This window comes from Lissotriton vulgaris, chromosome 5 (genome assembly GCF_964263255.1).
Source record: "Lissotriton vulgaris chromosome 5, aLisVul1.2, whole genome shotgun sequence".
Classification (NCBI taxonomy): Eukaryota; Metazoa; Chordata; class Amphibia; order Caudata; family Salamandridae; genus Lissotriton; species Lissotriton vulgaris.
The window spans coordinates 1999201652-1999273740 of record NC_141693.1 but is presented as its reverse complement, the minus strand read 5'-3'; positions in this window follow the sequence as shown (position 1 = coordinate 1999273740).

The following is a 72089-nucleotide window of genomic DNA, read 5'->3' as shown; positions in this document are numbered from 1 at the left end:
GTTTTGTCATTATTAAGAATGGCTTGTGCGGCAATTATTAGTCATTTTTTATGTACATTGAGTTCATCAACAACTGTTGTGCATATTTCTAAATCGCACTAACAGCGTCACGATGTGGCAGACTGTCATAAGTGCTGGTGTTGACAATTAATTGACGGTGCCAAGCACCGGAAAGCACTGGCTCAAATGAAGCACTGCCTGCCCTTCGTGACGTCCTGCCGGATGAACAAGAGATTCTAATACCACTGAGCCCTGGAAGCCCAAGGGCTGATGGGAGGTCCTGGATGTGCCAGAGGTCAAACTGCTCCTTCTAACGGCTGCGCCAAGATTCTAGGACGGGATTATAAGGAGGGGTGGGAGCGCCAATGACTCATCAGAGGAGCTGTGATTGAGCAGTGAAGGATGACTCGAGGGAGGTTGTGTAAAGATTAGAGCCAGATGCAGTGTGACACAGGCCGTCCCAATCAATAAAGGTCAATCAGTGACCAGGGGCATGACTTTGAAGAAGAACGCAACTACCACAATGTGTACCTTGGGTGTCAGGACCAGAGGCAAGGATTGTGCCATTTTCCATCACTTTATTCTCCAAAAGCAGCTCATATTAGATACCAACCACAAACATACTACATATCCCATAACTCCAAGGGATAAAATGTAGTTCAGAAGAACCAATCACAGACCAACACTGGTTGTGAAACAGCTAGAGAACTCTTTTCTGCTCTTTTCCTCCCCTGCTCCAGAAACTGATCAGTGCACCTTTCTTTCCTCTCTGTGTAAATGTAAATCCAGTATTTGTAAAGTGCGAACAATTTTCAATTACCCAAGGGCGTCAAGGCGCTGGAGGCCATCGGGACGATTAATCAAGCTATTGCCCAGAGTCACATGGTGCTGGGCTGACCTGCCGCCGGCACCGGGATCGAACCGTGAGCCCCCATGTTCCAGAGTCAGCCACCCTGGCCGCTGCGCCACACCTCTTCCTATGTCATTAGCTTGTTTTTGCCCTGCAATTACATGTGTCAATGCTGATGGTGTTAAATTAGCTGATGAGAAGTGTTGTGGGGCTAATTGGGCCCCTCCCCTCTTTGATTAGTTCTATTGACAGCTATTCCCTGATGGGCGCAATAGTTATTTCAATTCTTACAGTGGTATCGATTTCTTTGCTGCAACAAATGTTCTTTCTTTGTAATGCAGCTGTTTTCTGGGGTTATTTCAGTAAGAGGCCCTTGTGTTTTCCTCTTGAGGCGGATAAAGATGCGCTCTCAGGACGTGTGTGAGGAGAGGGTGATGCACAATATTCCACGGGATACAAACTAGTCCGAGGTAGTAGATCCCTTGGTTAAGGAGGCCCTAACCAGTGCCTTGGAACCTTTCAGGAGGAGTCCAGTTTATTAGGCTGCCCGCCATACTGAACCCCTCCCCTGGAGGGAGACTAGAGTTCCCTCAGGGGATCACCAGATCCACAAAGGACGGATGACCAGAGTTCTGCCCAGGCCAGGTGAAAGTGGGAGTAACCAATGGGGGGTGACACCATTAACAGGCTTAACCTCTTCCATGCTCATGACGGCTCCCGGCCGTCATGAGTCACGGTGGGCGTGTGCTGATGACGTCTGAGAGCCGTCATGACCACGCCCGTGATCGGAATCTTCAGCACTGCGGCGATGAGGTTAAGGACGCTTTTTGCCCTGGTTTTAGTCCATGCTAGGAGGGTAAGTGGGACCAGCTGTGCAAACCTTGGGATGCTCAGGTGGCAGAGCTGCCACAACAATGGGTCTGATCCGGCCCCTCTCCCAGGAGATGAAGATGACACGGCTAGAGAGAATTCACCAGGGAACAACAGATATAGCACAGGCAGACCCTGGCGATGACCAAGGACAGCAGATGAAGGTCCCTTCGGGTATGTTGGATTCAGAGGACATCAACCACCGACGCTTGTCAGAATGCTCGCCGGCAGAACGAGGTAACACAATATGTGGCCCGCTGGCTGCAGAAGCTGTCACCAAAGAAGTCTGGAGGTCTCAATTGGCAGAATATCTGCACCTAATCCTGGAATGGAAAGTATATACTGAGATATCACATACTGACAGTTGTCACTTACAGGTAAATACAACAATTCTTAAGTTAAAGCACAGTTACTTTCTTTTCATATAAAAGTTCCCCTCGACAGAATATTTTTAGGAACAAAACATCACAACATTGGTTCCTATGGGGAAAAGAAGGTTATCGGTTTGCAGTAAACCAACTGCAAGAATAGTTTTTGGGGGTTAGAACCGAGGTTCAGGTAGGCACTCAATTTGCACCACCAGCGGCACTGGGGCAACCAGACGTAGAGTGCAGGTGCCCAATGTTAGCCAATGGGGCTAAGGGGGCCTTCGGTCAGGGACTGCTTGCTAACAGGCCACTTGGCTGTGGAAGCAAAGCTCTTGGGGTAGAGATCAGCACTGCAGGGGTCAATAATCAGCACATGAGCTGCACCACCAACGGTACAGGGGCAGCCGGGTGCAGAGTGCCCCGGGGACTTCGGGGACCACGTGGATCCCAATGGAGATCACTGGTTTGGTAAAGATGCTGCAGGCTCGGGCAGGGAGGCTCCCTGAAGGTGACCAGCAGCTGAAGAGGTAAGTTGGGTTCTTCTGGGATGCCTGACACCATCGATTGGGCCACCAAAGGCCGTGGGCGTCGGTTTCTTCTTACTGGCTCTGGTGGCGGTCACGGGGACCCTTCAGGTTAAGACTGGTCAGGATTGCTGGGGAGACCTCTTGTGGTGTTGGGCCACTCAAACTCCGGCATGGGCATTGGGTGCAGAGTGGTGCAAAATCGCTGAGCTGCCTGGATCCGGATTCTGTGGGTGAGTCTTTATTGACAAGTCTGGTGCGCACGGGAGACTGAGTTTTCCAGATGGTTGCAGGGCAGGTTCTCCAGGATCTGGGGGGCTGCTGGACATGCCGGGGTTTTGCTGTAAGCAGGTTAGTGTTAGGACAGGCCAGTAGGGCTGGGGCCAAAGCAGTTGGTGCTCTCTTCTTCCTGGGTCAGCATAGCTCTTTGGCCCTTCTTCTTTCTTCCTCCAGTCAGAGGAGCCAAGGTTCAGGATTGACCCTAACAACTAAATTTAGGGGCGTTAAAGAGAGTGCAGGTCGGGATGAATGGCTTCCTTCCTTCGGGTGGGTACATGCCCTACTATTCCACCCTCCAGTGGAAGGGGGGGCACAAACCTCTTCCTAATTGGCTGGGTCCCTTCATCTTCATTCTCCACTATGATTCCCCATCTGCATTTTAGCCAAGCTCCAGGGGCCCCCCTCAGCACAATACTCCGACCAGTGAGCTCCTGATTGAGCTCGAGGGGGCCCCTCCATGCGCCTTGCAGGGAGCCCCCTCAAGTTTCGTTGTGCCAGATACATTTCAGAATCTTCACAGTGTCACAGAGCGCCAATATATATCCCCCCGTGAGGGGTGATTTGCCCCCACCCTAATTCTTTGTGGGTATCGACAGTCCGAGAGGGATCTAAAAAATATTGTAATTTTTAAGCATTTCATTGAATTTGTAAGTTATGATCTGGGATATTACAGAGTCATTTTTATGTCTTTTTGGGCAGCTCTGGCAGAACTAACACTACTTTCTGAATTCTTTTAGAAAAAAGACATCTTGTTATATTAGGTGTCTTCTTCTCAGATCATCGGTCAGGTCTCTCCTTTGGAGCCAGCAGCTGGCGAGAATTTACCACCTGTTTTCTTAGCAATTCGCCTAGGTGGGTAGTTTATTGACCTATATATACTCCAAAACACAGATATGCACAATCATGCTTGTCTTAATATCTTCTTTACTTATATTTCCCATGCATCAGGAGATCTGCAGGTTGAAATTTACAATATCTTGGGATAGAAATAAACTCCTCATCGTATTTGTTAGATTCCCGCATCATTCAGGGTACTTTTTCCTTATTTGTAGTTCATTAGACACTACAGCACTTCCGGAGTGTTGTTGGATATTTCGTTTTTAACCATGTTAGGATCTTCTTATTTCTTATAGTTTGAGCCAATTTTCTTATTTGGCACATGGATAGCATGAAATTGATGGCACCTTCGCCTGGGACTTTGTCTTTTTCAATGGCATGCAATCCTTGGTATTTGGGACTCTATGTTGCACTGCAAATAAATGTGAAGCAATTAATTATTTATATTTATTGTCATATTATTTTCATATTAAGAACCGTATGTACTGTTTTTTCGCATTTACAGATATCAAGATTTAAGGTTGTGGCTTCTCCTGATGAAGCCACTTGCGGTGCCGAAACGCGTGTAGATACCATCCGGGTCCGTGACACATTTTCCTTCCGTTGTCTCAATGCAAATACTATTTGGGTTGTAGTAAATGTCAGAATATCAAAACTCTCTCTTAATCATTCAAATGTATATGAAAGAGAATGACTAAATATTGCAAAATTCATCTGATATATTGCATATTATCATTCATGTTTGTCATTGTGGTTTTAAATCGTTGGATGTTGAGTGCATGTGGATATGACTGAAGAGAGTATGAGTGACTATTCTGTTTAAGTCTGGTGTTTTGTGAATTAATAAAATATATTTTGAATTTTTGTAAAATATTGGTTCTTTCAAGTTTATTTTACAATTCTTTGTACTTGAGTGTCAATTGAGTTGCCTTAGGACTTCGCACTTATATTTAACATCTAGACCCAGACTTTTTTTTTTCAAATCTGAACTAGTACCAGGACACCTCCAGGTAACCGAGCGCTCTACAAATACATTTAACATAACATATTTCGAAGGGGTGGGTACCAGAATATTATGGCATAAATACCACCTGCAAAAATATAATGTCCTAAATATTGTTTACCAAATACCACCCATTGGAGTTCATAATAGAAACTCTACACCCAATGCAAAGGACATTTTTGCAAATGATACTTGGGCCACTGTATTTATGTTAGAAGATTATTTTGCCCCTGCAGAAGGGGAGCAGGAGAAGGTAAGATGAAAAGAAGAGGAAAAGTGCTCAGGAAGAGGTCGCAAAAGGCTCAAAGGATAACATTGCACACAGACGCCACTCTTGTTTTGATGGCAGAGCTCTAAAACTGTTTGGGGTCATACCTCTGCCTGCATAGTGATAGGACTGCCTATGCTTGGGTCCTTGTTTTGTGCCTATTTGAATTGCATTATTTTACCTGCTTGTTGAAAAAAGTTCTATTATTTTTCAGAATGTGTAACTCAGATTGGACATTGAGTCTATTTGTGTTTGTCTTTGTGAGTGCAAATGAGTGTGTGTATATTATGAATGTGTGTATCAGTGTGTGTGTATGCTTGTAGGGTTTAGGGTCTTTCCTACCAGTCTCGAGGCGTTGGGACAGTTCCCGGCTTCAGTTCTTGTAAGTCCTGGTTTGGCCGAGATAGGGGCGACCCCTTCCGGTAGCCACGGTGCTGCCGACAATGAAAGGCTAAGCAGTCAGTGCCCTCCAGAAGGAGTCCCGAGAGGAAAACCCCGGAGGGAAAAAAACGCTGATGTTGATGATGAGACTTCAGGAAGACAAGGAGACAGAAAACACTGAAAGACCAGGCCCCCAAAAAGGAACCAGGAGAAGACTGGAAAACAAGCTGGAGCAGAAGGCACAAGGGGCAAAATAAGCACCAACGGAAGGAAGGAATCACCAAAAGAGGAGCCACTGAACCAACAGGAGCGAGGACACACCAGCAGGAACAAGGAGTGTTGCAACGCAAGGAAGGAAAGGTTCTGATCCCTTAAATACAGAAAAAACTGGAAGTGACATTCAGGAACAGGAAGTGACATACAGGAACAAGAAGTGACAAAACAGGAAGGAGAGGGGTCACCCTCTTGGATAGGGAAAACAGTGAAGTGCTTTACAGAAAGATCGCCATGTTAGGAAGGTAAGTAACCCTCCCCTATTGCTTTCTGGGAGCAAGGTGAAGAGGAGAGCAACAATATGGCCCCTAAGGAAGGGAGATCACCAGACTCCCACACCAGGTGAGTGTAATGTCCCAAGGTGCCTCTGGAAGCAGATGGGCCACCGTGCCAGTATGCCGTGTGCCCGAAAACCAACAGGCGTCGCAGGTGCTTTCCACGATGCCATTGAAATGGCCACAGCGGGCCGTAATGCTGTACTGCGGTGCCCCCGAAGAGGAGGGAGGGGCGCAGCGGGCTGCACCATGGCCGGCGAAGAGGAAACGGGTTGCCCCGCGGGTCGCAAGTCAGCCCGCGGCGTAACAGTGTTAGTGTTTGTGTGTGTGTGAGTGTCTTATTACCATATCATACTGTGACTGTGTTCCAATCTATTAATGCATTTTGGAGTTAGCCTTGACTGCTTCACAAAGCTTTCTTTGGAAAGTCAGGAGTACTGAGGCAGTAACTTGGGTAATCCACTTGCAGTGCAGTAGTACCATGGTCAATGATGAGACCCACAATAAGTGGCTGCCCCAAAGCTTAAAGAGAGGCTTCATACCCTCAAAGGAGACCTACTGACAGAAAGCTAGAGGAACCTTCAAATTCTCCTGTTAGTAGAAATGGAACAACAACACAAGCAGTGGGCTAGTAACAACCATCACGGGGAGCCTCAAAACCATTGTGTTCTAAGAAGTGACTGGAACCACCACCACAACCATCAGCATACTCAAACCAACCTACTGTAAGGGGCCCAGGACTACCCAGAGTTTGAGGTTCGCCAATTACCAGATTAAAGAGACCCAGAACCCTCAGAGATCTCTCATTATGAGATGGAGAACCTCCTGAGAGAGAGGACCATCACCTGCCACCCGAGGTCACCTTAGAACTCTTCTATTCTGATACTCAAGACCACCCACAGAAGAGTGCTGTCACCTTAAAACTCTTCTATTCTGATACCCAAAGAGGAGTGGCACCTTAGAACTCATCTATTCTGATACCCAACACCACCCAAAGAGGAGTGGCACCTTAGAACTCATCTATTCTGATACCCAACACCACCCAAAGAGGAGTGGCACATTAGAACTCTTCTATTCCGATACCCAACACCACCCAAAGAGGAGTGGCACCTTAGAACTCATCTATTCTGATACCCAACACCACCCAAAGAGGAGTGGCACCTTAGAACTCTTCTATTCCGATACCCAACACCACCCAAAGAGGAGTGGCACCTTAGAACTCTTCTATTCTGATACCCAACACCACCCAAAGAGGAGTGGCACCTTAGAACTCTTCTATTCTGCTACCCAACACCACCCAAAGAGGAGTGGCACCTTAGAACTCTTCTATTCTGATACCCAACACCACCCAAAGAGGAGTGGCACCTTATAACTCATCTATTCTGATACCCAACACCACACAAAGAGGAGTGGCACATTAGAACTCTACTATTCTGATACCCAACACCACCCAAAGAGGAGTGTCACCGTAGAACTCTTCTATTCTGATACCCAACACAACCCAAAGAGGAGTGTCACCGTAGAACTCTTCTATTCTGATACCCAACACAACCCAAAGAGGAGTGTCACCGTAGAACTCTTCTATTCTGATACCCAACACAACCCAAAGAGGAGTGTCACCGTAGAACTCTTCTATTCTGATACCCAACACAACCCAAAGAGGAGTGTCACCGTAGAACTCTTCTATTCTGATACCCAACACAACCCAAAGAGGAGTGGCACATTAGAACTCTTCTATTCTGATACCCAACACCACCCAAAGAGGAGTGGCACATTAGAACTCTTCTATTCTGATACCCAACACCACCCAAAGAGGAGTGGCACATTAGAACTCTTCTATTCTGATACCCAACACCACCCAAAGAGGAGTGGCACCTTGTAACTCTTCTATTCTGATACCCAACACCACCCAAAGAGGAGTGGCACATTAGAACTCTTCTATTCTGATACCCAACACCACCCACAGAGGAGTGGCACCTTAGAACTCTTCTATTCTGATACCCAACACCACCCAAAGAGGAGTGGCACCTTATAACTCATCTATTCTGATACCCAACACCACCCAAAGAGGAGTGGCACCTTATAACTCATCTATTCTGACACCCAACACCACCCAAAGAGGAGTGGCACCTTAGAACTCATCTATTCTGATACCCAACACCACCCAAAGAGGAGTGGCACCTTAGAACTCATCTATTCTGATACCCAACACCACCCAAAGAGGAGTGGCACATTAGAACTCTTCTATTCTGATACCCAACACCACCCAAAGAGGAGTGGCACATTAGAATTCTTCTATTCTGATACCCAACACCACCCAAAGAGGAGTGGCACATTAGAACTCTTCTATTCTGATACCCAACACCACCCAAAAAAGAGTGGCACCTTAGAACTCATCTATTCTGATACCCAACACCACCCAAAGAGGAGTGGCACCTTATAATTCATCTATTCTGATACCCAACACCACCCAAAGAGGAGTGGCACATTAGAACTCTTCTATTCTGATACCCAACACCACCCAAAGAGGAGTGGCACCTTAGAACTCTTCTATTCTGATACCCAACACCACCCAAAGAGGAGTGGCACCTTAAACCTCTTCTATTCTGATACCCAAAGAGGAGTGGCACCTTATAACTCATCTATTCTGATACCCAACACCACCCAAAGAGGAGTGGCACCTTAGAACTCATCTATTCTGATACCCAACACCACCCAAAGAGGAGTGGCACCTTATAACTCATCTATTCTGATACCCAACACCACCCAAAGAGGAGTATCACCGTAGAACTCTTCTATTCTGATACCCAACACCACCCAAAGAGGAGTGGCACCTTAGAACTCTTCTATTCTGATACTCAAGATCACCCAAAGATGGATGACACCTTATAACTCTTCTATTCTGATACCCAACACCACCCAAAGAGGAGTGGCACCTTAGAACTCATCTATTCTGATACCCAACACCACCCAAAGAGGAGTGGCACCTTGTAACTCTTCTATTCTGATACCCAACACCACCCAAAGAGGAGTGGCACCTTAGAATACATCTATTCTGATACCCAACACTACCCAAAGAGGAGTGGCACATTAGAACTCTTCTATTCTGATACCCAACACCACCCAAAGAGGAGTATCACCGTAGAACTCTTCTATTCTGATACCCAACACCACCCAAAGAGGAGTATCACCGTAGAACTCTTCTATTCTGATACCCAACACCACCCAAAGAGGAGTGGCACATTAGAACTCTTCTATTCTGATACCCAACACCACCCAAAGAGGAGTGGCACCTTAGAACTCATCTATTATGATACCCAACACCACCCAAAGAGGAGTGGCACCTTATAATTCATCTATTCTGATACCCAACACCACCCAAAGAGGAGTGGCACATTAGAACTCTTCTATTCTGATACCCAACACCACCCAAAGAGGAGTGGCACATTACAACTCTTCTATTCTGATACCCAACACCACCCAAAGAGGAGTGGCACCTTAGAACTCTTCTATTCTGATACCCAACACCACCCAAAGAGGAGTGGCACCTTCGAACTCTTCTATTCTGATACCCAACACCACCCAAAGAGGAGTGGCACCTTAGAACTCATCTATTCTGATACCCAACACCACCCAAAGAGGAGTGGCACCTTAGAACTCTTCTATTCTGATACCCAACACCACCCAAAGAGGAGTGGCACCTTAGAACTCTTCTATTCTGATACCCAACACCACCCAAAGAGGAGTGGCACCTTAGAACTCTTCTATTCTGATACCCAACACCACCTAAAGAGGAGTGGCACCTTAGAACTCTTCTATTCTGATACCCAACACCACCCAAAGAGGAGTGGCACCTTAGAACTCTTCTATTCTGATACCCAACACTACCCAAAGAGGAGTGGCACCTTATAACTCATCTATTCCGATACCCAACACCACCCAAAGAGGAGTGGCACCTTGTAACTCTTCTATTCTGATACCCAACACCACCCAAAGAGGAGTATCACCGTAGAACTCTTCTATTCTGATACCCAACACCACCCAAAGAGGAGTGGCACCTTAGAACTCTTCTATTCTGATACCCAACACTACCCAAAGAGGAGTGGCACCTTAGAACTCTTCTATTCTGATACCCAACACTACCCAAAGAGGAGTGGCACCTTATAACTCATCTATTCTGATACTCAACACCACCCAAAGAGGAGTGGCACCTTAGAACTCATCTATTCTGATACCCAACACCACCCAAAGAGGAGTGGCACCTTAGAACTCATCTATTCTGATACCCAACACCACCCAAAGAGGAGTGGCACCTTAGAACTCTTCTATTCTGATACCCAACACCACCCAAAGAGGAGTGGCACCTTAGAACTCTTCTATTCTGATACCCAACACCACCCAAAGAGGAGTGGCACCTTTTAACTCTTCTATTCTGATACCCAACACCACCCAAAGAGGAGTGGCACCTTGTAACTCTTCTATTCTGATACCCAACACCACCCAAAGAGGAGTATCACCGTAGAACTCTTCTGTTCTGATACCCAACACCACCCAAAGAGGAGTGGCACCTTAGAACTCTTCTATTCTGATACCCAACACCACCCAAAGAGGAGTGGCACCTTAGAACTCATCTATTCTGATACCCAACACCACCCAAAGAGGAGTGGCACCTTAGAACTCATCTATTCTGATACCCAACACCACCCAAAGAGGAGTGGCACCTTGTAACTCTTCTATTCTGATACCCAACACCCCCCAAAGAGGAGTGGCACCTTAGAACTCTTCTATTCTGATACCCAACACCACCTAAAGAGGAGTGGCACCTTAGAACTCTTCTATTCTGATACCCAACACCACCCAAAGAGGAGTGGCACCTTAGAACTCTTCTATTCTGATACCCAACACCACCCAAAGAGGAGTGGCACCTTAGAACTCTTCTATTCTGATACCCAACACCACCCAAAGAGGAGTGGCACATTAGAACTCTTCTATTCTGACACCCAACACCACCCAAAGAGGAGTGCCACCTTAGAACTCATCTATTCTGATACCCAACACCACCAAAAGAGGAGTGGCACCTTAGAACTCTTCTATTCTGATACCCAACACCACCCAAAGAGGAGTGGCACCTTAGAACTCTTCTATTCTGATACCCAACACCACCCAAAGAGGAGTGGCACCTTAGAACTCTTCTATTCTGATACCCAACACCACCCAAAGAGGAGTGGCACCTTAGAACTCTTCTATTCTGATACCCAACACCACCCAAAGAGGAGTGGCACCTTAGAACTCTTCTATTCTGATACCCAAAACCACCCAAAGAGGAGTGGCACCTTAGAACTCTTCTATTCTGATACCCAACACCACCCAAAGAGGAGTGGCACCTTAGAACTCTTCTATTCTGATACCCAACACCACCCAAAGAGGAGTGGCACCTTGGAACTCATCTATTCTGATACCCAACACCACCCAAAGAGGAGTGGCACCTTGTAACTCTTCTATTCTGATACCCAACACCACCCAAAGAGGAGTGGCACCTTAGAACTCTTTTATTCTGATACCCAACACCACCCAAAGAGGAGTGGCACCTTAGAACTCTTCTATTCTGATACCCAACACCACCCAAAGAGGAGTGGCACCTTATAACTCATCTATTCTGATACCCAACACCACCCAAAGAGGAGTGGCACATTAGAACTCTTCTATTCTGATACCCAACACCACCCAAAGAGGAGTGGCACATTACAACTCTTCTATTCTGATACCCAACACCACCCAAAGAGGAGTGGCACCTTAGAACTCTTCTATTCTGATACCCAACACCACCCAAAGAGGAGTGGCACCTTCGAATTCTTCTATTCTGATACCCAACACCACCCAAAGAGGAGTGGCACCTTAGAACTCATCTATTCTGATACCCAACACCACCCAAAGAGGAGTGGCACCTTAGAACTCTTCTATTCTGATACCCAACACCACCCAAAGAGGAGTGGCACCTTATAACTCATCTATTCTGATACCCAACACCACCCAAAGAGGAGTGTCACCGTAGAACTCTTCTATTCTGATACCCAACACCACCCAAAGAGGAGTGTCACCTTATAACTCATCTATTCTGATACCCAACACCACCCAAAGAGGAGTGGCACCTTGTAACTCTTCTATTCTGATACCCAACACCACCCAAAGAGGAGTATCACCGTAGAACTCTTCTATTCTGATACCCAACACCACCCAAAGAGGAGTGGCACCTTAGAACTCTTCTATTCTGATACCCAACACCACTCAAAGAGGAGTGGCACCTTAGAACTCTTCTATTCTGATACCCAACACCACCCAAAGAGGAGTGGCACCTTAGAACTCTTCTATTCTGATACCCAACACCACCCAAAGAGGAGTGGCACCTTAGAACTCATCTATTATGATACCCAACACCACCCAAAGAGGAGTGGCACCTTATAATTCATCTATTCTGATACCCAACACCACCCAAAGAGGAGTGGCACATTAGAACTCTTCTATTCTGATACCCAACACCACCCAAAGAGGAGTGGCACATTACAACTCTTCTATTCTGATACCCAACACCACCCAAAGAGGAGTGGCACCTTAGAACTCTTCTATTCTGATACCCAACACCACCCAAAGAGGAGTGGCACCTTCGAACTCTTCTATTCTGATACCCAACACCACCCAAAGAGGAGTGGCACCTTAGAACTCATCTATTCTGATACCCAACACCACCCAAAGAGGAGTGGCACCTTAGAACTCTTCTATTCTGATACCCAACACCACCCAAAGAGGAGTGGCACCTTAGAACTCTTCTATTCTGATACCCAACACCACCCAAAGAGGAGTGGCACCTTAGAACTCTTCTATTCTGATACCCAACACCACCTAAAGAGGAGTGGCACCTTAGAACTCTTCTATTCTGATACCCAACACCACCCAAAGAGGAGTGGCACCTTAGAACTCTTCTATTCTGATACCCAACACTACCCAAAGAGGAGTGGCACCTTATAACTCATCTATTCCGATACCCAACACCACCCAAAGAGGAGTGGCACCTTGTAACTCTTCTATTCTGATACCCAACACCACCCAAAGAGGAGTATCACCGTAGAACTCTTCTATTCTGATACCCAACACCACCCAAAGAGGAGTGGCACCTTAGAACTCTTCTATTCTGATACCCAACACTACCCAAAGAGGAGTGGCACCTTAGAACTCTTCTATTCTGATACCCAACACTACCCAAAGAGGAGTGGCACCTTATAACTCATCTATTCTGATACTCAACACCACCCAAAGAGGAGTGGCACCTTAGAACTCATCTATTCTGATACCCAACACCACCCAAAGAGGAGTGGCACCTTAGAACTCATCTATTCTGATACCCAACACCACCCAAAGAGGAGTGGCACCTTAGAACTCTTCTATTCTGATACCCAACACCACCCAAAGAGGAGTGGCACCTTAGAACTCTTCTATTCTGATACCCAACACCACCCAAAGAGGAGTGGCGCCTTTTAACTCTTCTATTCTGATACCCAACACCACCCAAAGAGGAGTGGCACCTTGTAACTCTTCTATTCTGATACCCAACACCACCCAAAGAGGAGTATCACCGTAGAACTCTTCTGTTCTGATACCCAACACCACCCAAAGAGGAGTGGCACCTTAGAACTCTTCTATTCTGATACCCAACACCACCCAAAGAGGAGTGGCACCTTAGAACTCTTCTATTCTGATACCCAACACCACCCAAAGAGGAGTGGCACCTTAGAACTCATCTATTCTGATACCCAATACCACCCAAAGAGGAGTGGCACCTTAGAACTCTTCTATTCTGATACCCAACACCTCCCAAAGAGGAGTGGCACCTTGTAACTCTTCTATTCTGATACCCAACACCCCCCAAAGAGGAGTGGCACCTTAGAACTCTTCTATTCTGATACCCAACACCACCTAAAGAGGAGTGGCACCTTAGAACTCTTCTATTCTGATACCCAACACCACCCAAAGAGGAGTGGCACCTTAGAACTCTTCTATTCTGATACCCAACACCACCCAAAGAGGAGTGGCACCTTAGAACTCTTCTATTCTGATACCCAACACCACCCAAAGAGGAGTGGCACATTAGAACTCTTCTATTCTGACACCCAACACCACCCAAAGAGGAGTGCCACCTTAGAACTCATCTATTCTGATACCCAACACCACCAAAAGAGGAGTGGCACCTTAGAACTCTTCTATTCTGATACCCAACACCACCCAAAGAGGAGTGGCACCTTAGAACTCTTCTATTCTGATACCCAACACCACCCAAAGAGGAGTGGCACCTTAGAACTCTTCTATTCTGATACCCAACACCACCCAAAGAGGAGTGGCACCTTAGAACTCTTCTATTCTGATACCCAACACCACCCAAAGAGGAGTGGCACCTTAGAACTCTACTATTCTGATACCCAACACCACCCAAAGAGGAGTGGCACCTTAGAACTCTTCTATTCTGATACCCAAAACCACCCAAAGAGGAGTGGCACCTTAGAACTCTTCTATTCTGATACCCAACACCACCCAAAGAGGAGTGGCACCTTAGAACTCTTCTATTCTGATACCCAACACCACCCAAAGAGGAGTGGCACCTTGGAACTCATCTATTCTGATACCCAACACCACCCAAAGAGGAGTGGCACCTTGTAACTCTTCTATTCTGATACCCAACACCACCCAAAGAGGAGTGGCACCTTAGAACTCTTTTATTCTGATACCCAACACCACCCAAAGAGGAGTGGCACCTTAGAACTCTTCTATTCTGATACCCAACACCACCCAAAGAGGAGTGGCACCTTATAACTCATCTATTCTGATACCCAACACCACCCAAAGAGGAGTGGCACATTAGAACTCTTCTATTCTGATACCCAACACCACCCAAAGAGGAGTGGCACATTACAACTCTTCTATTCTGATACCCAACACCACCCAAAGAGGAGTGGCACCTTAGAACTCTTCTATTCTGATACCCAACACCACCCAAAGAGGAGTGGCACCTTCGAACTCTTCTATTCTGATACCCAACACCACCCAAAGAGGAGTGGCACCTTAGAACTCATCTATTCTGATACCCAACACCACCCAAAGAGGAGTGGCACCTTAGAACTCTTCTATTCTGATACCGAACACCACCCAAAGAGGAGTGGCACCTTATAACTCATCTATTCTGATACCCAACACCACCCAAAGAGGAGTGTCACCGTAGAACTCTTCTATTCTGATACCCAACACCACCCAAAGAGGAGTGTCACCTTATAACTCATCTATTCTGATACCCAACACCACCCAAAGAGGAGTGGCACCTTGTAACTCTTCTATTCTGATACCCAACACCACCCAAAGAGGAGTATCACCGTATAACTCTTCTATTCTGATACCCAACACCACCCAAAGAGGAGTGGCACCTTAGAACTCTTCTATTCTGATACCCAACACCACTCAAAGAGGAGTGGCACCTTAGAACTCTTCTATTCTGATACCCAACACCACCCAAAGAGGAGTGGCACCTTAGAACTCTTCTATTCTGATACCCAACACCACCCAAAGAGGAGTGGCACCTTAGAACTCTTCTATTCTGATACCCAACACCACCCAAAGAGGAGTGGCACCTTAGAACTCTTCTATTCTGATACCCAAAACCACCCAAAGAGGAGTGGCACCTTAGAACTCTTCTATTCTGATACCCAACACCACCCAAAGAGGAGTGGCACCTTAGAACTCTTCTATTCTGATACCCAACACCACCCAAAGAGGAGTGGCACCTTGGAACTCATCTATTCTGATACCCAACACCACCCAAAGAGGAGTGGCACCTTAGAACTCTTCTATTCTGATACCCAACACCACCCAAAGAGGAGTGGCACCTTCGAACTCTTCTATTCTGATACCCAACACCACCCAAAGAGGAGTGGCACCTTAGAACTCATCTATTCTGATACCCAACACCACCCAAAGAGGAGTGGCACCTTAGAACTCTTCTATTCTGATACCCAACACCACCCAAAGAGGAGTGGCACCTTATAACTCATCTATTCTGATACCCAACACCACCCAAAGAGGAGTGTCACCGTAGAACTCTTCTATTCTGATACCCAACACCACCCAAAGAGGAGTGTCACCTTATAACTCATCTATTCTGATACCCAACACCACCCAAAGAGGAGTGGCACCTTGTAACTCTTCTATTCTGATACCCAACACCACCCAAAGAGGAGTATCACCGTAGAACTCTTCTATTCTGATACCCAACACCACCCAAAGAGGATTGGCACCTTAGAACTCTTTTATTCTGACACCCAACACCACCCAAAGAGGAGTGGCACCTTAGAACTCTTCTATTCTGATACCCAACACTACCCAAAGAGGAGTGGCACCTTATAACTCATCTATTCTGATACCCAACACCACCCAAAGAGGAGTGGCACCTTATAACTCATCTATTCTGATACCCAACACCACCCAAAGAGGAGTGGCACCTTAGAACTCTTCTATTCTGATACCCAACACCACCCAAAGAGGAGTGGCACCTTAAAACTCTTCTATTCTGATACCCAACACCACCCAAAAGGAGTGGCACCTTGTAACTCTTCTATTCTGATACCCAACACCACCCAAAGAGGAGTGGCACCTTGTAACTCTTCTATTCTGATACCCAACACCACCCAAAGAGGAGTATCACCGTAGAACTCTTCTGTTCTGATACCCAACACCACCCAAAGAGGAGTGGCACCTTAGAACTCTTCTATTCTGATACCCAACACCACCCAAAGAGGAGTGGCACCTTAGAACTCTTCTATTCTGATACCCAACACCACCCAAAGAGGAGTGGCACCTTAGAAATTATCTATTCTGATACCCAACACCACCCAAAGAGGAGTGGCACCTTAGAACTCTTCTATTCTGATACCCAACACCTCCCAAAGAGGAGTGGCACCTTAGAACTCTTCTATTCTGATACCCAACACCCCCCAAAGAGGAGTGGCACCTTAGAACTCTTCTATTCTGATACCCAACACCACCCAAAGAGGAGTGGCACCTTAGAACTCTTCTATTCTGATACCCAACACCACCCAAAGAGGAGTGGCACCTTAGAACTCTTCTATTCTGATACCCAACACCACCCAAAGAGGAGTGCCACCTTAGAACTCTTCTATTCCGATACCCAACACCACCCAAAGAGGAGTGTCACCGTAGAACTCTTCTATTCTGATACCCAACACCGCCCAAAGAGGAGTGTCACCTTATAACTCATCTATTCTGATACCCAACACCACCCAAAGAGGAGTGGCACCTTGTAACTCTTCTATTCTGATACCCAACACCACCCAAAGAGGAGTATCACCGTAGAACTCTTCTATTCTGATACCCAACACCACCCAAAGAGGATTGGCACCTTAGAACTCTTTTATTCTGACACCCAACACCACCCAAAGAGGAGTGGCACCTTAGAACTCTTCTATTCTGATACCCAACACTACCCAAAGAGGAGTGGCACCTTATAACTCATCTATTCTGATACCCAACACCACCCAAAGAGGAGTGGCACCTTATAACTCATCTATTCTGATACCCAACACCACCCAAAGAGGAGTGAAACCTTAGAACTCTTCTATTCTGATACCCAACACCACCCAAAGAGGAGTGGCACCTTAGAACTCTTCTATTCTGATACCCAAAACCACCCAAAGAGGAGTGGCACCTTAGAACTCTTCTATTCTGATACCCAACACCACCCAAAGAGGAGTGGCACCTTAGAACTCTTCTATTCTGATACCCAACACCACCCAAAGAGGAGTGGCACCTTGGAACTCATCTATTCTGATACCCAACACCACCCAAAGAGGAGTGGCACCTTGTAACTCTTCTATTCTGATACCCAACACCACCCAAAGAGGAGTGGCACCTTAGAACTCTTTTATTCTGATACCCAACACCACCCAAAGAGGAGTATCACCGTAGAACTCTTATATTCTGATACCCAACACCACCCAAAGAGGATTGGCACCTTAGAACTCTTTTATTCTGATACCCAACACCACCCAAAGAGGAGTGGCACCTTAGAGCTCTTCTATTCTGATACCCAACACCACCCAAAGAGGAGTGGCACCTTAGAACTCTTCTATTCTGATACCCAACACCACCCAAAGAGGATTGGCACCTTAGAACTCTTCTATTCTGATACCCAACACCACCCAAAGAGGAGTGGCACCTTAGAACTCATCTATTCTGATACCCAACACCACCCAAAGAGGAGTGGCACCTTAGAACTCATCTATTCTGATACCCAACACCACCCAAAGAAGAGTGGCACCTTAGAACTCTTCTATTCTGATACCCAACACCACCCAAAGAGGAGTGGCACATTAGAACTCTTCTATTCTGATACCCAACACCACCCAAAGAGGAGTGGCACATTAGAACTCTTCTATTCTGATACCCAACACCACCCAAAGAGGAGTGGCACCTTGTAACTCTTCTATTCTGATACCCAACACCACCCAAAGAGGAGTGGCACCTTAGAACTCTTCTATTCTGATACCCAACACCACCCAAGGAGGAGTGGCACCTTAGAACTCTTCTATTCTGATACCCAACACCACCCAAAGAGGAGTGGCACCTTAGAACTCTTCTATTCTGATACCCAACACCACCCAAAGAGGAGTGGCACCTTAGAACTCATCTATTCTGATACCCAACACCACCCAAAGAGGAGTGGCACCTTAGAACTCTTCTATTCTGATACCCAACACCACCCAAAGAGGAGTGGCGCCTTAGAACTCATCTATTCTGATACCCAACACCACCCAAAGAGGAGTGGCACCTTAGAACTCTTCTATTCTGATACCCAACACCACCCAAAGAGGAGTGGCACCTTGTAACTCTTCTATTCTGATACCAACACCACCCAAAGAGGAGTGGCACCTTAGAACTCTTCTATTCTGATACCCAATACCACCCAAAGAGGAGTGGCACCTTAGAACTCTTCTATTCTGATACCCAATACCACCCAAAGAGGAGTGGTGCCTTAGAACTCTTCTATTCTGATACCCAACACCACCCAAAGAGGATTGGCACCTTAGAACTCATCTATTCCGATACCCAACACCACCCAAAGAGGAGTGGCACCTTAGAACTCTTCTATTCCGATACCCAACACCACCCAAAGAGGAGTGGCACCTTAGAACTCTTCTATTCTGATACCCAACACCACCCAAAGAGGAGTGGCACCTTAGAACTCTTCTATTCTGATACCCAAAACCACCCAAAGAGGAGTGGCACCTTAGAACTCTTCTATTCTGATACTCAAGATCACCCAAAGAGGGGTGACACCTTATAACGCTTCTATGCTGATAGTGAAGACCACCCAAACAGTGATGTCACCTTAAAACTCCTCTATTTTGATACCAAAGACCACCCAAAGAGGTGTGGCGCCTTAGAACATGTCTATTTTAAGCATGGGCGAATTTTGCGGATCTCGCGTTCGCGAATTTTGCGGATTTGCTGATTCGCAATCCGCAAAATCCGCGAATTCCCGCGAATTTGCGGATTTTTTTTTTGTGTTCGCCCGTGTTTCTGCCAGTTCGCGAGGGTTTTTACAATTTCGCAATTTGCGAACTTACCTGTCGGGTCGCAAGTTTTGCGAACTTGTTGTTTCTACGTGTCCAGCCTGTTTGGGACACTCTTCTTCATCACTGCCACTCTCTGTCACCACTGCCACTCTCTGACTACTCATGCCACCCTCTGGCCCACCCATGCCACCCTCTGTTTCATCACCACACCCTCTGGTTGTCCAGTGTACATTATTTTCGGCAAAGCAAAGCACACCTTCCCTGCCTCAAGTGACCTGAATTAATTTGGGGCTGATTAATGTGTCACAGAATATTTTTTTAGCTGGCACCTGCTTCCTTAGTGCGCCCTGATTAGTGATCTTTTGCACTTGCTAAGTGCTTTCATTGTTGCAAAATTAGTTACAACACCTGCCCTGCCCCAACTGACAATAATGAATTAGGGGCTGATTAATGGATTTTAACTTCCAGCCTGGCTCCTGCTTGTCTCCCTTAGCTGTAATTCAGGACCTTTGTGGCATATGTGTAACTATTCTGAGGTTCAGAGCAGGGTCACATAATAGTTTCAACTGGCAACTGAACTCTGGAGGGGCCCCTCAGGAAGCACTACAGGAAATGGCTACTAATGATGAGCCTGAACTTTTGAACCTGGTAAGTAGTTACTTTCAGTTTTGCTAAGATCGTATTTCTGCAATTTTGCACTTATTCGCGGGGCGCGAACTCACGCGAACAGTGCGAGCAGTGCGAGCAAAATCCGCTGCTCGCGGATTTGCGGATTTTGCGGGAGATTCGCGAATCTCGCGGATTGCGAATTTCCCGAAAATCCGCAAAATCCGCGAGCGGAACGGATTTTCCGCCCATACTTAGTCTATTTTGATACCTAAATCCGCTCAAAGAGGGTTGGTGGGCCCCATGTCCAGCCAGCAAGAGCAAAAATGCCCTTTTATTTGAAGAATGCAAGACCGATCAGCGCTCCCACCCAGAATACTTCATGTTTTACTGCTGTTTCGAAACCATTTCACAACATTCAGAGTTACTGGTGCATAACAGGTAGATATATGGGTCCGTGCCACTTCATCTCAGTGCATTTCATAAAATATTTTAATTAAATACCATTTCAATTAAATTTCTCATTTTGCTATATCTTGAATTGCAATTGATATTTCAATAAATATTTTTTGGAAGGCACATTTTTCACTGAACATTGGATTTTCAATTAAGTGTCTATATTCTTTTGCAGTATTTGCTAGATATCTGTCTAGATTGTGTTTGAGAATTAGTTTGTAGCCAAATCCTATCCCTAAGCCCAACCTATGCTCCAACCTTTATTTATATCTCAAAACTTGAAACTCTCAAATCTCTTGAAAATCTCAAAACTCACATCTTGAAACAACCTTATTAAGCCTGGCTTGATAGCTCAGCACGCCGTGTGACCTGTTGTTACCAATTCTTAGAATTAAACACAGAGTGGTCTTTGACCCTGATAGGGGGGGTACCTTCTCTCGCTTCATGTTCTTGAGTGTTTGGTGTATCATTCTGCCATATAGTAATAGGCATGAGAGTATTTTACAACTGAAAATCCTCACACTGTGCCACTTTAACATGTGTTTTATAAAGAAATAAAGTATTTTTTCTACTTTCTCTCAGCATTGGCAAAATTAACTCATATGGCTTCAACAACATTTGTAAACACATGTGCTTACATGTGTTAGCACATTTAAGCAAGACCTATTGACTTTAGCAATGTTTGTTGTGTGAAAGGAAGGCAAAGTAAGAAATCTAGGACCAGAGCTAGGATTTAGGCGAGTTTAGGGTGAGGTAACATTGAGAGTCAGGGTTAGGGGAGGGGCTGTGGTTAAAGTAAAGGCTTTTTTTCTCTCTTGAAACTAAAGAAGGACTTTGGCTCTGCCATTAGGAACACTGCGCTCCGTGCGGAGCGGCCATCTTTGAATGGCTTGTCATTTTTTAAATTAAAGATAGACTATAGCTCTTATTTTGGGAGCCTTGATCGCAGAACGGAGCGGCCATCTTTGACTGGCTTTTGTGTTTAAGTTCCTCACTATATTCTGGAAACCCTGGACCTGCTCCTAGATAGAGCTGGTCACTCCTATTTCTTACTTCCATCTGCAATTTTGCACATGCGTCCCCAGCTTTTTATTATTTTCTGTGTTAGCACCGGCAACCATTTCTTTCTGAGATCACGTGATGTTCCTGGCCAGCCCCATGAAGCTCTCTCCAAACTCCTCCTGCACTCTATGACACAGAAGAGTGATCTAGATCCCTCGGCAACCCTACTCGCGGTCACTCACCCGCCCCTCTGTTTGGAAGCTACCTGTTCACTCATCATGGGCCCTATCTCTCCCAGAGCAATGGACATCAAACTAGAACCTACGGGTTGTAATGTCTTCACAATTAAGTACCCTCACAATCTCTCCAAAAATGCATCGAAAAGCCTTGAACACAGACTCCTCAAATCCCACCCTGAAACCTTATCTCTAACCCATATTTCTCCTCTAATAAGGGAACGTTCACTGGTGAGCTCGCCTTTTACACAAAAAGACATGCCCAATGAAGATATGCTCCTTACTCATTGCTCCAGGTCTCCAACACCAGGAAAACACCTCATGGTTTTAGATTATTAGTATCTCCGTCGCCCTTCTGGAGAGCGGATGCCACCACATCTCTATAGAACCACGGGAACATTCTCATACAATCTTCGAAAGACAAACTAGCAATACTGGATGAGATCCTCCCTATCATAAAAAGGGCTGTGAACAACAAGATCTCACCATCCATCCCTGGCTCCCCTGGTCTTGCTCTTGCACCCCTGTTTACACCCCTGCTTTCACCAGCCTCTCTCATCCCAGTCCCCCTGCTAGCCAAGGCTCCCCCACCTTTTCCCCTGCCATTCCTACCTTAGGTTCTATGCCTCCTGCATGGTCTCCGACTCAACCCATGAAGCGCTGACCCAAGCCATATGCACCCTTCGCCCCTAATACAATTAGAATAGAATCCCTCATTCGAGGACAGATTTCCCCCACCCCCCACATCTTCTTCACGTCCTCCGAACTCCCGTGCACAGGTCCTTCCGGTATTTCCACAGCGTCCCCCCTGTGCCCAAACAGCGACCCCAGCGGTGCCCATATCACCCAGCAGGACTAACCCCATGCTTCTTAGGTTGCACAGTCAGCTCATAATACCCCCCTCTCGCGCCTTCCCCCAATATTTTGGAATTTCGGAACTCGCTTCCTGCGGCAGTGAGGTCAGTAACCCCTTATGCATGGATAAGGAGAAAGACCTGGCTGTTTTGGCATCTCAGTGAGCTAACTGTCTCATCGATGCAGCATCCCCCTTGCTCTTAGCGCCATAAAACTGATTGGTGTACGTGCGCTCAATAAATATTTTTAACATAACATAACATGCTCACCCGTACACAGACAGTCCTTTCACAGGACCTTCCTGACCTACCAAGCCTCCACTCCTCACTTGGCCTCCCCTCCCAACAGTGCCTCATTTCACTTGATTCCATCCGGCTCCCCAACCCTCAGGCTGCCTGCCCACATACATCATAGTCCTCACTTTAATTGGTAAACCATACCCCTCAATAACGCCCCCTCACAACCTATGACATTGACAGAGTATCTATCTGATAGTGACATAAACACCCTCCCCTTTACTTACACTCCCACTACACATTCCAACATGCTCTATCAGGGTCAAATCCAATCCATTCAGGTGAATCCTTCCATGGAACCTAGTTACAACCCTAGAGTGGTAAACATCACCATTCTTAAGCATATTAATCTCACTCTGCCTGATAATGTCGACACCAATAACCACCTGAAATGCGTGCTCCTCAATTGCAGATCGGCTGTTAGTCATGCGGCTCATATTTATGACCTCATCCTCACACATGAGCTCGATATCATCATCCTCACGATAATCTGGCTAAGCAATTCATCTCATCCCATTCTAGATGTACTAGACCCCCCTAGTCACTGCAACATTAGACAGGATACAACTAACAGACCAGGTAAGGGAGTGGCCTACATCTACAGCAAACCCTCTCTGTGAATCAGTCAGAAACCCCTCTTCCCGATTGCCCATATATTTGCATTAATATCTCTAGCAACGATAGTCTCGCTTGCAAATTTCATGCTATCTACCACCCTCCTGGCAACAATCTACCATTCATTGAACAAGTCATGGAACTCATTCCAACCAAAGCTGACCATCAAGTTACCCAGATCTTCCTTGGAGAGTTCAGTCTTCACTGGAATGACCTGAATGACGATGCAGTGAACAGCTTTGAATCCTTTCTTTCCGACCGTGAGTTGACCCAAATTTGTGACAACCCTACTCACAACAAGGGCGAGATCTTAGACCTTATCCTTGCTAAAACTGACAAAATCACACTGAATCAACTTCCGAATCAATGAGGTTGTGTTCCCAAAAAGAGTTTAAATAAAGAAACTGTAAGGGGGTACCCCTGGTGCCCCCAGGCGAGACTGTAATCTGTGACCCCTCCCTCTTGTTTTCACAGCCCCCGCTTCCTCCCTCGTGGAACAGGTATGAGAAGCATTACAGCTGTGACGACGAGGAGATTGACAGCGACCCCTTTAACTGGTACGGCAGGGCTGTGGAGGCGGGGTCCGACTCCGCCTTAAAAGACGAAGTAGAGCAGGTGCATCTCGCCCTTGTTGTGAGTAGGGTTGTCACAAATTTGGGTCAACTCACGGACCAGGGAACCCCCTTTGTTTCCCGAGTAATGAAGGAGGTATGTCAACTGCTGCACATCCAGCAGATCCGAACAGCGGCGTATCACCCACAGACCGACTGGCTCATCGAACGCTATAACCGGACCCTGAAGAATACTCTTAGGAAAATGTTGGAGGTCAACGGAACATAGTGGGATCAGGTACTGCCGTTGGCCTTATACGTGATTCAGGATCAAAAACAAAGTAGTTTGGGATTCTTATCCTTTGAATTGTTGTATGGGAGACAACCTCGCTTGCTCCTGGAGATGACCAAAGAGGCATGGGAGAAAGAGACCCCAGAGGAGACGTTGAAAACCCTGGAATACGCCCGTAACCTAAGATCAAAAATGGGAAAATTGAGAGATTTAGCCTACACCAATCTGGAACGGAACCAACAAAAACAAAAGACCTTCTATGACAGAGGAAAACGGTGGAGAAAACTTCAGATAGGCGACTGGGCGTTGGTGCTGTTGCCCTCCTCTACTCAGAAGTTCAAAGCTGAATGGGGAGGTCCATATCGGGTCGTTGCCACTATTGGCAACACCAGCTATAGACTACAAATCACACCAAGAAAGGTCCAAGTCTATCACATCAATATGTTGAAGAAGTGGCTAGGTTCCCCTCCCGTGGGTGTCCATCTGATGGACTCAAAACCCCCAGAGAACCCCAGCACCATGGACCAACTAGTGGAAAATGAGGACCTGATGGATGAGGAGAAACAGGGCTTGAGGAAAACCCTACAGGAGCACGTAGAGGTATTCTCAGACATACCTGGTAGAACCACCCTTACGGAACATCAGATACAGACGCAACCAGGAAAGATTGAGAAGATACGTCCATATCGCATCCCGGAAGCAAGACGTAGAGGGATCAAACAGGAAGTACAGGATATGCTAAAACTGGGGGTCATCCGCCCATCAAAGAGCAACTGGTCCAGCCCCATTGTGATGATTCCAAAGCCGGACGGGTCACGTCGATTCTGCATGGATTTTAGGGCCCTCAACGAGATCTCAACATTTGACGCCTATCCAATACCGAGAATCGATGAGCTGATAGAAAAACTAGGAGAGGCCAGGTACATCAGCACGATAGACTTAACAAAGGGGTACTGGCAAGTGCCCCTTAAAGAAGAAGATCGGCACAAAACAGCCTTCTCAACCGAGGACGGACACTTCGAGTTTACGTGTTACCGTTTGGCCTCCATGGCGCCCCCGCCACCTTCCAAAGGTTGATGAACACTGTCTTGAAAGAATTAACGTCGTTTACCTCTGCTTATCTAGACGACATTGTGGTCTTCAGCCCCGACTGGGAAACACACCTATCTCATCTTTAACAAGTGTTTGCAACCCTGAGTAGAGCAGGCCTGAAGATCAACGCCAAGAAATCAAGGATGGCGTTCCAAAGGGTGAAATGCCTAGGGTATATACTAGGACATGGCCTAATCGAACCCCAAATTGAAAAAGTCCGCGCCACAGCCGACACTCCGTTCCCTAACACCAAGAAGGACATGAGAGTGTTTCTAGGGCTGATCGGTTACTACCGACGTTTTATTCCCCAGTTCGCCCAGCTAGCGGTCCCCCTCACAGACACCTTACAAAGCAGGTTCCCAGGAAGGGCCCTCAGTACCTCCACTCCCGAAATGCTAAGAGCCTTCACCTCCCTTAAGAGCAGAATTACATCCACTCCAATTCTAACGTCCCCAGACTTTGCCCGTCCTTTTTCCCTTTACACGGATGCCTCAGACTATGGGATAGGAGCGGTGTTGTCTCAGATGGGTGAGGACGGGGCGGACCATCCAGTCCTATACATCAGTAGAAAGCTTTTCCCGAGGGAGTTGAAGTATTCCACCGTAGAAAAGGAATGTCTAGCTATCCGGTGGGCGGTAGACAAGTTGGCATACTATTTGGAGGGGAGACCGTTTGCCCTTTATACAGACCATGCCCCCCTTCAATGGATGGCCCGGAACAAATCTAACAATGCTCGAGTCATGCGTTGGTTCCTGGCCTTGCAACCGTACGCCTTCACAGTACATCACAAAAAAGGCGTTGACAATAAGGGTGCTGACTTTCTATCTCGACATCCCCTTCCCGAACGGAAGAGTCCAGGGGGGGGTGGTATGTAAGGGGGTACCCCTGGTGCCCCCAGGCGAGACTGTAATCTGTGACCCCTCCCTCTTGTTTGCACAGCCCCCGCTTCCTCCCTTGTGGAACAGGTACGAGGAGCGTTACAGCTGTGACGAGGAGGAGATTGACAGTGGCCCCTTTAACTGGTACGGCGGGACTGTGGAGGCGGGGTCCGACTCCGCCTTAAAAGACGAAGTAGAGCAGGTGCAGGTGTGTCTATACACTGGAGGAGCGGTCAGCAGAAGGAGAGGTGCGGCGTGGAGCAAGAGGGAAGACAGCGATGAAACGTGGGAAGAGGACGAGGTGCGGGAGACTTCGCTACCAGGAGGAGAGAGGCGAGACGCATCGACTACGGAGGAGGAGAGGAGAGAAGTACGGAGATTCTGAGAAGTGCAGCGAGAGGCATCGGCATCGGGAGAGGAGAGACGAGAACCGTCGGCAGGCGTGGAGGCGGAAACATCAGAAGCCTATCCCGGTGAGGAGGAGGATCGAGAGAGAACCGAGGAGGAGGACGGACAGAGAGCGGACGACACACAGAAGCCAGGAGGCGACCGATCCCACGAGCCGCCCAGCCACTCCCCTGGAGGGGTGTGGCTCACAGAGGTGCGTGCACGTATAGCGGGTTGGGTGGGGAGGAAGGTTAAACGCAAAAGCCAACCCTGAATCCTTTAATTTGTAATCAAGCACGGAGTTCACATCCCCCACCTTCACTAGTGTGAATTGAGCACTGGGTTATCCTCACACCCCCCCCCCCCCCCTGGTTTGCATTAGTATAGAAGGCAGCTGTTCTGATATATACCTCTCTTGTTTTCCATACCGGCGGAGCCAAGGGCAAGACGGAGCCAGAAAACATAGAGAGAAGACGGACGCTAACAAGGAGAAGGGAAGAAGGGGTGATCACCAAGAGCCGCAGGGAAAGAAGCTGTTCCCCCAGGAAAACAGTACACAGGAAAACCTGTACAGACTTTCTTTTGCAACAAATAAAACCTAGCGGTATCGTAACAAAAACACGTCTCCTGCCTATCCCTGTCCCGCCGGTTACAGAAACCAAAACAATGGAAAATAAATTTACAGAACATGAATCCTAACAACTTTTCTGTCCTCTGCAACAACTCCCTGACCCGCCAGATGTCCATGGTAGATGTTCATGACCTCACAGTTTAGAAAAATAAAATATCTTTATCTAAACTTAATAAGTCTTTAGCCACGACCCCAGGTGGGTCGATTCTTACAGCGGCGACAGGCACTTTGTCGGTTTTTGTAGCGGCTTGGCAATGTGTGGAAATTCTTATTGCACGGTGGAGCTGCGTCAGAATAACAGCTGCAAGAAGAGTGATGCATTGTTTTTGTAGTTCTTCAAGTTCCTTCTCTCTTCCAGCTCACAAACAGCAGCAACAACCGCCAGAGGTCCAAAACTGGCACAGGAACCTCCTGCCAGGTAGGAACACACAGCAGAAGAGTTCAGTGGATCTGGGGTGAAATCTTTGTGTCCCTGAGACTTCAGCACAGGAGGCCAGCACACACAGACCCTTGGAGATCTCCTTCAAACAGGGGACACAGCACACAGCAAAGTCCTTCTCCTTCCCTTGGCAGAAACAGCAACTGCAGGCTAACTCCACACAGCACACAGCAAAGGGGCAGTACTTCTTCTCAGTCTCTCCAGTTCTTATCCTTGGTAAAGGGTCCTCTTGAATTCCAGGGATGATCTAAAAGTCTGGGGTCTGGGCCCCTCTTTTTATACAGTAAATCTCTCTATTCTCTCCTGGCCCGGGGCTCTGAGCCCAGTCCAAACCAGTTCGTGGGTGCACTTTGCAAGTGCACAACAACCTCCATTGTCAGTGTGAGCCCTTGCTCTAGACACACCACAGGGGGCGGAGCCATCATTGTGGAAGGCAGGAACAGCCCTATTCAGGTGCAGCTGCTACTCCTCCCACCACTCCAAATGCAGACCAGGCCTATTCAGCCCAGCGCTGACTCATCCAGACTTCATGAAGTCACTGCACATCCCCAGCCCCTGTCACGCCAAAGTCAGACAGTCAATACACATCCTAGCAGAGCCACACTGGATGGCTAAGCAAGAAAATGCATACTTTCTAAAAGTGGCATTTTCAAACACACAATTTAAAAAACATCTTTAATAAGCGATGTGTTATTAAATTCTGAGTTCAGAGAGCCTACATTTTATTTGTCTATCTTGTCCCAATCGTAAGTTATATTTATAAGATGTTATAAATAAACTCCAATTCTATCCTATTTGGCAAGATAGCCTTTCAATAGAGAAAAACAAATGTGGCAGTATTTCACTATCAGGACATGTCACACACACCAGTACATGTCCTACCTTTCACATACTTTAACTTTAAATCGACAGAAAAACAACTGCTCTCTGGAGTCCCCACAGGGCTCTGCCCTGAGCCCAACACGTTTTAATCTTTACATGATACAGTTGCTTAACCTGATTGCATCCTTTGACGTCGTGTCCATCTTGTACGCATATTACACTCAGCTAATTCTCACTCTAGACAAAAATTCCACAGCAGCTGAAGAAAATTTTCAGAACTGTCTATCAGCAGTCATGGACTGGATGGAATTAAACCACCTCAAATGTAACAGCCAAAAAACGATGATCATGCTGCTTGGTAAATCCAACATTGTCATGCTCAAACAATGGTGGCCAACTGACACAGCACTACCCCCTAACACAGCAGACATTGTGAGAAATCTAGTGATTCGATTCGATCATGCACTGTCCTTTCACCAGCAAGCGCTCTTGGTAGCGGGCACGTGCTTCCACATGATAAAAATCCTCAAAAATGTTTTCGATCTACTTCCTATTACAGCCAGGAAAACAGTGGCAGTAGCCCTAATTCTGTCTCACTTGGATTACTGCAGCAGCCTATATGCAGGAGCAAATAAGGTAGTGCTGAAAAGACTACACACAGGCCAAAACGCGACACCCCGGCTGGTATTAAAACTACATGGGGGTCCTCGGCCACAACAGAATTCAATACCCTCCACTGGCTGCCCATACATAAAAGGATTCTCTTCAAAATCCTAGTAATAACATTCAGAACCCTCAAGAATGCCGGACCCAAATACCCAAGGTCCAGAATCAAACCAAACATTACCCAACTGCTTCTGCGATCATCCTCGGAAAATCTCCTTACACACCCTGCCTTCCACCTCTCATCTAGAGGAGGAAAGTCAATGGCAGTCCTGGGAACAAAAGGATGGAATACTTTGCCCGCCCATCTCAGACTGGCACAGTCGGAACTCTTGTTCAAGAAACTCTTAAAAACCTGGATCTTTGCGGCCCCAGACCAGTTAGTGCTATCACTTATCTGACCTTCGTACCCGACGGTTCTCACTAATTGCTCACCACAGCCTCCCACCCCCCAGATTCCGATAGCGCCAAGATGATCCCCGGAGTGAACGTTGCGTTTTATAAATATTATCATTCATTCTTTCATTCATGCACTGCACCCTGCCCAAGGGGGTACCTTGGACCTACCATAGGGATGCTGTACATGTAGAAAAAGGGGAGCTTGGGGCCTGGCAAGTGGGTGCACTTGCCAAGTCAACATGGCAGTCAACAACTGCGCACAGACACTACAGTGGCTGGTCTGAGTTACCTTTTCAAAGCTACTCATGCGAGTGGCACAATCAGTGCTGCAGGCCCACTAGTAGCATTTGATTTACAGGCCTTGGCACACTTCAGTGCACTGTACTAGGGACTTACCAATAAATCAAATATGCCAATCGGAGAGAACCAATTGTAGCAAGAATTTACAGAGAAATCTGGGACTGTATACTCTATCATCTGTACCATACGCTTCAGCTGGTGATTGTACTGTGCACTGCATTCCTGCATCTTTAATAAAAGATCTGTTAAAAAAAAAGAATTTACAGAGTGTGCATATGCACTTTAGCACTTATTAGCAGTGATAAAGTGCCCAGAGCGCTATAGCCAACAACCACAGGTCACGAAACAATAGGAGGAAGAAGCAAAAAGTTTGGGGATAACCCTGCAAAAAGGGCCAAGTCCAACCCACAATGGAAAAGAAATTTGCAGGAAAAATGAATCCTAAGGACTTTTCTGTCCTCTGCAACAACCCTTGAGCCGCCAGGTGTACATGGTAGATGTTCATGGTCTCACAGAGCACCACAACACCTCCACCTTGAACATCCTTGACTCGAGCGCCCCCCCCCCCCCCCCCATCAACTAAAATACATATCCACCAAAGTTTCTAAACCTTGGTTCAACGACAACCTATTTTTTATTTTAATAAAATGTTATTAAATCAAGTACATCGTACAACGACAACCTTAATAATGAAGGACACAATCTGAGATTAGCTGAAGGAGCTTGGAGGCCCATGCCCTCGGAGCACCTAAAACACTAAAGATTAGTGAGGAACACATGCCACAAAAGACTCAAAAGCTCAAAAGCCAACTTCTTTAGAGCTCAGCTTGAGCTTGCAAGAAATCGCCCTAAAAACGTTATGAAATTGAGAAGCAAGAACTGCTCAGCATACCTATCCCTCTCATCACTGGGTCGAACATGCTCCCAAACGGCGACAACGTTGCTTCTTTCTTCATGGAGAAAACTGAAATCATTAAAAATGAACTGCAGTCAGTGTGGTAAGTACTTGCTGGACATATCACACATCGGTCTGAATCCCTCACAGTCTGCTGATCCTCCCGATCACCCTTGGCATTCCCTCAAAAACAATGCCTCCTGGCGCTCACTCACTCCCCTCAATGAAAGTGACATTCACAACATGTTCATAGCATTGAAACCATCGAATCACTTCATCGAACCTTTACCTCCAAATATCTTCAAGGGGGTCAAATCCTCTATTCCCACTTTATGGACCAAGATCGTGAATGCCTCGCTCTTACAAGTCAATATCCCTGACTTCCTAAAAGTAGGACAAGTACCTTCCATTTTGAAAAAAACATCGGCAGATTGCTCAAATCTCAACAATTACCGCCCAATCTTCAACATTTCCACTCAAGCGAAGCTTCTTGAAAAATGTGTCCATGTCCAACTCCGCAACCACGAAAATCATTTTCAACTCCTTGACCAATGTCAGTCCGGCTTTCGTCAAGGTCACCGCACTGAATCAGCACTCGCTCACATTGTAGACGGCGTATTAAAAATGCTGGAACAGAATGAATCCTCCCCCAGATGCATCAAGCATCCATTTTGCGATTCCTTATTAGCGAAAAATAAGGAATCACTAATAAGGAATAGCAAAATGCTATGCAAGAAGAAATCACTTTAAAAATAGCGATTTCTTAAAATTCCTTAATTGTGATTCGCAAATTGCGAGTCGCAATTAAGGAATACCTCCCCATTCATTCCTATGGGCCTATAGGCCCATAGGAATGAATGGGAAGAATTTTCAATTTGTGAATCGCAATTAGCGAATCGCAAAATGAGAATGCGATTTCAAGGGTGCAGGGGTGTCCAAAGGACACCCTGTTGTACCCCTGAAATTGATCTGTGCACATATGTTGCGCACACACATGCCCTTATGGCATGTGTTTGTGCAACATGAAACTTTGAAAAATGCACTTTAGTGCATTTTTAAAAGTTTTTGCAAATTACCATTTAGTTGTACTTCATGGTAATTTGCGAGCCCTATTAGCGAAATTGCTATTTTTTAAACTTTAATGCATTGCATTTAAGGAATCTCAATTTGAGATTCCTTAAATGCAAGTAATCGCAATTTAGCGAATTCTCAATTTGCGATTTTTGCATTTAGGGTGATGCATCCCAAATGCAAAAATACCGGTCGCAAAGGGGCCGATTCTGAGAATTTGTACCTGTGCGAGCGGTTTTTAGCTTCATGCATCTGGGCCCATGTCTCCTAATGGACCTATCTGTTGCTTTTCGATACTGTCAAACACGGCCACCTACTAAAACTTCTTGTATGGAGGATGGGGTTATCAGAGTTTGTTGCCTCATTCCTCCATAGCAGAACCCAAAGAGTCAAGGCCAACCAATCCCTGTCCAAGCCCACCTCTGTCCCCTTTGGGGTCCCACAAGGATTTGCTCCCTCACCTATTCTCGTCAACTTATTCTTGGAACCTCAAGCAGACACCTTGGCATCTAGCATTCATTATCACAAGTTTGCAGATGACACCCAATGGTATCTGGCAATTTCCTCCCAAGACGGCATCGTGTCCCTCAACAAAGACTCATAGTTGGTTTACTGGCAACCTCCTCAAACTCAATACGGCCAAAACAGAATTCCTCCTCATTACCCCGCCCAACCACAATCTCAAGATCGATCAATGGTTGAAGCAGCTAACGGCCCTCAACTGCTCTCCTCACATTATAGACTCTGCGAGATCCTTGGGAAGTACCTTAGACAAACACCTGAACATGCAGAATCACATCAGTTCTGCCGCCAAAGGAGCAAATTATCAGATGAACATTCTAAGGAAACTAAAACTCATCCTCCCCAGGACAACTTTAAATCTGTGGCCCAGGCTGGACTACGGAAGTGCTACACTCCTGGACTTGCCTAGATACAAGCTGGCCCCGCTAAGTGCCTCCCTTAACTCCGCTACCAGACTTGTCACTGGAACAAAAAGTAATAATCTCATCTTCCCGGACCTTAAGTCCCTGAACTGGCTCCCTTATGAGGCAAGAATACAACCAGAAATTGCCTGCATGACTCATAAAGCCTTACACGTCAACACCCCTGGGTATTTGGCACATAAGCTAGATCTATCGGGCAGCTTCAGAGCATCGCGAAGTTTCAGCTCCCAGCTGCTGCAACCACAGATTTTCTATAAAAAGAAAATGTGTAACAGAGCCTGCTCGGGTATCGCCTTGGAAATCTGGACCTCTCTTCTGCCGGAAATCCGCTTGAATCTGTCTGCTGCTTCCTTCAAAACAGAAGTGAAAACATTCCTGATGAACACATTTTTACTCTAAGATCACTCCTGTTGTTTCATGATCTATTTTGGTGGCTATGACTCATTTGCTGACCATGACCACTGTATTGCCGATATCCTATGGAGATGAAACTTATCTGTGACTGAGGGTGAGTGTCTGAAAAGTTTCAGCGCTCCATCCATCAACTCCGTGTGTTTGCTTTGCTCGCCCTAAGTTGGCAGGGAATGCCCAAACGTGAGTTCCTTGCTCACTTTGCCACTGGATTCAATCTAGCCTGGCTGTTGAGGAATGTTACCCAGAAACCGGTCCCAGGAAGCTTGTTTCCGGTTCAGGGAGGACCTAACTGGGCAGTTCGGGCTGGACTGTTCCCACGAGGCACTGGGTCAAGACTGATGTGCATAAGGCTGGGTCTGAACTGAGGTGGTGAAGTGAGCTAAAGAACGATGATGGATTCAACCCAGATCTTTGACTGGGGTGAGAGTCTGAAAAGTTTCTGCGCTCTGTCCATCATCTCCTTGCGTTTGATCAAACTTATCAACCTCTTAATCTTCTTTGCTTGCACCTCTCTCTTATTTGTGATTGTTTCTCTTGTCTCCCATTTATCTCATACGCCCTGAATATAAAGCTCTCTGATAACCTATCACATCAAGTTTGCGCTAAAGAAAATGTTATCAATAAATGAATAAACGCGAACAAGGTTGTTCCAAGATTTGGGTGACTGAAGGTTCAAAATGAGGAAGGAAGTTACTTTTCAGTTGTAAAATAGTCTCTCTTGCATAATATTAGTCTTTCACCAAACACTCAAGCGCATGAGCCGAAGGAACAGTACCCCCTGGTGGGGCCAAAGCCCCCTCCGGGCCTGGTTATAAGGCGAGGGATTATTTATTGCCCCTGACAAATAATAATGCCACAGAGTTAATTATTTATCACCTATTATGAGTATATGGGTAATAATATGTGGATTTTGGTGTTTAACCCGTTCCATTCTGAGGACGGCCCACGGCCGTCCCACGTGACGGTGGGCATATGCTGAGGACGGCCGGGGGCCGTATAAACCCCGCCCACTGATTAAAATGCCCGCACCACGGTGGAATTCACGCCACAGTCAACGGGTTAATGCACAAAGCCCACAATCTACAGTTAATACTGTTTGTTTTCCCTTGTTACATGTCAACAGGGTTAACCCGACGGAATTTAACAAATGTGGACATCCGATAATTATTGCATTCGTTAAATAAAACCAAACTCGTAATTCCATCCTGAGTTTACACAAGGCATGGAATTTAACGAGCTACACATAATTGGGCCCCACTCGTACTTAGGTCCCTCTGTGTTTAATTCTATGAACTGGTAACAGCAGGTCACGCAAACTGTTGCGCTTTGAAGCCAGACATAATAAAGACCCTAAAACTAAAAGACTAGAAAAACATATCTTTTTTTAGGAATATTGCTGCACAACGGTCTACATCCTCCATATCTCAGTTGTTTCAGGGCCGGCACAGTTGCGTTGGCCACCAGTGTGCCAGACACACTACATGCCCCACAGGTGTGCCACGCTCGCCTCTGGTGTATGGCCGTGCTTAATTTGAGACAGTGGTTTCCGGTGCTCGGCACAGGCATTTAATTGTCAAAACTGGCGCTTGTGACAGTCTGCCACTAGGTGGTGCTGTCTGGACAATTTAGAGATGACCAGAACAACAGCTAATAATTAATTCATATACATTAAAAATTATTATTACCTGCCGCCTAAGCCATTCTTATAGCTTTGGGGGCGTGGAATGGTCTGAATTGTTACACTTGTGGGAGTGTGATGGTTAGTAGTTGTGTTGTTACTATCACTGGCAGTGCTGAGAGGGGCAATAAGTGGTGCACGCTGCAGTTGCCTCCTGACGAGAGACTGTCACTTATTTTTTATTACAAATTAACCTCTTCGCTGCTGATGCTCGTATGCTGAGGACGAGCTGAGCTCGTCATGTAACGCGGTGTTTTGAAAATTGCGGCACACAGCGGGAAAAGCCGCCGCAGCGATGCGGTTAAGCACTGGTGAGTGGGCAGAGGCAGGTCAGTGGCCCAGTGCTGGCTCACACTGACCTCCGAGGGGCGCTGCTGGCAGGGCCTGGGCACAGCCGTGGGCAGGCCTGGAGCCAGGAGCCAGGGGCTGGGGACGTCCACGCTTTGCTGCAGGCACCGAGCGGGCATTGCACAGGGAGATGCCAGCTCGCCCCTCCCCGTGCCCCTGGGTCCCTGCTGGCACTCTCCCTGTACCCAGATGTCAAATCAAACGCCTGGAAATAGAAACAAATGCAGCGAAAAGAGGAACATTTAGTGAAACCTGCAGCTGTCACTGCGAGTCTCCAGGTCTGGCACTCACCGGTGCAGCGTAGTGTGCTGAGCTGAGGTGTGGAGAGGGGGGAGAGCTGAGGACCGGGGAGGGCTCGGGGAGAGCTACATGCAGTGAAACCTGCAGCTGTCACTGCGCGTCTCCAGGCCTGGCACTCACCGGTGCAGCGTAGTGTGCTGAGCTGAGGTGTGGAGAGGGGGAGAGCTGAGGACCGGGGAGGGCTCAGGGAGAGCTACATGCAGAGAAACCTGCAGCTGTCACTGCAGATCTCCACGCCTGGCACTCACCGGTGCAGTGTGCTGAGCAGAGGAGTGGGCGGGGGGAGGGGGGAGCAGGAGGCAAGGATCAGGGGGGCTAAGACAGAGGGTGCGGGAAGATGGGAAGGAGGCCGACCTTTGGGCAAGATATAGAGAGGGAGACCCACCTTTGGGCGAGAGGGACAGAGGGACACCCACCTTTGGGCAAGTTATAGAGAGGGACACCCACCTTCGGGCGAGGGGGAGAGATCCACCTTTGGGCGAGAGGGACAGAGGGACACCCACCTTTGGACTAGGGGGAGACCCACCTTTGGGCGAGGGGAAAGAGGGACACCCACCTTTGGGCGAGGGGAAAGAGGGACACCCACCTTTGGGCGAGGGGAGACCCACCTTTGGGCGAGGGGAAGGAGGGACACCCACCTTTGGGCGAGAGGAAAGAGGGACACCCACCTTTGGGCGAGGGGGAGAGAGGGAACCCCACCTTTGGGCGAGAGGAAAGAGGGACACCCACCTTTGGGCGAGGGGGAGAGAGGGAACCCCACCTTTGGGCGAGGGGAAAGAGGGACACCCACCTTTGGGCGAGAGGAAAGAGGGACACCCACCTTTGGGCGAGGGGGAGAGAGGGAACCCCACCTTTGGGCGAGGGGGAGAGAGGGAACCCCACCTTTGGGCGAGGGGGAGAGAGGGAACCCCACCTTTGGACGATGGGAATCCTAGATCTCGGGGGAGGATTAGAAAGTGAGAGCTAACTCTCGGGCACTATTAACCCGCATTAATGCCCCCGAGCTGTCGGTGGCATTAGGTTAATGCAGACCACCGGAGTTGGAGCAGTAGGAGATAGGGTTGGATTGGGAGTAGAAATCGGCCTGGGCACACAAACAAAAAGTGGCCCACAATTGCACATTGCCTTTCCCAAACCAATGCTTTGGTAAAATGTTATTTAAAAAAAAAGTGTGGGGGGGGGGGGGGGGGTATTAAAAATGCACAGATTAGTTTACACTGGTGAAACACACCTGAAAACAAGCGAGGCCACTTCTGCTCAGGCCCCCTGACCCCCGCTTAATATGCATATATTAATTGGCTGGCCCAGAGAGAGAAAGGGAGTGACACCTCTGCCTGTTGATAAAAGGGAGGTAATGGACTATCATCTACCTCCGGAAAGGCCACTCCGGTACCCCCTGGGCCGCTGGCGGCATCGAACAAAGCAGGATCTGCCCAAATCGCCCCCCCCACAGGCTGCTCAAAAAAGCAGCCCACAGCAGGAATTTGGATACCGGCCCCTTGGGCATTGCCTGAGTGCCCGCGTTACCAATCCAACACTGGTAGGAGAGGGGTGACCATGCAGGAACACTTTCAAAGGCAGACAGGTGTGAGGCCCGGTGGAAGCATCTGCAAGAAAGGGGGCTCCAATGCACACGGATGGGTTGAAATGGGGAAACGGGCGAGCGCTTACACCCTGTGCAGATGTGGAAATGGCAGCAACGGGCGGGGGTCTGGGCACTCCCAACTTTGGCTATACAGCAACAGAAGCACTATCACCCCAGCGAACAGTACTTATTTCATTCACCTTGGATGAATGAATGAATAAATGAGCAACCCCAAAGGGTCATATTTAAGGCAAATTAACGCAGCATAGCAAGTCACCATTGCAAAGCTGCGTTGGGCAGGAATGCGCCATATTTAAAAGAATACAACGCATTCCTGCGCTTGTCCCTGCGCCAGCCCCATGTTGGCGGCCTAGCACCGACCCAGGCACTCTTGCACCGTGGGGCAAGGGTGCCCGCATGGCCGGCAGGATTGCTTTTGTGCAGGAAGGGACACAACCCTGCACAAACACATCCCTGAGAGGCGTGTTCCTCCTTCTATGCCGCCCGCGTCAAAAGAAGAAATAATGAGGAGAAAGGAAGACATTTCTGCTCGTCAGGCCTCACCTGGGGACGTGCATCTCTTTGGTGCATCCGCAGGTTTACAAGTCCTTGTAAATATGGGGATGCATAAAAATCCATGGGAGTTGCGTGGGAACGCCCACCCTCCCCCCATGGAACGCCTTACAGGGCAGAGTAACGCAACGCAGCAATTTGCGCTGCGTTTCTGCAGATTTTTTTGGAGCTGCGCGAGGTGGCTTTGCATGGCTCCAAAAATGTGTCTTCCGGTTTGCATCGCTAAAAGCCCAGCTGCAGAATGCGCACACGTGCGCAGTCGGTGCGCGAGGCCGCTCTGCTACATTATTGGCAGGAAGAGGTGGAAAGAGACTGACAGCGAGCCTGAAAAACAGCACCAGCGACGAGCAGAGAGACAGATGGGCGCAGGGAGCGTCGGGGAGATGAAAGCGCGCAAACAGAAAGCACAGCAGAGCCGCTCAAAGCGCTGGGTGAGCGCGCGCAGCCGGGCTGGCGGCGCAGCACCAGCAGCTGCGCAGGGCATGCATTATGCATGCAAGCCTCTGATCAGCCGTCGCTTAGGAATCAAAGCCCGAACAAGCGCGGCCTCGCCTCCGTGCCAGCCGAGGAAACGGGCCTTCAAACCCAGCCCGCGTCAGATCTGGGCTCGGAGTGGCAGGCGGGGGCCGCAGGGCCCGCCGGCCCCCCGAAAATAAAAACACGGGCCCGGGATCGGCATGATGCGCCTTGTTGATCAGCGCCGGCCTTAATAATTGATGCGCGGATTATTTTTAAGATGCGAAAGTCACCTTGCGCCATTGATTGGTACAAAGAGGTGCGAATCGACGTCTCCCCGGAGCGCCTCCGCGTGCGCCAGAGAGGGGACTGGTGCGCGATGTTCTCTGCGAGAGTTTTATTGCCAAGTTAGCAGGGGTCAAAGGTCGTGCGTTGGCAGCACAGCCGGAGGAAGTCCTCTATTTCACCCAAAACAGTGGGAAGGACACGGAGGAGACGGAGAGAAGTGCCTTGGACTGAGGTGTCTTGGGTATTTAAAAAGCCTGACTCTCTTTCAATGACTTTTTAGGGTGTCTGGGCCCCCCACCCCCAGGAGAACGCCCCAACAGAGCAAACCCTAAACCGAACTGTAACTTGCACCGTGGTGGTTCGACTGAAAAGAGCCCAGGGCACCCTAAAAAAGAAGAGGGCCCTTATTTGTGGGTGGGGGCGATTTTTCACAAAACACTGCTCCATTGTTTTATTTTTTATGAAAAGGAGGGGGCCTGGGGGTGTTCTAAAAAAAAAAAGCATGTTTTCTTAGCTTCACTGAGATTTTTTTTTTAAAAAAATGTTGCCGGGACCCTTTTTGCACGGATTAGTTCATAATGGGGAGCCACACCTGAATATAAGTGAGGCCACTTCTGCTCAGGCCCCGCCCCTGCTCTGTCTGCGTACAGTACGCAGGGGCTGGACGACACCGCAGCCCCGTTGGTAAAAGGGAGATAATGGAGGCCCATCCGCTTCTGGAAAGGCCTCTCAGGCTCCCACGGGGCCGCTGGCGGCATCTGGAGAGCACAGACGCTGCACAAAATGGCCACCACGCTTCCCAAAAAAGTGGCCCACAGCTGCAACCCAGATACCGGCCCATTGCCCAAGTGCCCGCCTTACCAATCCGACCCTGTTCGACTGAACTACCTGGTGATGCCGCTGACCGTTCATCTGAAAGCGTAGAAGTAGGCGGACAGGTGTTACGCATTCTCAACACCGCCATCCTGCAGAGAACAATTGTAATCTAGTCCGCTGCACCTGAAAACAAGAGCCGACATCTGCAGCCGACACCTTCAAGAACCAGGAGGAGGGCAACCAGCTCCCACCACACCCAAAGAGAAGCCACAAAGCACATCATTTACATAACCCAAGCCCTCCTCCTGGGGTCTCACCCCCAAACACCCCAATGAAGAGGTCCTTCCACCAAGACCCTCCCAGACCTCTTCTGTGGCTCCAAGGGCTCAAGCACAAAGAGGATCAGAGACACACAGGAAAACACAACCCTAAACCGACATCTGAATGGATAGGCCATGAACCACAACATCTGGAAGGCCTGTCGCTCCTCAAAACACAAAGCTGTTGCCAGCTGGCTCTGAGTATTCCCTCTGAACACTTTGTTTACAAAATGGCCACTATGCATAGAAGACCTCCCAGGGGCTCGGGGCACTGTAGTCAGCAAGAAGTCAGCATTTCCAGAAAATCATTTCGTTTGGCCTTCTCGTGTTATTTACGCTCCAGTTCTTCCTGGTAAGCACTGCCCAGGCAGCAGTACCCTTCTATGGAACCCTAGCAGTGACCAATACCTGGTCCACCTGCCTCCCCACCCCCAACATGAGTGACATGGCACAAGGATTCTGGAAGCTCCCAGAAGGAATGCCTGCTTCCAGGGGATTCTGCTCAGGGGGTCACTCACAGGGGCCAGCAGGTCCTGAAGCTTCAGCTCTGGCTGGGGGGCGTGGAAGGGGTCCACAAATATATATATTGTACAAACAGTGGTGTTACGCAAAATGATGGGGGGTGGGGGGAGGCTGCAGAATGTGAAGGGGGACGCTGGCGCCTCCCAGATCGCACATATATTTATTGGTCTTGGGCTCAATGGGCCAGAAAGACTGCCCGGCCTACCCAGGATGGGACTGATTGGGAAAGCAGAGTGGCTTTCTTGGGCATCTCAACATTTCTTACTCTTTCTGCAGGGTATGCAATGGCATGGCAAAGAGGGCGAGGGTGCCCGCTCCAAAACAAGTAACCATGGGGGCCACCCCCGTACCACAGGGGCCTAAGAAACCATGAGGGTACCCCGCACCACAGGGCCTCTGTTACACCCCTGTGTACAGACCCTCCAGGACAGGATGGGGTACATGGATAGGACAACGACACACAGACAAAGGGGTTCGTCATTCTGGAAGACATTCAGGATTCATCCTCTGGCAGAGGAATCCACAGGGAAGAGCTCAGTCTGAGGCAGCTCTGGAATCCTTCATAGGCCAAGAGAGGTCAGTCTTCATGCCCATCTATCACAGGACACCTTAGGAGGTGACAGGAACTAGACCTGCATGCCAAGCCATAGTGTCCTGGGCCCCCTAAAGGGTGGGAGGAGGTAAGGCTCTGGGCCTATCCAGTCCTGGGTCCCTCTGAATGATGGCTGGAGTTTAGTTTCCAGGCCCCCCCCACCTGTTCTGGAGGTGGGAGATTTACATCTGTTTGACCATCCCCTCCAGATCCCCTGTGGATTAAGGTGGCTCTCAGTCGCCTCACCCTGATCTTCAGCCTCCTGGTCTCAGGCTCTTGCTCGGGCGCAGGACGCTCCGCACGTGACCTCCGGTCCCTCAGACCTTGCCAGTCATCAGTATTGGTGCGCGTCCTCCCCAGGCGACAGTGACCATTGCATGTAGAGTGGTGTGGCTCACTGGTTAGAGGCGGCAGACCCGGAAGCAGAGGTCGACCCGGGACCAGGGTTCGATTCCCGACGCGGCTGGGTCTTGGGCCATGGTCAGCGGACTCGATAATTCTCGCCTCGGTGCCTACTCCAACCATGGGTCCCACTCAGCAACTCTGGGCAATAGCTTGCTTAATCTCTACTAACGGCCCCATCAGCGCCGGGGATGCTTGTCTTCACCTTGGAGATGCCCAGGAGGGACCATCTCACAGGGAAAGCCCGGATGGGTTCCCCAGTGGTATACAGCGCCGGGACGCCCCTTTGCTGGGGCAGTTGTGCTCTTTACAAGTATACAACATTTAACATTTAACATGTTACCACTGCCTCTGCTCCTTTACTCATTATATATATATATTTATTTTTTCTGTGAATTATAAAACACAACTGTGTTATACTAAAATCAAGGTGTACGTGGTTCTTCTCCCTCTGACATTACTTTAACCTTTCCTATTGCGATTGTGCATCCCATTATTAATATACAGCCTTATAATTCCACTGGAACCGTTGTTTCTGGTAGTAATGTAACCGCCCTGGTTCCTCGTGAGTAGGGTCCCTTTGTCCTTTCTCTGCTTCTTTGCTGTCCTTTTTTCTAGACTGTGCCTTTCTCTTGCATGGGCACCCTTTCAGTTCACTGGACGGCTGGCAATCTTCTTCAGGCTCTGCCCCCAATCTGGGCAGGTGGCATTGGTGGTGGATACCTCAAATCTGGAGTTCCAAAGAAATCTTGGCACATTAGCTTAAAGTCTCTGCCCCATCTTTATTGTAAGTTTACAATCAGTAGATATTTATTCTTACACACTAGCTCTGAGACTGGATCTGAACAGCGATGCCTGTTTGCTTATTTCACTAAGACTATTCCTACCAAGTTTTTTGTTGCAAAGTGTGACAGGGTGGTGGAGTGAGCTGGGAATCTCCTTTCAGGAGGAATCCACAATAAAGAACACACAGGCAAGGGCGGCTGTGCCACTGCACTACTTGTCAACCTCTAGAGTCAGCTGTTCCAGAGGACATTGCACCGAGAAAGTGCAAGGGACCTTCCCTAGCTTCAAAGGGACCCTCTGTCTCCTATCCTTAACTCTCCTCTGTCTGCCCCCGGGAAAGGATTTGTGGAATGCCCTGGGGCCCCCCTGCAGTTAACGTCTGCTGCTTGGTCTATCCCTTCAAGCCTCCTTCTTAGGTATTACTAGAACGTAGCTATGGCCACTTGAGTCATACAAGCTCCATACATGCATCCTCGAACCGTACCAAATGCTTTGCCCATCCAACATTGCCTAGAGAACCTCACTGGTGAGTAGCCCGCTTACAATCCCTGATTGATTGATTCAACATGCATTCTCCACATAGAAAGGTTTATCACCTGGTTGCAGCAGCCTTTAAAAACACAGGAGAGACCGGCAGGTCACTCTTCCTAGGAAGCGACCTTCCACTCCTGGCTTCTCGTGTTCGTCCTTCAGAGTCCACTGAGCTGGCAGTAATCACGTTCATTCAACGGAGCGTGCACATGGTGTGCCTCTGTGACACCAGAGTCCGACTGCGAGTCTCAATCCCTGTCACAAAAAGTACCTCCAGCACACTTGCATGTTTGTCATGTATGTTGAGGCAGCAGTCAAAAAGTTACAGGACAGTTACAGTGAATTTGAGGCTCTCCAGGACGATGCCGAGGAACTGTGTCCCAACGATAATCAAGTATTAGTACTAAAGAATAAGGAAACTCTGATTGTCCTTGCCAAGACGACCTCCAAGAGGGAGGTGTATCAGACTCCTGACTTCCTGGACAGTGGCAGGGATAGTATATGTGTGCCTGCTTGAAGCTCCTGGAGGAGAAAGCTACGGATGAGGAGAGGGGGCTGCAACAAGTACTTCATACATTGACGTACACCTTTGCAGGCTGGACTGCAGTAGTGTCGGGTCTAGAGTATGACAAGGGCAGTTGCAGTGCAATTATAGCATTATCTGCATTCTACAGATTCGATGCTGCATAGACATCAAACGACAAATTAAGGAGAAGCAGGCTCTGGAGATCATCGCTGTATCAAAAAGTGACAGGGCATGCCCCATTGTCCTGGCTATAAAGGCTGATGAGACTATGAGGTTTTGTATGGACTTCAAAAGACTAAACCATGTTACCAGAGGTGATGCCAACCCAATGTCCAGCATTAATGAGATCATAAACAAGGCAGCTCCATTCCAGCTCCTCTTTATTCCTGATTTAATAGAAGCATAATGTGCAGGTGAAGTTCACAGAATGAACACAGGAAATCCGCTTTTACCTGGGAGTGTTTGCGTATGCAGCCACGCTGTTTGGAACAATCAAAGGTCCTAGTAGCTTCCAGCACCTCTTGAAGCAGGTGCAGGCCGAGTTTGGACCATTTGTGCATGCATGTCTTGATGATCTTCCTCTCTTCAGTCAGAAGGACTGAAATTGGCAAATGCAACCCACCACGATCTTGGCTGAGAGAATGAAAGAAGTTGGGCTGATCAGGAAGGCACAGATGCACTTGTTGGTCCTAGGCCATGTGCTCTAGATGGCTTCAAGCTTGTGCTAAGGGAGGCAGAAGCCACTGTGCTTGTTGCTGCAGTCACAATCAGCTAGGAGCCTTCATGGACATCATTCACCTCCGCAGAGCATTATTTACACATTTTAGCTCTGTTTAAGCTCCTCTGACAGGGTTCCTGATGAGGACGACGGCCAAGGAAGCAGAATAGAACCCTGGATGGCAGGAGCTCTTCAAGACTGTTAAAGGAGCAATGTGCAAAATGCTTGGTTTTTCCTGTCCAGAGCCAGCTAAGCCCTTCCAGGTATTTCCGATGTGTTACATGTTGTTATATTTGTATAGTGTACGACTCACCTTGGAGGGTATCCTGGCTCTGAAGCAGGAGCTGTGTGGCCTGGGACAGGTATGGGGCTTGCTGAAGAGCCAAGTCTTCAATTTGTTGCAGAATTCAAGAACTGAGGAGGCGGCTCGGATGTGCAGGAGCAGTCGTTCCAGGCTCTAGGAGCGAGGTAGAAGGCTCCAGGCTTCAGGAGCGAGGTAGAAGGTACAACTACCAGAACTGGTTCTGTGTATGCGGGGTGGGTGTGTGTGTGAGTAGGAGTCCAGCTGAGCGGAGTCTGGTAGGTTTGCGGACGTTTATACGGTTGTTGAGGCATGTGGGTTCAATGTTGCATAAAGCTATGTATGTGAGTACTGAAGCAGCCCTCAGAGAGCTGAAGAATGGTGACACCGAACAACCTTTAACTCACCCCACAAGTTATTACCCAGTAAATAAATCTGGCCAGCGCACAATAGGGACTGCTTGGTAGTAACGTCACCCGTTAAGATGCTATACATGTACCGCGAGGCAACAGCCTTATTGGTGCCTGAACCCTCTGGATTCCTTTAGGGATGTAAGTGGGCAATTCCACTGACCAGACCTCCTTCCAGTGTCTGTGGTGGAGGACCGGGCTGAAATGTTTGTGCCACCCTCAGACCCTCGAGTTCTCTTAGTCTGGAGGGCCGTTCTCCTCCCAATGTGCCACTCAGGGGCGACTCCTCCGCAACGGCGGAGGAGCGTCGCCCCACTGGCTCAGAGACAGCAGCAAAAAAATTAAACGAAATTAAATGATTGTTTATTTTTAAGCAGCTAGCTCAGCCAGTGTGTGCAGCGAGGGGCAGGGCCAGGACATAGGAGGGGAAGGAGGAGGTATATGCACTCTCTAAGTGTGGATGTGTGTTTGGCCGGTTGTCTCAGTCCGGTCAGACACGCATGCTCACTTAAGTTTTCCTAACCCGGCTGCATTGCACAGCTGAGTTAGAGAAACAGCTCAGAGCCCCTGGTCCGAGCGGAGTGTCTTTTCAGCCTGCCCAGGCCAGGATTGGACAGGGGGTCTGGGACATAGTCCCTGTGTCTGCTGGGACAAGGAAGAGCCAACACTGAGGCCCGATGCAGAAGGCGTCCTGCAGCAGGTAATTTTAACTTTTTTTGTATTTTTATTATTATTATTCCCATATCCCCCCCGCCCCCCTCGCCCATACCCCCTTCCCCCACCCCACAAATGTTTGTATGTGGCGGCCACCACTGGTGTCACTGTGGAAAGCATGGTGGGCCCGGGGCTTTGAGCAGGCCTGGTCCCGTTGGTGCTAAGAACCAGCAGTTTTTTAAAGGGGACTCAAAACGGGTCCCCATTTTTGTGCCCTGGCACAGCTGGTCCGTTTTTTTTCAGGACTGCGGTGACAGCAGACACATGGATGTGCACTGCTCACACTACTCACTTCTCACTAGTGGAGAAGTTACAGCATGGCGTCATGCCAGGTGAGCATTTGTAGGGGAAGAGAAATCCTTTATAGAGTCATGTTCTCTCTGGATTTCCCTTCTCTTTTTGAAACTAAGGAGCAGCAACATTGTGGTAGGTTCACCAGGGCTTTAAGTGGAAGCTTTTTCAATATTATATACAAGCCATAGTTGCCGCTTATTTATCTTATGCAACTAACAACCATTGACAAAGCCAATAGTCCTGACTTGTTGTACGCATGATGTTACTTGTTGTATTATATATCTGAATGCAATGACAGAAACAGGAAAAATACAAGTCTGTGGACACACTATCTAAGCACGTTTTTTTTTTAGCTTATGTGTTTTTAAAAGCCACGCCCTAATTACATCGGCCACGCCCCTTAGAGAGACCCACCAGTTTTTTCATCCCACTTAAAGTCCTGCACAGGCCTCTTTCTTGGTGTCTGTGCATTGCTCGACGGATGGGAACTGGCCAAGGGCAGGGAGAGCTGAGCCTGTGCTACGCTGTGCTGTGCTGCTGCTGTGCTCCAGCTGAGCAGGTGTGAAGTGTGCGTGAGGGAAGCGTGCAGCCCAGGCTGCTCCCCCTGTGCGTGGGCGCCGCCTCCACCGCCCGTGGACAGACGGGAGAGTCCATTAGTCAGACACCTCTTCATCTCCCACTCCAGGAGTAACTGGAGTTTAAAGCCCGGGCGCGCGCGCGCCTAAGGCTCAGGCACGCGCCCCCGGCGCGCGACGCAATGCCCCGCTGCAGCCTCATCTCGTTACAAACCTATTTATCAGGGATGCAAGCAGCTCGGCTCCTCTGGGTCACATCAGAGGATGACAAGAGGGGATGGATCCGGCTTTAATCCCGCGGCGGGGGGGCGCGGCCCCTGCTGAGTCGGGGCTTTCCGGCCGCGCAGACCCCGGCCTCGCATCAAACCTCCCGCTATTGATCACACATTGATTCCATTTCCTGTAACCAATAGTCTCATTTTTTCGTGTGTTTGTTTCATTTTTGGCACCAGCTTTAATTAAGCCGAGGTGGGCGGGGCCCTGTCACGTCGGGTCCGCGCTTGTCTTGTGCAGCATAATTTACAGGCACTTTAAATCCAAATGAATCGTCCAGGAGCTCCTGGCGAAAGGAACGCAATGGGGGGAGGGGGGGGGCTTGAAACGGTGCCCCCCTCACCCAGGCTATGGCACCCACAGACAAGTGCACCCCACCCAAAAATCATTGAGTTGTGTGTGTAAAGTATCCAGTTTAATGTGCTGGCATTTTAGTAAAAGGCGTTTTGGTACATGAAGATTGTTTGGAAGGAGGGGGGGGTTGGGTTCATGTTACGCATAAAACATTATGGGCCAGATGTAGGAAGCCTAATTCCGGTCGGTAACAGCCGAAATTACTGAATTTCGGCCGTTACCGACCGGAATTAGACTTTTCATATGTAGGTGGCTACATTTCGGTATTTAAGAATTCGGTAAATTACCGATTCTTAAAAATACCGAAACGGTAAATTACCGAATCTGAAATGTAGGGAACACTCAAATGAGTGCTTTTCCCATGTTAGGATTCGTTATTTACCACCAGCTATAAGTTGGTGGTAAATAACAAATACCTTTGAAAATGCACAGATTTGCATTTTCAAAGGTGCCATGTGGCAGACATACATGCCCTTAGGGCGTGTATGCCTGCCACATGTGCACCCATACACAATTGAGGGGTGCAACAGAGTGTCAAAGTGACACCCTGCCACCCTTCAATGTTTTCCCCCTTTTACCGAATCGGTATTTACCGATTCGGTAATTCACATTCATTCCTATGGGCCTCCAAGCCCATAGGAATGAATGGCAATTACCGAATCGGTAATTACCGAATCTTACCGATTCGGTAATTTTTAACGAAAAACTACCTATATCCCATTTACCTATTCGTAAATACCGAATCAGTAAAATTCGGTATTTAAGAATAGGTAAATTGGGATTACCTACATCTGGCCCTAAAAGTGCATGTCATCAGTTTCACCTGCGATTTATGTTGATCTACGGATGTTAGAGGAAATACAAAAATCGTCTAGAAGTTTATGGGTGCAAGAACATGTACTACACCTATGAATGTACCCCTCATCTGTGAGTTTGGTGGGAAGTTTCCAAATTTCGCCCGACTTTGTCAAGTCAAAGTTTAACCGGCCTACCCCCCCCAAAACTGACCCGATTTCTTTTAGTTGATTTCTAGTTACTGACTGCTGTCAGTTCTGAAGGGCGGGTGCAGCCGACTGGACATCAGGGTTTGAGTGGGTGGAGTGGGGAGGGTTGGGGAAGAGAGGGAGAGGATTGGGGCTGTGGTGCTGCTACATAATTTGCAGCTTTCAGAACAAATAGTTTCTGTTAGATTTGGGGGTCTCTAGTTGGCACAGTTATGAACTTGTGACAAGCAGGGACCCTCTCTTCTAGTCAGGACAAGGGGGATTACACTCCTAAAATAACCCCTGCTCACCTTCAAGGTAGCGTGGTGAGAGCAGCCAAGGCTTTACTTCAGAGGCGTTGTAAGTTAAGCAGTTGTGACCTCAAACAGTAACCCAGTGACAACACTACAAATGGACACCACTCAGGTTTTATATAAAAAAATAAGTAGACTTTATATAGAGTTACCACAAGACCATAAACGACAAAAATACACACTATGATTACTTTAAGATGGTAGATTTAAGCTTAGTTCAGTTCAGTTCTTAGATGCAACACTCTGCGTCAATGTACCTTACGTTGGGTCCGCTTCCACGACAAGTAATGTCGCAGTGATGGGAAATGCGGCAAAGTTCAGATACAAAGAAATAAAGACGTTAAGATCTTCCAGATGCGGCACGCTTCTCGGGGATGAGAGAAGTTCTCGGTCTGATGCGTGGACTACAGCGGTAACATCTACGATGCGACTGCAGTAGCTCCAGTGGCGACGCTCTTCTCCCACGATGCGTGAAGCTTTTGGTCGATGCGACAACTAAAGCGGCGACATCCAAGATGCGACGGCAGCGGCTCCGACGGCGGTGCGCTTCTCGGGGATGCGAGGTGCTCTTGATTGATGCGGTGCAATGCGACAGTTGCAGCGGTGACACCCTCCTTCGGATTTGCGACGGCAGGCACAGCGACGGCGACATGCTCCGACCTAGTTGCAAGATTCTTCTCCTGATGAGGTGTAGTTCGACAGCTCCAGCGGCGACACCCTCCATCTTCGGAGTTGCGACTGCAGCAGCAGGGACGGCGACACGCTTCCTCTTCGTTGCAGCACGCTTCTCTCTGATGCGGTGCAGTGTGCCAGTTCCAGTGGGGACACCCTCCTTTCTCAGGAGTTACGATTGCAGGCACAGCAACGGTGACACGCTTCTTCTCGTTGAGTTGTGCTTCCAGCTCCTTGCGACACGCAGTTCCTCAGAAGGCCCAAAACAGCAGCAGGCACTTCCACAAGAACTCAGGGGAGCTGGGGGGTGAAGTCTGTTGTCCCTGAGACTTCAGCAGGAGGCAAGCTCTTTCCCAAGCCCTTGGAGATCCTTCACAAGTTGAAAGCAAAGTACACAAAGTTCCTTTCTCCTTCCTTTGGCAGTAAGGCAACCACTGCAGGCCAATCCCCCAAGCAACACTTCAGCTTGGGAATAGTCTCTCCTCAGTTTCTTCAAGTTCCTCTCCTCAGTAAAGGTTTCTTCTTGTAGTCCAAAGTGATCTAATTTCTTGGGAGCAGGGTCCCAGTATTTATACCCCAAAATCCTTTGATCTCTGAGGGGAGAGGGGCCTGTGCCTAGTCCAAACCAGTTCCTGAGCACTTTGTTTACCAGACTTCTCCTTTCCTTTCACAGTGCAGGGCAGAAACATCAGACGCCCCACAGGAGGTGGAGCTAGCATTGTGGAATACAATTACAGTCCTGGAGCACTTTGTTGACAGGACTCCTTCTCTTCTTTCAGTGTGCAGGGCAGAGACATCAGCCGCTCCCGAGGTGGTGGAGCCAGCATTGTGGAAGGCATGCACAGCCCTATTCAGAGTTCAGGTGCACTCCTCCCTTCCATCTAGATGCAGATCTCTCTACTCACCACTGGGTGACTCAGCCTGTCTCCTGGAATTCTCCCGTCCTGTCACTTCATAAAACTGGACATAGGAATACACATCCTAGCAGAGGCAGGTTTGAATGGTTAGACAAGCAAAGAATTACTTCTAAAAGTGGTATTTGCAAACACAGAATATTAAAATAAACTCCACTAAAAGATGTATTTTTATTATTCTGAGTTCAGGCATACTAAACTACAACTTCTACCATGTTCTCTGAGCCTTTTAGGATTATAAAATGTAACAATTCTAACAGCCCATTCTGGCCTATGCAGAACAGGTAGCCTTGCAATAGTGAAAAACGAAAATGGCTGTAATTCACTATTAGGACATGTCACACACACCAGGGCTTGTCCTACCTTATGCTTACAATGCACCCTGCCCGTGGGCCTACTATAGGGGTGACTGATATGAAGAAAAGGGAAGGTTTAGGGACTGGTAAGTGGACGCCCTTGCCCAGTCAGCATGACAGTACCAGACTGCACGCAGGCTCTACAATGGCAGACCTTAGACACATTTTCAAGGCTGCTTCTGTGGGTGGCACAGCCAGTGCTGCAGGCCCACCAGCAGCATTTGGATTACACTCACTGGCACACTCAGTGCACTAGACTAGGGTCTGACAGTAAACCAACATAGCCAAACATGGAACCACTGATTCAAGTCATAAGCTTTTATTCGATTTGAAAATACAAATCACACAAGCATAGACATAAAAACAGTTCATTACATACACGATTAATCTAAAAAACATAGAGACTCAAATGATCTCAGAGATAATTCATAAAGGGAGAAAACATATACTAGTCATACACTGGGCAACAATACATGATTAAAAATATAATAAAGAGTAAGAAGCTAAAAGCTAAAAGCTAAAAAGGGTCATGCATGTACAGACAGGAATAAAGATGATTATCACACAAAATACTTTTCCTGGCAGCTGTACATTTTAGCATTGTTTCAATAGGGGTAAAGCAAAATACAGTACAAAAAGGAAAGATAATTGGACCATACATTTACAGACAATGGGCATAATACGAGATTAAATACAATATGCTATTAAAAAGGAAAATATGTACAGACAGGAGTGTATATGATTATGGCAGCACTATACACTTCCTGGCAGCTGTACATTTCAGGATAAAAGTGGCAACAAAGAAACAAATATCCACATTCTCTAGGGAGGATAATAACTCTAGAGCACTCTTAAAAGATTGAATATTGTATTTTATAAAAATAGGTTTTAGATACCTTATTCTTAAAAAGTGATAAAATTTACAGAAAAGTAAAAAATGACAGCAGCTTTGGCGTGAGGTGTTGTCGCATGGGCAGAGAGTCTCAGATCTTAATTTCTGTACTGGGAAGGCGACAAGGTGATGTGCAATACCCAACCTAACTCGAGTTAGTGCAAACTGATGGGAGGGTCGAGAGACATTCGAAAGGTAGGCTTGAAACCCCGGAGTTAAATTTAGTTCTTTATAAAACTTCACGGTGGCTAACTTGCCATACACCTTATCTCGCCCTTTCTTTTTGAAGTTTAAAAATGTTTGTTTGATTTCTTTTTTGGGGATTGCAACCGCCAGTTCGGGGTCCAGGAGAACATCAATTTCGAATAGGGTTTTATACCAGTAGTGAATGTATTTCAGCCACTCAATGCGAAGTGAGTAATCTGAGGAGTAATGATTCATACATCAATTTACAATAGGGAGCACTTGCACTGTGGCACTGGATAGCAGTGGTACAGTTCCCAAAGCATCTAACATCAGCAAAAATATATGAGGCAACAGCAAAAATGGAAGGGAGACCCACGGCAATGTTGCCAGGTCTAACAGTTTCTAACTGAAACAGACAAAAAGTTAGTGAAATGCAGCGCCGCGTGTTGCTGCACAGTGGAATGCACTTCGCAAACAATGACAGGTCACATTTCAGTTACTCCCTGCTGAGTTTTGTTGTTAAGCTGATACTAATGAGGTGAAACAATTGCCAGGACAGGTTTAAAAGGTGCAAACATTACAAACAATTAAGTAATAGTATCACAAATTGTGCAGCATTAGATAGACCACATGATTTGCCTTTGCTTGCTGCATAATTGTGTATCTGCCGCATAATTCTCGTGGCACTGCATACCATGTACAGCCCCTCTCGGCAATGGCAGCTGTTTCCTGCTGTCGCAGAGTCAACAAACCTACCCCATTGATATGAAAGGAAAAAAAGAAAATGTACAGCCTTCGTCCATTACGAAGCAAGTTTTACGAGAAGTTGCACGGGACTCCCATGGAAACAGGCACCAGCGTGTGGAACTTACTTCCCTTTCTGGACTTTTTTTTACCAGCAGCACAACCTACCTCACTTGCGACCTTTGAACTGCAGGGCGCTCCGTGCCCTTTTCCACCCGGAAGGCCAACGTACTCCAACCAGTAGCAGTAAAAGGGTCCATGTTTCTGGTTTGTAAATGGCTTCAAATCCCGGACTCGGTGGGGGTGACAAGATCACTCAGCATCCTGCCCCAGAAACCAGCCAGCCCCACAGACCTTCCCAGGCTCAGAAACCAGCCAGTCCCGCAGGTCTCCCCAGGCACAGAAACCAGCCAGCCCCACAGACCTCCAAAGCACAGAAACCAACCAGCCCCACAGACCTCCCCAGGCACAGAAACCAGCCAGCCCCACAGACCTCCAAAGCACAGAAAACAACCAGCCCCACAGACCTCCCCAAGCACAGACACCTGTCAGCCCCACAGACCTACCCAGGCACAGAAACTAGGCAGTCCCACAGACCTCCCCAGGCACAGAAACCAGCCAGTCCCACAGGCCTCCCCAGGCACAGAAACCAGCCAGCCCCACAGACCTCCAGAGCACAGAAACCAACCAGCCCCACCGACCTCCCCAGGCACAGAAACCAGCCAGCCCCACAGACCTCCCCAGGCACAGAAACCAGCCAGCCCCACAGACCTCCCCAAGCACAGAAACCAGCCAGACCCACAGACCTCCCCAGGGACAGAAACCAGCCAGCCCCACAGACCTCCCCAGGCACAGAAATCAGCCAGCCCCACAGACCTCCAAAGCACAGAAACCAACCAGCCCCACAGACCTCCCCAGGCACAGAAACCAGCCAGCCCCACAGACCTCCAAAGCACAGAAACCAACCAGCCCCACAGACCTCCCCAAGCACAGACACATGCCAGCCCCACAGACCTCCCCAGGCACAGAAACCAGCCAGCCCCACAGACCTCCCCAGCAGGGCCGGCCTTAGGCATGTGCAAGGTGTGCACCTGCACAGGGCCGCCAAACCCCAGGGGCCGCCACGACAAGGATCGGATACATGAATCATACATATTTGTGGCGGCCTCCGACCCCAGCTTCCACTTTTACTAACAGTTCCAAAGCCCTGACAGTGAGTCCTGCCAGAGCTCACTCAGACCCAGCAGTCAATAAATAGTAACTTTATTATTGTCTTAAACTAAGTTTACGGATAAAACCACCGATCGTCTTCACAAGAATGACTGTAAAACTCTTCAAAACGTGTCAGCGGCGCCGGAATTCATATCACGTTTTATTTGATATTGTAATCCATGAGAGCCTTTGTTTTTCCTACGTGGTGTGTTTCTGTAGCTGTGTCCGTGCCACATATGACTCTTGTAGGATGCACTCTGAACTGAGTCTCCGCTAGGTCCCTGGGGGAGCTCTGGTTCTGGGTGGGTGTGGGATGAGTGGGTTTATAAAGGGCCACGACTGAGAGCTCTGGGCTGGCTGAAGGCAGAACGAGTGTCTCACCGTGCCTGCCAGTGGGACACAGGTGTACAGTCTCAAACGACTTGCTCATGCAATCCTTGGCCTCTCGGCAGAGCGTGCTGAGCAATGGTTGCGTATATACATTTAAATGTAATTCTAAAGGAACGTTTGAGAAGGAGGTACAGCAAACGAAAATAAAATGCTTTATTTACAGGTGAGGAGGGAGAAGGCATGAAGAGGTCGGTTGTGGCGCACGCGTGACGTGCACAAGAGAGCAGAGTGATGAAGGGGACGGTGTCACACACAGCGAGAGTGCACAAGGCAGTGTTGTGAAGGGGGAGTGATTGTGTGATGTCTGGACGCACTGGCACAAAACTCTGCTGCTCTGCAGGGGGCCTGCGTGCGTCGAGGAACAGGACTTCAGGTCTTATATTGTATGTAAGCCATGGCATGAAATGCACAGATCCAGCCTCTTGGGAAGAATTTCTAGTAACGCTTTTTTGGCCTCGGCCGTCTCACGGACACCCTCCCCCTTTTCAGCCATCTTTAGGCACCGAGTGAGACTGCACCCAGTGGGTGAGCGGGCAGAGGCAGTGAGGGGGGAGACCTCATTTACCACGCAGTCTTTACAACCACCAGCCTTTACAACAAGGTTACAAATGCAAAGAGAACAATTGATGGACAGCCACACTCTCTGTCCCTTCACACACGTGTACAGCACACACTCTGCCCCCTCAAGCTGTCCAGGCTGATGAGGGATGGCCAAGTCTAAACCGGGGTGGCATGGTGAGCAAAAGAATGATGGGCGCCTGCTGAGAGACTGCACAAGATGCTGGACAGTGGCAGCGCAAAAGCAAAGGCAGCGCTCCTTGCAAGTCGCTCATGCAGGCCATGATTGTGCCAGTCGAGGGTAAGAGTGACCTACAGCTTTGCCCGTGAGGTATGGTCTTTCGACAAAGGGGGGGAGGCAAAGCATGGCACTGGCAGACATCAAGCACCTGTACAAATCCCTACAATCACCCGCTAGTAGCAGCACCCATCATGTCCTTTACCGTCCGTCATCTGCATGAGCCTTGCCAGTTGCTGCAGTGCTGAGCCCCGGCCCGACAGTCACTTGTGAGACAACAGGAAAAGTGTATCAGCACGAGCAATTATTAAAACACCTTCCTGAGCTCCGCCCCGCCCGGACCCCCTCTTCCGGGGCCCCCACCTACCCTCCCTGCACAGGGCCACCATGAGCCTAGAGCCGCCCCTGTCCCCAGGCACAGAAACCAGCCAGCCCCACAGATCTCCCCAGGCACAGAAACCAGCCAGCCCCACAGACCTCCAAAGCACAGAAACCAACCAGCCCCACAGACCTCCCCAGGCACAGAAACCAACCAGCCCCACAGACCTCCCCAGGCACAGAAACCAGCCAGCCCCACAGACCTCCCCAGGCACAGACACCTGCCAGCCCCACAGACCTCCCCTCATCAAATCTGCAAATTTGAATGTCGTGAGGTGGGTCTTAGAGAGTCCGACCTCAAGGTTTTGTAATTCGATGTGTGGTGCAGTTGAGCACGTATGTACATGCAGCATTAGGAGCGGGCAGAAGGCAGATCGGCCGGACTCATTTCCACAGGCGTTTAGAAGCCCTCCAGCTAGCGGCCAGAACTCTGACCCTGGTCGGTGTAGCACTGACCCCACCCCACCCTGCTGACTGCAGCCTCTGGGACCTATGCAGCTGCGTACTCAATGCGGAGAGCAGTCCTGTATGGGGGGTGGGGGGTGGATGGTAGATTCGGCGCAGTCCTCTCTATGGGGGAGGTGTGGGGGTGAGCAGCAGTCCTCTGGGTGGGTGTGGGGGGTTGGGGGAGGTTCTGAGCAGTCCTCCCTGGGGGGGGGGGAGTCCTCTGTGTGTGTGTGTGTAGAGGGGGTGGAGGGGAGAGTCGGAGCAGTCCGCCATGGGGGGAGCAGTTGTGTGTGTGTGTGTGTCAGGGGTCAGAGCAGTCCTCTCTGTTGGGGGGCACAGTCCTCTCTGTGGGGAGGGGTGGGAGAGCAGTCCTATGTGTGTGGGGGGAGTGGGAACAGTCCTTCCTGTGGGGGGGGTGGTCTCTGTGAATGTGTGTGGCAGAGGTGGGAGTGGGAGCAGTCCTCTGTGTGGGGTGGGGGACTGTCCTATGTGTGTGTGTTCGGGGGGGGTAAAGCAGAAGATGGACATTGAACGCGAGGGGGGCATGGGAGTTCTTCACGGACACTACTGGGAGCTGCTGCTGTGCACCTGTCTTGTAGCTGTAAGCAACACTTCTGTTACAAGCAGTACGCAACAAAAAATGCTTTTTGTACATACAAACTCCAAATTGAGATTCAGTTACCGAATCACAATTTGGATTTGAGACTCAATTCGGTATTCGGAAAGGGTGCGTTAAGGGTGTCACTTTCATGCACTAAATTGGAGGGAAACTGCATCAATGTTTTGCAACTGGAAGCCAGCCACAAAACACTAATATGTGACCAACTACAGAAGTGTAGTGGTAATGCATTCACAAACTTAAAAGGGACCCAATGGACCCCTATCCTTATGGTCCTTAAAAAAAATTCAGTTAAATGGAAATGTTAAATGTAAGTAAAATGTTTCATTTTGTGTCTAAAATGCGTCCATTCACCTTTGGGGGAAATGTGTTGTTTTATTTAAAAGCAGTCACAGACATTGTGGTCTGCTGACCCCTGCAGGCCTCCAATCCTGTGATGGCTGCGATTCCTAGAGGGCGGCAAATTGAGACACACCTCATTAATGCATACGAGGCAGGATGATCTGCAACCCACCAGGAATCGGTAATTTGTGAACCAAGGTATGAATGCATAGGTCTGTTAGCAAAATAGCAGCCTGGCCGTGAACTGCGACCAGTACAGCGCCGAGACACCCACGGGTAGTTGAGCGCTTAACAAATCGCCTAAATAAATAAATAAATAAATATTTTGTCACCAGAGTTTAGTGCATCTAGCCCTTTCAAGGGAGCACATGATGCCGGCACGCCGCCAGGCTGACTTCTGGGCGCTAGTAGTACCTGGGGTGTCTGAGCAGAGAGGGGTATCTAGAAGAGAGCAAATCACTTCTGAATTCAACAGGAGTGACAGGGAGAGAGAGGTAAAGAAAAGAAGAGCGATAAAAGAGAGTGAGAAACAAGAGAGACCTACGAGAACAGAGGAGACAAAGGCATAGAGGAGAGAAGGGAATAACAGAGAAAGAAAGAGAACGAGAGAGGGGTGAAAGAGTGCAAAGGAGGTGAGATGGAAGAGAGAGTGAGAAAGGCGAAGTAAAGTCGAGTGATAGATACAAGGGGGTGAGATGCAAGAGAGAGCAAAGGGAAGAGAGGAAACAAGAGGGGCAGAGGAGAGAAAGGAACAACAGAGAAATAGAGAGGAAGGCGAGAGAGGGGAGAGAAGATGGACAGAGTCAAAGAGGAGAGAGGGAAGAGAGATTAAGAGAGAAGGAGGAAAGACGAGCGATGGGAGAGAGAGAGAGATAAACAAGAGACAGCAAAGAGAACAGAGGAGAGGCACTGAGGTGAAAAGGGAACAACAGAGAAGGAAAGAGAGAGCGCGAGAGAGAAAGAGGGCAGAGAAGACAGAGAGAGCCATGAAGGAGAGAGGGAAGAGAGAGCTAAGGAGGCAAAGAAAAGATAAGCGATAGGAGAGAGAGTTAGAAAGAGCAAAGAGAACAGAGGAGACAAAAGGCATACATGAGAAAAGGGAACAGCAGAGAAAGAAAGAGAGAGCTTGAAAGAGGGGAGAGAAGACAGTGAGAGCCAGGGAGGAGAGAGGGAATAGAGAGCAAAAGACGTAAAGAAAAGATGAGCAATATGAGAGAGTTAGAAAGAAAGAGAACAAATAGAAGGGAGAGAGGGAAGTGGGAAGAAAGCAGAGAGAAAGAAGTGATAGCAAAGCAAAAATAAGGAAGAGAGAGAAAAGAGAAATTCTGAGACAAAGTGAGTGAGAAAGATGTGAGGTGACAGAGAGATAGAACAGTAGAAGAAGAATGAGAAAAGAGATGTAAAATATAGAACAGAGAGGCAAGTATGATCGAGAGAGGCAAAAAACGAGTTAATCGAGAGAGAGGAAGAAGAGGGAGCAAAGAAAACAGAGGAGGGAAACGAGAGAGAGAAAGAAAGTAGCAGGGCAGAGGAGAGAGAGAAAAAGAGGAGAGAGAGCAATGCAGAAGAAGAGACAAAAGATAGTGAAAAAGAGGAAAGAGAATAAGAGAGAGGATGAGGGGAAGAAGAAATGAGTGGGAAATAAAAGTAAAAAACACAAAGAGAGTAAAAGAATGAGGAGAGGGAGCTATATAGAGAGCGAGAAAGGTAGAGAGAAATGAAAGCATTAGAAGCAGAATGAGGTGAGAAAAAGAAAGAGGGGCACAGGACAGGCAGCGAATAGCGAAAGGGAGGGAGGTGAAAAGAAATAGAACATGGAGAAGAAAGAGAGAGGTGGAAGGAGAGCAACGAGAGGGAGGTAAAGAGAGAAAATAGACCACAAAGAAAGGACGGAAAAGACTAGAAATAGGTATGGGCAGAAAGAAGAAAAACAGAGGAGCTAATGACTAAGGTAGTAAGAAACAAAACAAGTGAGGGAGATGGGGTAAGGATCAGAAAGAAAAGAGTAAAGATAGAAAAGAGAAGGGGCGTGGAGAAAGATGGACATAGAGAGTGAGAGGAGAGTTATGCATTAAAAGGAGAGGGTAATAAGAGAGAGGGAGAGGTAAAAAGAGAGAATCGAGTGGGGGTAGACTGAGAAAGAAAGAAGGGGTAAAGAGAGACAGAGACAAGAGAGAGATAGGGTAGAGAGAAGAGAGAGAACAGAAGAGCGACAAGAGAGGAGAGACAGGAGAGCAAGACGAGATAGAAGAGAGATAAAGGGGAAGAAAGAAAGAAGAGCACAGAGAGAGGGTGAGAATGGAAGAGGTATGTGTGTGGTACTTAGAAGGGACAGGATGTGCAGATGACATAGCGGATCAGTCTGAAGGGGTTCAGTGCGGACAGAGCGTAGCCAGGGGGAGGTGAAGGGAGCAGCGCACGTGAGGAGGTAGGGTACAGAAGTGAGATATGTAGGGGTGTCTTGAAGGCACTGAAGGACATCAAGGGAGAAAGCAATGGACTACAGAAGGAAGGAGGAAAAGGAGAGGAAGGGATGGAATAAACGTTGCATAGCTGATGGCTTCTGCAGCGGCTCTCCAGCACTCTTCATCTTCAGGGCAGGTTAAGAGCCTGCGAGGAAGGAGGTCCTTCATGCGCAGACTCTGTGAGCATTGTTTCTAAAGCTCAAAGGGCCACCATGGTAGTGAGACCACAACAAGCACTGGCAAAGCCGATAGGTCTTCCCTATGAGAGCTAATAGTTTTGGTAATATTGTATAGCCCTGCTGTACAGCAGCATGGATGCTTTGCAGCGTGACTAAAACACATTTTATAAAGTAATAATTTGCTTTTTTTTCTTTAGTAGAGTAGCAATGGATGTATTTTAGTGCTTTTAAAAAAAATGTTTTTTTTTAGCCATGCTGCCTATACAACAGAGCTACAGACCATTGGCAAAATTGACAATGCCAATACTGTACAGCATGAACAAAAGGTAATGACAGAGCTTCAGAGGTGAGACCTATTGGATTTACCAGTGCTTGTTAGGCCTCAGCACAACACCCATATGATACAGAGTACATCAGTTAAACTCCCCATGTGTGAAAACAAACCATGACATTTGGCAAAAAACCCTATCACATATAGAAAGCGATGGCGCCTTTGTCCATGTCTTAGTGAAAACACATTTGGAAGCAGATAGCATCTGTTGCTACAATAAAAGCAGATACCATCTGTTAAGGGCTTCTTTTAAGAGCTTGTGATGTAGTAAAACATTGCTAAAAATGACAAGAGGTTCAACAAGGTCGACAAGGAAGAAGACAAAATAAAAGTAGCCCCTCTATCACAGCGCAACCAGCGGAAGAACAACAATGAAGCTCAAACAATCAGTACTTGGTCCCTGCTCCAGCCGAACGAAGTGAAGCAAGCACAGGCTGGCCAATTAGCAGGTAGCAGACAGGAGTGACAACGAATGGTAAGCAATGTGTGGATTGCAAGCCTCTTGTTGTATACAATATCTCTGGCAGGCCAGAGCGCATGCGCTGTCACAGGTGACAACTGAAAACCAGGAGTTGAACCCAGGTACTATTAATGTACCAACCGCCACCCTTCAGTGGCACTGTGGATGGAACTGAGGGTGGTATCTAAGTGCCCTTCTCTACTTACAGTGAACCCACTGAAAAGACGGAGATTGCTAATAATGTGCCGTCCACTGCCTTCATTGATCTACTGAAAGGACTGAGGGTGCTATTAATGTGCCGCTGACTGCCTTCAGTGATCTACTGAGAGAACTGAGGGTGCTATCCATGTGCCACCCACTGCCTTCAGTGATCTACTGAGAGAACTGAGGGTGCTATCCATGTGCCGCCCACTGCCTTCAGTGATCTACTGAGAGAACTAAGGGTGCTATTAATGTGCCGCTGACTGCCTTCAGTGATCTACTGAGAGAACTGAGGGTGCTATCCATGTGCCGCCCACTGCCTTAAGTGATCTACTGAGTGGACTGAGGGTGTTATTATTGTGCCGCCCACTGCCTTCAGTGATCTACTGAGAGAACTGAGGGTGCTATCCATGTGCCGCCCACTGCCTTCAGTGATCTACTGAGAGGACTGAGGGTGCTATCCATGTGCCGCCCACTGCCTTCAGTGATCTACTGAGAGGACTGAGGGTTTTATCCATGTGCCGGCCACTGCCTTCAGTGATCTACTGAGAGGACTGAGGGTGCTATCCATGTGCCGCCCACTGCCTTCAGTGATCTACTGAGTGGACTGAGGGTGCTATTAATGTGCCGCCCACTGCCTTCAGTGATCTACTGAGAGAACTGAGGGTGCTATCCGTGTGCCGCCCACTGCCTTCAGTGATCTGCTGAGAGGACTGAGGGTGCTATCCGTGTGCCGCCCACTGCCTTCAGTGATCTAATGAGAGGGCTGAGGGTGCTATCCGTGTGCCACCCACTGTCTTCAGTGATCTATTGAGAGGACTGAAGGTGCTATCCATGTGCCGCCCACTACCTTCAGCGATCTACTGAGAGGACTGAAGGTGCTATCCGTGTGCCGCCCACTGCCTTAAGTGATCTACTGAGAGGACTGAGGGTGCTATCCATGAGCCACCCACTGCCTTTAGTGATCAACTGAGAGAACTGAGGGTGCTATCCGTGTGCCGCCCACTGCCTTAAGTGATCTACTGAGAGGACTGAGGGTGCTATCCATGTGCCACCCACTGCCTTTAGTGATCAACTGAGAGAACTGAGGGTGCTATCCGTGTGCCGCCCACTGCCTTAAGTGATCTACTGAGAGGACTGAGGGTGCTATCCATGTGCCGCCCACTACCCTCAGTGATCTACTGAGAGGACTGAGGGTGTTATTAATGTGCCGCCCACTACCCTCAGTGATCTACTGAGAGGACTGAGGGTGCTATCCTTGTGCCGCCCACTGCCTTCAGTGATCTACTGAGAGAACTAAGGGTGCTATCCATGTGCCGCCCACTACCATCAGTGATCTACTGAGAGGACTGAGGGTGTTATTAATGTGCCACCCACTGCCTTCAGTGATCTACTGAGAGGACTGAGGGTGCTATCCATGTGCCGCCCACTGCCTTCAGTGATCTACTGAGAGGACTGAGGGTTTTATCCATGTGCCGGCCACTGCCTTCAGTGATCTACTGAGAGGACTGAGGGTGCTATCCATGTGCCGCCCACTGCCTTCAGTGATCTACTGAGTGGACTGAGGGTGCTATTAATGTGCCGCCCACTGCCTTCAGTGATCTACTGAGAGAACTGAGGGTGCTATCCGTGTGCCGCCCACTGCCTTAAGTGATCTACTGAGAGAACTGAGGGTGCTATCCGTGTGCCGCCCACTGCCTTCAGTGATCTGCTGAGAGGACTGAGGGTGCTATCCGTGTGCCGCCCACTGCCTTCAGTGATCTAATGAGAGGGCTGAGGGTGCTATCCGTGTGCCACCCACTGTCTTCAGTGATCTACTGAGAGGACTGAGGGTGCTATCCATGTGCCGCCCACTACCTTCAGCGATCTACTGAGAGGACTGAAGGTGCTATCCGTGTGCCGCCCACTGCCTTAAGTGATCTACTGAGAGGACTGAGGGTGCTATCCATGAGCCACCCACTGCCTTTAGTGATCAACTGAGAGAACTGAGGGTGCTATCCGTGTGCCGCCCACTGCCTTAAGTGATCTACTGAGAGAACTGAGGGTGCTATCCATGTGCCACCCACTGCCTTTAGTGATCAACTGAGAGAACTGAGGGTGCTATCCGTGTGCCGCCCACTGCCTTAAGTGATCTACTGAGAGGACTGAGGGTGCTATCCATGTGCCGCCCACTACCCTCAGTGATCTACTGAGAGGACTGAGGGTGTTATTAATGTGCCGCCCACTACCCTCAGTGATCTACTGAGAGGACTGAGGGTGCTATCCATGTGCCGCCCACTGCCTTCAGTGATCTACTGAGAGAACTGAGGGTGTTATTAATGTGCCGCCCACTACCCTCAGTGATCTACTGAGTGGACTGAGGGTGCTAATAATGTGCCGCCCACTGCCTTCAGTGATCTACTGAGAGAACTGAGGGTGTTATTAATGTGCCGACCACTGCCTTCAGTGATCTACTGAGAGGACTGAGGGTGCTATCCATGTGCCGCCCACTGCCTTCAGTGATCTACTGAGAGAACTGAGGATGTTATTAATGTGCCGCCCGCTACCTTCAGTGATCTACTGAGAGAACTGAGAGTGTTATTATTGTGCCACCCACTGCCTTCAGTGATCTACTGAGAGGACTGAGGGTGCTATCCATGTGCCGCCCACTGCCTTCAGTGATCTACTGAGAGAACTAAGGGTGCTATTAATGTGCCGCTGACTGCCTTCAGTGATCTACTGAGAGAACTGAGGGTGCTATCCATGTGCCGCCCACTGCCTTCAGTGATCTACTGAGTGGACTGAGGGTGCTATTAATGTGCCGCCCACTGCCTTCAGTGATCTACTGAGAGAACTGAGGGTGTTATTAATGTGCCGACCACTGCCTTCAGTGATCTACTGAGAGGACTGAGGGTGCTATCCATGTGCCGCCCACTGCCTTCAGTGATCTACTGAGAGAACTGAGGATGTTATTAATGTGCCGCCCGCTACCTTCAGTGATCTACTGAGAGAACTGAGAGTGTTATTATTGTGCCACCCACTGCCTTCAGTGATCTACTGAGAGGACTGAGGGTGCTATCCATGTGCCGCCCACTGCCTTCAGTGATCTACTGAGAGGACTGAGGGTTTTATCCATGTGCCGGCCACTGCCTTCAGTGATCTACTGAGAGGACTAAGGGTGCTATCCATGTGCCGCCCACTGCCTTCAGTGATCTATTGAGTGGACTGAGGGTGCTATTAATGTGCCGCCCAATGCCTTCAGTGATCTACTGAGAGAACTGAGGGTGCTATCCGTGTGCCGCCCACTGCCTTAAGTGATCTACTGAGAGAACTGAGGGTGCTATCCGTGTGCCGCCCACTGCCTTCAGTGATCTGCTGAGAGGACTGAGGGTGCTATCCATGAGCCACCCACTGCCTTTAGTGATCAACTGAGAGAACTGAGGGTGCTATCCGTGTGCCGCCCACTGCCTTAAGTGATCTACTGAGAGGACTGAGGGTGCTATCCATGTGCCACCCACTGCCTTTAGTGATCAACTGAGAGAACTGAGGGTGCTATCCGTGTGCCGCCCACTGCCTTAAGTGATGTACTGAGAGGACTGAGGGTGCTATCCATGTGCCGCCCACTACCCTCAGTGATCTACTGAGAGGACTGAGGGTGTTATTAATGTGCCGCCCACTACCCTCAGTGATCTACTGAGAGGACTGAGGGTGCTATCCTTGTGTCGCCCACTGCCTTCAGTGATCTACTGAGAGGACTGAGGGTGCTATCCGTGTGCCGCCCACTGCCTTAAGTGATCTACTGAGAGGACTGAGGGTGCTATCCATGTGCCGCCCACTACCCTCAGTGATCTACTGAGAGGACTGAGGGTGTTATTAATGTGCCACCCACTACCCTCAGTGATCTACTGAGAGGACTGAGGGTGCTATCCATGTGCTGCCCACTGCCTTCAGTGATCTACTGAGAGAACTGAGGGTGTTATTAATGTGTCGCCCACTACCCTCAGTGATCTACTGAGAGGACTGAGGGTGCTATCCATGTGCCGCCCACTACCCTCAGTGATCTACTGAGAGGACTGAGGGTGCTATCCGTGTGCCGCCCACTGCCTTCAGTGATCTACTGAGAGGACTGAGGGTGTTATTAATGTGCCGCCCACTGCCTTCAGTGATCTACTGAGAGGACTGAGGGTGTTATTAATGTGCCGCCCACTGCCTTCAGTGCTCTACTGAGAGAACTGAGGGTGCTATCCGTGTGCCGCCCGCTGCCTTCAGTGATCTGCTGAGAGGACTGAGGGTGCTATCCGTGTGCCGCCCACTGCCTTCAGTGATCTACTGAGAGAACTGAGGGTGCTATACGTGTGCCGCCCACTGCCTTCAGTGATCTACTGAGAGAACTGAGGGTGCTATCTGTGTGCCACCCACTGCCTTCAGTGATCTACTGAGAGAACTAAGGGTGCTATTAATGTGCCGCTGACTTCCTTCAGTGATCTACTGAGAGAACTGAGGGTGCTATCCATGTGCCGCCCACTGCCTTCAGTGATCTACTGAGTGGACTGAGGGTGCTATTAATGTGCCGCCCACTGCCTTCAGTGATCTACTGAGAGAACTGAGGGTGCTATTAATGTGCCGGCCACTGCCTTCAGTGATCTACTGAGAGGACTGAGGGTGCTATCCATGTGCCGCCCACTGCCTTCAGTGATCTACTGAGAGAACTGAGGGTGTTATTAATGTGCCAACCACTGGCTTCAGTGATCTACTGAGAGGACTGAGGGTGCTATCCATGTGCCGCCCACTGCCTTCAGTGATCTACTGAGAGGACTAAGGGTGTTATTAATGTGCCGCCCGCTACCTTCAGTGATCTACTGAGAGAACTGAGGGTGTTATTATTGTGCCGCCCACTGCCTTCAGTGATCTACTGAGAGGACTAAGGGTGCTATCCATGTGCCGCCCACTGCCTTCAGTGATCTACTGAGAGAACTGAGGATGTTATTAATGTGCCGCCCGCTACCTTCAGTGATCTACTGAGAGAACTGAGGGTGTTATTATTGTGCCACCCACTGCCTTCAGTGATCTACTGAGAGAACTGAGGGTGCTATCCGTGTGCCGCCCACTGCCTTAAGTGATCTACTGAGAGAACTGAGGGTGCTATCCGTGTGCCGCCCACTGCCTTCAGTGATCTGCTGAGAGGACTGAGGGTGCTATCCATGAGCCACCCACTGCCTTTAGTGATCAACTGAGAGAACTGAGGGTGCTATCCGTGTGCCGCCCACTGCCTTAAGTGATCTACTGAGAGAACTGAGGGTGCTATCCATGTGCCGCCCACTGCCTTAAGTGATCTGCTGAGAGAACTGAGGGTGCTATCCGTGTGCCGCCCACTGCCTTCAGTGATCTAATGAGAGGGCTGAGGGTGCTATCCGTGTGCCGCCCACTGTCTTCAGTGATCTATTGAGAGGACTGAAGGTGCTATCCATGTGCCGCCCACTACCTTCAGCGATCTACTGAGAGGACAGAGGGTGCTATCCATGTGCCGCCCACTGCCTTCAGTGATCTACTGAGAGAACTGAGGGTGCTATCTATGTGCCGCCCACTGCCTTCAGTGATCTACTGAGAGAACTGAGGGTGCTATCTGTGTGCCACCCACTGCCTTCAGTGATCTACTGAGAACTGAGGGTGCTATCCATGTGCCGCCCACTGCCTTCAGTGATCTACTGAGAGGACTGAGGGTGCTATCTATGTGCCGCCCACTACCCTCAGTGATCTACTGAGAGGACTGAGTATCCTATCCATGTGCCGCCCACTACCCTCAGTGATCTACTGAGAGGACGAAGGGGGTTATTAATGTGCCGCCCACTACCCTCAGTGATCTACTGAGAGGACTGAGGGTGCTATCCATGTGCCGCCCACTGCCTTCAGTGATCTACTGAGAGAACTGAGGGTGTTATTAATGTGCCGCCCACTACCCTCAGTGATCTACTGAGAGGACTGAGGGTGCTATCCATGTGCCGCCCACTACCCTCAGTGATCTACTGAGAGGACTGAGGGTGCTATCCGTGTGCCGCCCACTGCCTTCAGTGCTCTACTGAGAGAACTGAGGGTGCTATCCGTGTGCCGCCCGCTGCCTTCAGTGATCTGCTGAGAGGACTGAGGGTGCTATACGTGTGCCGCCCACTGCCTTCAGTGATCTACTGAGAGAACTGAGGGTGCTATACGTGTGCCGCCCACTGCCTTCAGTGATCTACTGAGAGAACTGAGGGTGCTATTAATGTGCCGCCGACTGCCTTCAGTGATCTACTGAGAGAACTGAGGGTGCTATCCATGTGCCGCCCACTGCCTTTAGTGATCTACTGAGAGGACTGAGGGTACTATCTGTGTGCCACCCACTGCCTTCAGTGATCTACTGAGAACTGAGGGTGCTATCCATGTGCCGCCCACTGCCTTCAGTGATCTACTGAGAGGACTGAGGGTGCTATCCATGTGCCGCCCACTACCCTCAGTGATCTACTGAGAGGACTGAGGGTGCTATCCATGTGCCACCCACTACCCTCAGTGATCTACTGAGAGGACTGAGGGTGTTATTAATGTGCCGCCCACTACCCTCAGTGATCTACTGAGAGGCCTGAGGGTGCTATCCATGTGCCGCCCACTGCCTTCAGTGATCTACTGAGAGAACTGAGGGTGTTATTAATGTGCCGCCCACTACCCTCAGTGATCTACTGAGAGGACTGAGGGTGCTATCCATGTGCCGCCCACTACCCTCAGTGATCTACTGAGAGGACTGAGGGTGCTATCCGTGTGCCGCCCACTGCCTTCAGTGATCTACTGAGAGGACTGAAGGTGCTATCCAACATGCCGCCCACTGCCTTCAGTGATCTACTGAGAGAATTGAGGGTGCTATCCATGTGCCACCCGCTACCTTCAGTGATCTACTGAGAGAACTGAGGGTGCTATCCATGTGCCGGCCACTGCCTTCAGTGATCTACTGAGAGAACTGAGGGTGTTATTAATGTGCCGCCCACTGCCTTCAGTGATCTGCTGAGAGGACTGAGGGTGTTATCCATGTGCCGGCCATGGCCTTCAGTGATCTACTGAGAGGACTGAGGGTGTTATCCATGTGCCGGCCATGACCTTCAGTGATCTACTGAAAGGACTGAGGGTGCTATCCATGTGCCGGCCATGGCCTTCAGTGATCTACTGAGAGGACTGAGGGTGTTATCCATGTGCCGGCCATGGCCTTCAGTGATCTACTGAGAGGACTGAGGGTGTTATCCATGTGCCGGCCATGGCCTTCAGTGATGTACTGAGAGGACTGAGGGTGTTATTAATGTGCCCCCCACTGCCTTCAGTGATCTACTGAGAGGACTGAGGCTTTTATCCATGTGCCGCCCACTGCCTTCAGTGATCAACTGAGAGAACTGAGGGTGCTATCTGTGTGCCACCCACTGCCTTTAGTGATCTGCTGAGAACTGATGGTGCTATCCATGTGCCACCCACTACCCTCAGTGATCTACTGAGAGGACTGAGGGTGTTATTAATGTGCCGCCCACTACCCTCAGTGATCTACTGAGAGGACTGAGGGTGCTATCCATGTGCCACCCACTACCCTCAGTGATCTACTGAGAGGACTGAGGGTGCTATCCGTGTGCTGCCCACTGCCTTCAGTGATCTACTGAGAGAACTGAGGGTGTTATTAATGTGCCGCCCACTACCCTCAGTGATCTACTGAGAGGACTGAGGGTGCTATCCATGTGCCACCCACTACCCTCAGTGATCTACTGAGAGGACTGAGGGTGCTATCCGTGTGCCGCCCACTGCCTTCAGTGATCTACTGAGAGGACTGAAGGTGCTATCCATGTGCCGCCAGCTACTTTCAGGGATCTACTGACAGGACTAAGGGTGCTATCCATGTGCCTTCAGTGATCTACTGAGAGGACTGAGGGTGCTATCCATGTGCCCCTTCAGTGATCTACTGACAGGACTGAGGGTACTATCCATCTGTTATGTTATGTTAGAGACATTTGTAAAGCGCAAATTTTACCCTAAGGTGTCCTGGCGCTAGCTACAATCCTCCAACAAAGCATAATTAACCGCATCGCTGTGGCGGTTATTTTTCCCCAACGCTGCTTTTTTCTAAAAGCCGCGTTAGATGACGAGCTCAGCTCGTCATCCGCACATGCCCCCCGTGGCTGATGACGAGCTGAGCTCGTCATCAGCATCGAAGGGGTTAAGACCAGGAATATCCCTCAATCGAAAACCTAGGTTTTTAAGGTTTTCCTGAATTTAAGCAAATCAGTGATACTCCTCAGATGGAGAGGGAGGTCATTCCAAGCCTTTGTCACACAAGCAATAAAGCTTTTCCCTCTTCACCTTGCTTTTTGTATGGGTGGTACTATCACCAGTTTTGCTCCTAAAGAGCGCAGTGGTCTATTTGGCACATACCACTGGAATTGCCGTTTCAGATGGTCAGGTCCTGAACCTTGAAGAGCTTTATAAACCATGCAAAGCGATTTGAACTGCACTCGTTTCTTGACGGGTAACCAGTGAAGTCTACGCATTTCACTGGAGACAGATGCAAATTTAGATGTACCAGAGAGCCGTCCAGCCGACGCGTTCAGCAAAAGTTGAAGTTTATGCAGAAAACACTCCTGAATATTCAAATATAGGCTGTTGCAATCATCTAGCCTTGACATAATCAATGAAGTAATCACCGTACGCTGACTATCCCTTGGCAGAAAAGCCAGTATTCTCTTGCATGTTCTAAGGACATATGACGTAGCCGAGGCTACTGCATTAACTTGGTTGCCAAAATTGAGTCTGTCATCTATTAAAACTCCCAAGTTTGTTTACTTTCCTGGAGGGTGTTTGGAGAGAACCCTTAGAGTTCGGCCACCGACTTGGGTTACAAAAGCTGGGATCATTCCCAAATAAGATAATCTCCGTCTTACTTGAATGGAGTTTAAGACAGTTTTGGGACATCCACCTCCCCACGGCTTCCATGCATTCATGGAACCGTCTTCCTATTCCAATTTCCTTCCCAGGCAGCAGCGACACCACAATTTGTGTGTCATCAGCGTAATAGGTGAGGTAAAAACCGAAGGAGTCAATAAGAGGGGTCAAGGAGGAAACATACACGTTAAAGAGTGAGGAGCTCAAAGATGACCCCTGTGGGACTCCACAAGGCAAATAAAATGGTGTGGAGCAAACTTCACCTAAAGAGGTAGATTGCAATCGGTCTGAGAGGAAAGACTTCAATAGTTTCCAAGCTATGCCCTGGACTCCGCAGTCCCGCAACTGGTCCATCAGCAGATCGTGATGGAGAGAGATTCAGCATAATCATAGCGGCCTAACCTCTAAGATCTACGGCTACCCTGATCTCTTCTGTAGATTTTATTAGAGCGGACTCCGTGCTGTGACCCTCTCTGAATCCATATTGGGTAGGATCAAAAGCTTGAGTTTCTTGCAGATAAGTACTCATTTGTGCATTCATTCTTTTCTCAACAAATTTTGCTGGAAAAGGGAGACGTGAGATGGGGCAAAAAATATTCGGATCCTTAGGGTCCAAACAAGGCTTTTTAAGGAGTGGCAATGTTGAAGCATTTACCAGAATTTAGGGAAATACCCTTCTAGGAACATTGCATTAAACAGAGAGGTGAGTGTCAGAGCAATAGGTGCAGGGGCCAGTTTTAGCACCACGACAGGACATGGATCATAAGGTGATACTGATTTGGTGGACATGAGCAGATTATGAGTGTCCATGACGGATGATGGTGCAAACTTGTTGAACATGGGCTGTGTGCCAGAAACTAGCTTATGGCCCTCTGTCAGGTTCATTGTACCCTTCGTTTTAGGTCCTATGAACGTAGAAAAGATGGCCTTAACTTTTTCCAGGAAAATCTTGGCAATTCCATCACAAAGTTCCTGGCTCATTAAAATATTGGCTGGACGAGGGTTTGCCAGACTAGTTACTGTTTTAAAAGCACTTTGGCCACATTTTTAGCTAACTTAATTTGATTAGCAAAGAACTCCTGTTAAGTCTTGAAAAGTAACTGCCACTGCCTACACTGACCCCGCTGACCAGACTGAGAGTGCTTCTCATGTGCGGGCCACAGCCTTCGCTGATCCCACCGACAGAACTGAGGGTGCTATCCATGTGCTGACCACTGCCTTCTGTGACTAACTGACCAGACTGATGGTGCTATCCAGGCGCCGGTCACTGCCAGCTGACAGGACGTAGGGAGCTATTGATGTGCTGGCCACTGCCCTCAGTGACACTCTGACAGGACTAAGGGTGCTATCCTTGTACCGGTCACTGCCCTTCAGTGATCTATTGACAGGACTAAGGGTGCTATTTATGTGCTGACCACTGCCCTCAGTGACACTCTGACAGGACTAAGGGTGTTATCCATGAACCAGCCACTGCCTTCAGTGACCCTATTAACAGCTCTAAGGGTGATATTCATGAACCGGGCATAGCCTTCAGAGACCCACTGACAGGACTACGGGTGCTATCCATGTGCTAGCCACTGCCTTCAGAGACCCACTGACAGGACTAAGGGTGCTATCCATGTGCTAGCCACGGCCTTCAGTGACTCACTGACAGGACAGGGGTGCTCTCCATGTGCCGGCCACTGCCTTCAGTGACCCTATTGACATGACTAAGGGTGCTATCCACGAGCTGGACACTGCCTCCAGTGTCCCACAGACAGGACTAAGGGTGCTATTCGTGTGCCGGCCACTGCCTCCAGTGCCCCACAGACATGACTAAGGGTGCTATCCACGAGCTGGACACTGCCTCCAGTGTCCCACAGACAGGACTAAGGGTGCTATTCATGTGCCGGCCACTGCCTTCAGTGACCCTATTGACATGACTAAGGGTGCTATCCACGAGCTGGACACTGCCTCCAGTGTCCCACAGACAGGACTAAGGGTGCTATTCATGTGCCGGCCACTGCCTCCAGTGCCCCACAGACATGACTAAGGGTGCTATCCACGAGCTGGACACTGCCTCCAGTGTCCCACAGACAGGACTAAGGGTGCTATTCATGTGCCGGCCACTGCCTCCAGTGCCCCACAGACAGGACTAAGGGTGCTATCCATGTGCTGGCCACTGCTTCAGTGACCCTATTGACAGGACTAAGGGTGCTATCCACGTGCTGGACATTGCCTTCAGAGACCCACTGGCAGGGCTAAGGGTGCTATCCATGTGCTGTCCACGGCCTTCAGTGACCCTATTGACAGGACTACGGGTGCTATCCATGTGCCGGCCACTGCCTTCAGTGACCCTATTGACAGGACTAAGGGTGCTATCCACGAGCTGGACACTCCCTCCAGTGTCCCACAGACAGGACTAAGGGTGCTATCCATGTGCTGGACACTGCCTCCAGTGTCCCACAGACAGGACTAAGGGTGCTCTCCATGTGCCGGCCACTGCCTTCAGTGACCCTATTGGCAGGGCTAAGGGTGCTATCCACGATCTGGACACTGCCTCCAGTGTCCCACAAACAGGACTAAGTGTGCTATCCACGTGGTGGACATTGCCTTCAGAGACCCACTGGCAGGGCTAAGGGTGCTATCCACGTGCTGGACACTGCCTCCAGTGTCCCACAGACAGGACTAAGGGTGCTATCCATGTGCTGTCCACGGCCTTCAGTGACCCTATTGACAGGACTAAGGGTGCTATCCACGAGCTGGACACTGCCTCCAGTGTCCCACAGACAGGACTAAGGGTGCTATGAATGAACCGACCACTGCCTTGAGTGACCCACTGACAGGACGAAGGGTGCTCTCCATGTGCTGGCCACTGCCTTCAGTGATCTAGTGGAGAAGTGTGGCTCACGGTGTGTGGAGAAGTGTGGCTCACGGTGTAGAGCAGGCAGACCCGGAAGCTGAGGTCAGACTCGGGACCAGGGTTCAATTCCCGACGCGGCAGGGTCTTGAGCTCAAATGTCCACGGACTCGATAATTCTCGCTTCGGTGCCTGCTCTAATCATGGGTTCTCACTCTGCAACTCTGGGCATTAAGCTTGCTTAATCTCCACAACGGCCCCCCGCGGCGGGATGCCTGGCTTTCACCTTGGGGATGCCCTGTAGGGGCTATCTCACAGGGAAAAGCCAGGACGGGTTCCCAAGGCAAGCGCCGGGAAACCTCCGGGTAGCTATGCGCTCAATAAATGCAATAATAATAAATAATAATAATAATCTACTGACAGGACTAAGGGTGCTAGTCATATGCCGGCCACTGCCTTCAGTGACCCTATTGGTAGGGCTAAGGGTGCTATCCATGTGCTGGACACTGCCTCCAGTGTCCCACAGACAGGACTAAGGGTGGTATTTATGTGCTGGCCACTGCCTTCAGAGACCCACTGACCGGACTAAGGATGTTACTCATGAACCGGCCACTGCCTTCAGTGACCCTATTGGTAGGGCTAAGGGTGCTATCCATGTGCTGGACACTGCCTCCAGTGTCCCACAGAC